This window comes from Lethenteron reissneri, chromosome 26 (assembly GCF_015708825.2).
Source record: "Lethenteron reissneri isolate LAM-NWPU_2019-01 chromosome 26, ASM1570882v1, whole genome shotgun sequence".
Lineage (NCBI taxonomy): Eukaryota > Metazoa > Chordata > Hyperoartia > Petromyzontiformes > Petromyzontidae > Lethenteron > Lethenteron reissneri.
The window spans coordinates 10,916,766-10,986,897 of NC_083804.1; the positions used below are offsets into that span (position 1 = coordinate 10,916,766).

The window sequence follows — 70,132 nt, forward strand, 5'->3', positions numbered from 1 at the left end:
AGGCATTTTATAAAACGTCCAAAGGTCTCTGCAAATTCACGAAAACATATTTTATTTCGATTTGAAGCTTTCGTGACTGAAGGAATCCATACTCTTTGATTCTTTCGGTAAAGTCACGTAGATAAAAAACATAATAAAATAACACGACGTTTCGGTCGCAACACAAGCGTCCGTCATCAGGTGAGAAAAAATGATCTGTTGTTGTGGCTTTATATAGGCACGGGGAGGGGGGTGAAGGGGGGGTCTTATAGAGTCGTGGCTGCAGGAGTTCACGGGGGGGGAGAGAGGGGAGGGCTTGTAGCGTGCAGGGACTATATAGAGCCACAGCAGCAGACCATTATTTCTCACCTGATGACGGACGCTTGTGTTGCGACCGAAACGTCGTGTTCTTTTATTATTTTTTTTCTATCTACGTGACTTTACCGAAAGAACCAGAGAGTATACATTTTTTTTCATTTCAATGCAGCCCACATTTCCACGGCCACACCACCTGTGTTGTGACCCGATGTTTACAGCATAAGTCAACTGTCAATAATGTTAACACAATATGATAAGGATAACAAAACTGAGAAAGTGACCTTTTTTATTCCGTTGTTGAGAAACTTGTGCAAATTAATGACCGCACTCATTGTTAACTTTTTTTTTATATATCATCCGGAAACTGGGTAGGTTCTTTCATTGTGATAAATTTCCGTGTTTTTGTCGCAGTCAATGTTACATACACACCGAGGCTGCCACTGAAACAATGTTGCTTTTGACGGCTGCCAAAATAATTTTGGGAATGATTCATTTTCCATTTCCATAACACAGAGTTTACTTATAAAACCTGGGAGCACCTGTTTAATTTCCGGAAACCCACATTCGCGGTTTGATTATAGAGTACATATGCAAGGCAAATAGCACTCGTTAGTGTGCCTGTTTGCTTTAGCGGCACGCCATTCAAATTGAAACATCCTTGCTTGTGCCCCCACACGCATTTAAGGGTCCGCGGTTAAATAAAGGAGTGCTTAGGTGAGAACAGCTCTGTCAACATCCTTGTCAGAGCCACACGGAGTCTGGCAGCATATATAGTTTTGTTAGTCTCACAAAAGACAAACACATTTCCCGTGAACAAAAAAAAGCTGTGGATGATTGATGTTCGACGTGTTGCTTCGAAAATGACCTGACACGTAATAATGATAGAATAATCAAAGGCATGACAAAGACATTGTGCACATTGAAATTATATTGCAAAGGCCAGGCTCCACGAATGGTATTTGCGTTTGTATAGCGATTTCGGATGTGAAGTTGGGTGGCCCTTTATTTACCGATCTTTATCCTTGAACTTTACACCGACGGTCATAAATTTACAATCCAGGCACACACTATTTTTCTCTAACGGTCTGTGAATGAAATGTGCGGGTGACACACTGTGTGTGTGTGTGTGCTCAGTCACAAAACAAAGACAAAGCTCCTTCATATCGCCTTAACAGAGAGTCGAGGCACCGATGAAGGGCAGCACGACACACGAGGCAGTAGGTGGCGATCACCACGCCCGGCCACCTTTGTCTCCCGAGTGACGATGTTTATACACAGCGCACCAGGTACTCATTTGAGGTTGAGTCGACCTAGGGGGACTGCAACGACTGGTTCGATATTCGAACTCGGGCCGCCGTGTTCGTTGCACAGAGTGCTAACCGCTACATTACCGCTCCCCCATCAGTCACGCAAACGCACACAGTGACACGTGCAGGTCCAGTCACATGCAAAGCACCAGCACACCCACATCACAAACATCACCCTGCTGTAACCTTCCTTCACGGGCAATGCACTTTTCACTCCGAAATGCCTTCCTTGAGAAAGTTCTAGAAATTAATTTAACAAAAAGTATTATCATCGAGATGTATTTTAATGTTAATTGTTGCTTAATATATTTCTAAATATCTCATGTAGCTAATTTATCAATTGTTTTATTTCTTGTCTTTTATCTGGCGAACACAACAACAAAAATCGTACTCGTCTGTGAAAAAGTGTCGGCATGTACACACCGAGCACAAAGACAAATATCCCCCGTATACCCTTATCAGACTGTTCGGGCAAGTGCTGTGATCGAGCACCTATGAAGGCCGGCAGGCCAATCAGAGGGTGGGTGGTCAGCACAACGCCTTTGTCTCCAGAGAGACGATGTCTACACATCGCACCAGGCACTCGTTTGAGGCTGAGTTGACCTAGGGGAGACAGGCTCATGGACCCGTTCAAACATTCGCCACAGTCGTTGGCCGTGAGCGGGAATTGCAACTCGGGAGTCCGCTGGGTTCGTAGCGCAGTGCGCTAACCACTGCCCCACCGCTCCAGCCCCGCAGAATTTTCCCTCTGACCCACTATTGCCTGTGTACACCTCGCACGCATACAAAGACACACAACTCTCTCTCTCTCGCTCTCTCTCTCTCCCCGCTGAACGCTCAAGCATGCAAACACGGAGTCAATATAAGTTCACGGCTTAGCGCCCGGCACCGTTGAGCAATCTCGAGCGTGGGCGTGGAATGTGCCCAAATTCACTCCCGACGACACCTGATGCTCAGGTATGATGGCTGAAACCCACCGGCGTTGCACGCATTACATACGGGGGGGGGAGGCGGGCGGGTTGCTAGCCGCCCACATGCGCGCGAACTCCGACACTGACAAAAAAATGGGATTCTTTAGCTTACAGCTACAGATATTGTGGTTTTGGGTAACCAAAGCAAAGATTGCCCATTTCATAACTTGCGTTGGCCGGCGTGAGAAAAAGGTGGCTTAGTTGGGAAGGCGCGCGGATGCGCCCCCTCTGACCCACCCGATGCATCGATGTTGCGACGTTAACACCAGGGGTCTTAGGTAGGCGACGGACAAAAAAAAATAAACACGGCCATTTAATAGTTAAATTTTAGTGGGATTTAGAATGTTTCAAAGAATGTAGTGTAAAAAAACCCCACAATTTTTCTTATGCTGATCCTTTCGCGTTACTTCTGAACAAGAATTGTGGCAGTTGAGTTCTGCCACCTACTGGCAGCGATGACGTCATGTCGCAATGGTGAGTGCAGAGCGGCACGCTTTTAAAAATGCCCATTGATGGTTTAGCACTGTGTCCCATGATTATCCAAATAGATACGCAAATACCGTCTCCTTCATATATCTGTCTCTCCACGTAAAACAAAATCAAGTTTATATTTAAACACACTCATTATCCCAACGGCCTTCTGGCAGTGTATACTTTATGCTCTTTGGTTCTTTCGGTAAAGTCACGTCGGTAAAGTATAAAAGATACTTTACCGAAAGAACCAAAGAGTATGGATTCCTGCAGTCACAAGAGCTTCAAATCAAGAGTGTATACTTTCTGCAGCATTGATTAAGAGGAAGCAAACTCTGGACCGGGTTTCAACACGCATTGTCTCATCAGCATTGCCAGGCTTAACTGGGTGACAGATTGCTGAGATACAATAGATGTTTTTTTTTACGTGATACCCTTTGTTACTGCGAGCATTGTCAGATAAATCATGGGCCGATTGTGGCTGTGTTGCGTCGGCGGGCTTTAGATCAAATGCTGAGCGAGTCCAGTCTGCTGCTCATGGAGTCCACTTGGTGTATTTTGAATACGAACAGCTGGTGATTCCTGAAAAGAGGAAAAGCATGTTTACATGTGTTTGCATTGAATGCCAATTGGTGATACACTTTACTAACTTGGACTGGAAGCAATGCGTTAGCCAGTGAAGTGTCAATCAAGAAACATTTATACGTCGTTTACATAACTAATGCACAGCCTGCTGAGATGCATGATCTCTTTTGCACAGTAAGCGTAGTTCTTCAACGGCATTATGTTTTAGATCAATTTCACATGTTGTTGAACGATGTCACCAACACACAACATATCTTTCTCTTCAATATGATGTCACAAGCTCTTCAATGTCCACTGTTCAGCATAGGGGCACACTTTGGTGATGATGTAATACACATTACTTGACGAATGCCAGTGAGGGGGTTTGGATTCGGTGCAGTGTGGGATTACTTGATCGCAGGGTATTGGTGTCTGGAAATTGAGTGGAGTAGGAGACGCGATCTCAAGATAAGTGTACGTTAGGATGATAAACAAGTCCAAATGTCAAAACCCAGGTTCAAGCTTTGGATCTGGAAATTTTAAAGGAAATAAAACCACGGTTGTGTAATCTTTTCCACAAAGTTAGACGTGTTTATCGAGTATGCTGCTGATCTCAGCCCTATCATCGAGTGGTTAGGCTTCGTACCTGATTACATCCTTCACATGAGCGTGCATACGTGAACAGAAGCGGTGATAATGTATCATAATAATAAACTCAAATATGAGTGTGTACATTAATGGCAAGATATCTCCACTACATACAGGGACTGGAACGATCATTACCTGCACTTTGTTTGGAATAGAACTGGTGACCTGGAGATGTGTGGAAAAGCAAGCAGAGATTATTGACAAAAATAGAGAAGTGACTGATGGTCAGCTGAACTATCGGAGTCAGTCGTAAACTTATCGTCTCGCTGGCTCAATTGCTGCTCCTCTCGAGCCTTCGGATGAACTGTAAACGATACAGCAGAGTAATATAGCTCGCAACAAGTACTACTGCGCACGACGCTATTTTGTTGAACGCATCTCTTTCACGGTGACTTCGCAGGTTTGCGGATGATATTTCAGCAAAAAAAAATCCGCTGCGACATGCTTGTCTTTGCTCATGGCTTCAGACAGGTGTGTTGAGTTTTGTTTTCCTCCCGCTTTATTCCCCCGCATGGTTTCAGTCGAGGTCCCCTTACACGCCCGTGCTGCGTGGACTTGGGTTTTCGCCGCATGAGCGCGTGTTTCTTGTCCGCGACACGCGAGCGGCTGTGCGCTGTATTGTGTTCCGTGCTTGCGTAGACGTCGCAAATCAATTGGCCTCCGTGGTGTGAGCTCAGCTGTAGCCTGGCTCGGCTTGCATGGGAACAGCTGACTGACAGCTGGCAGCAAGGGTCAGGTGTGATGGAGGGGGGCGGCTGAACGTGCACGTCACGCATTACCCCCAGAACGCGGCAGAGGATTCTGCATTCGCTTGTACGAGCGTTCGTAGGTGCGTACATCTAGACGCGTGCGTTTAGAGGTATGCCCAGGGCCAGATCGTGATTGATGGGAGCTCGGGTCTGTGTTCCTTTGGGAGCCCATCTTTAGAAATGCATTTTTTTCGTCGAAATGTTATTATCACCACTGCTTCTTATATATAGGTGTATGGGTTTTATTGTTGTTGTTGTCAATCCACTTCTATGTAAGGGTCTCGCCATGCGGTGCAGGCCATGTGGGTTATTTGACCATATTTCACCACGCTGCTGCGTGTGGGTTTGTGAAGGTTCGGGGCCTTGATATTGAAGCATAGTACCGTGCAACAATGGTTTTTTGTGCAACACTTGTTTAATCCATGTTTTACCAGATCTCGGTTTTAAATGCGTTCGTTAAGCTTATTCAAAGTTCAAATGAAAAATATAAAAAATTTGCGACATTACTGACAGTAAAGCACGTCGTGATACTCTCGCTTTAAATGTACAAATCTGTGACACTAAGAACGCTTCACCACCCAACACAGCCAAACGTTGCAGAGCAACCCTCAAAACCAAATTCAGCAAGTTAGTTATAAGAATTGTTGTACAACTTACTGGTGAGTTGAAACAAGAATAATTTGTGAGGTAAATTCTTGTACACGTGACAATCAATTTGTGCGGCCGTGCCGGGTAGTTTGTTAACGTCACACATTTGGTCAGATCATCACGTGGCCTAAACCGAAAATCAGTTCCGAATCATAATGTTGCCTACGAAAACCTGGAAGTTTAATCAAAACATTGCCCTATAGCATTCATCATAGTGCTACAGTATTTTGTTTAAACCATTATAATCAACATATATTAAAATGTTAGGGGCCACTCAAAATCTGAGGCCTCAGATTGCAGCCCTTAAAGCCCATGTGCTAAAGCGGCCCTGGCTGTGACCTTTGACCAAATCAACTGGAACACACCCGATCTCGTCAGATCTCTGAAGCTAAGCAGATTTAAGCCTGGATAATGCTCGGATGGGTGACTATGAAATGCATAAAACAGGCGTTGTAGTCTACTGCAGGGCTCGTGTTTTCAGCAGAGGGCATTGGAGAAAAATCCATAGTTGCTCTGTACTATGCTCCTATGTCTATGCTCTTTGACTTCACCGACCAACACTGACCAGCGTTATGAAGTATGAAGTGTGGTCAAACAACCCCCATAACCGAGCATTGCATGGGGATTCCTTCATCCAGCAGTGATTTGACAAAGGGGTGCAAATGATACCGAGATGTCTTCAAAGTGTCAATTTTAATTATGTTTAACTACTTTTTTTATTATATATCTCAATACGAATACTCGATCAGTGCAATCTAATTCAGTGTTTCATCGCTTCTCCAGAGACATACGAATCGGTCTGTATTGGCATAGCTATCATGCAGCATATGCCACCCTTGATGTGTACTTCTGTGGTAGCCCCTTTGCCCGATGACCCCCCTCCAATATATCTAGAGGTTACATATATGTGAAAATACCAAATCAAGAATCGCCCTGCCACGGAAACTTGCAGGAATTATCTGGGTCGCCTCAGCTGATGTGCTGTGAACTGTGACACCCTATAACTGAATCCACTCCGTGCCAGGGTATTGCGCTCCAACTTGTTCCGACAGCTCAAACACAAAACTGCTAGATGTACAATTACACGACACATAGCGCATCCTACACGGAACACTGAAACTGCCACCAATAATATGGGCTCCTTGTTCTGGCCTACATAGATGCATACAATCTGCAAGGGAATTTACATAATTTTCTTGCCACTGACATCAACCAAGGTCTCAACCATGTGCCTCACTGCCAACTCAAGTTCTGATCCCCATTATGGGATCGTGCTCTCACCATCTCACCCAGATCCAGAACAATGCTGGTGAACAGAGTGGAACTACACGGACATTCAGAAATGAGCACCTCATTCGAGACTCAAACATCGCACCCCCTGTCTTTGACATTCCTCAAAGACACCGGTGCAACCATCAACTCCATCAGAACGCTAACAGGCCAATGTGCCCATCTCCTTCATATATTGAAAATTAAAGACAAGCATTAATTCTAGATTAGAAGTTTTCGTGACTGCAAGGGTCCTAACTCTGTGTTTTTTTCAGTAAAGTAACGTAGGTAAAATTTTAATAAAAAAAATAAATCACGACGTTTCGGAGGCAACACAAGCTTCCGTCTTCAGGTGGCACCGTCAGTAATTTTGCTGTGACGGTGCCACCTGAAGACGGAAGCTTGTGCTGCAAAGACAAACAACATTGTGATGGTGGCCAAGCAACCCAAAATATTGCAAATTTACACAAACATTCCTGTAGCACTCTCGAGGTCAACAGACCTCGACATTCGCATTGAATTATTGAACATTTCGCCATAAGCAAGAGCAGTATCGTAGGTTTTTGACATATCTACTGGTTATTCAGTGTTTTCTTTGTATCTCGTGCGTGTGGGTTTTCTCTGGGTACTCAAGTTTCCCCATCCCACGCAGTGAAGTATTTGATGAAGGAGTTGCCAAACATCCGAAGCAGGATCCTCCTTGGGAAGAAAAAAAAGTTGCACGACTCACGGAGACTTTCCTGGACAAATAAAAGGGCATTACCATTATTTATACTTTTTTTTTCAGAGCCGTGTAATATTACAGGACCTTAACTCGCATTGCTGGAGCAATGCTGCCATCAAGAAAAAAACGCTTTTCTTTGTCGCTGATTATGTGGAGCCGTTGATGCGAAGGAAGGCACACAAAAGGGACTGTGTGTTTAATGTACATCTTAACGTGTGCAGTGTTAACAAGTGGGTAAATATCCTGGCTCTCACACCACTGGAACCCTTGACCATTAAGTGACTGCAATTTACTGTAATAAAACCTCCGACCGCAAGAGCTTTGAAGTAGATTAACCATAATTGGTGTATTTACGTTGGGAGTTTTTAGCTTGTGCCAAATCAAAGTTATGATGTTGTTCACGGCATAAAACGAGGTCCATTCGTTACCAGTGCTCTCGGATTTTTTGGATTAAAACCCACAACATCCAACAACACCGTGCCAGCGATGCACCTACGTGAATGGACTCCGTTCATTCCAAAGCCACAAAACGATTCATACATTTTTTTTCCACCGCCCCCCCCCCCATCGGGACGGCTCTACAACGGGATGCGATCGCCATTCACACTTTCATTCATAACGAACGACGGCGTGACCCGCGGCGAGCGCGCGCGCGCCGAGTGTTGCAGGAGTGCCGCTTTCCCGTGTAGCACGGAAACGGCAGCGAAACATCCTGGGCTGGAGGGGGAGCACCTCCCGGGGGTGACCCTCACTTCCCGCTCCCCCCTCTCCCTCCTCCCCCCCACTGAGCGCCCTCCCCCCCACTGAGCGCCCTCCCCCCCCCCCCCCCCACTGAGCGGTCGCGCGCGTCCGTGCGCGCGTTCGTGAATCGCGCGATTCTCGAACGCGCGCCACGGGAGGCGCGGAGATTCCTGCCCCGAGCCGGAGGTGCTCGACACCACCACGGGCTCGCTTCGCAGCGCGCACTTCAAACAAGCGGCGGGTTTTTGTTGTGTTGTTGTTGTCCGCTATTGCGTTGGTGGGAGATCACAATTCCCCCCCCCCCCGTTTATTTTTTTGATACAGCTCTCTTGATGTGTTTCCTGGCTCGAGTGAGCGGATGTTAGTTTTTTGTGGTGTGATATTCGACCTTTCGCACCGCGTGCTCGGGAGTTTTTCAGTTGCTGACGTGTTTTAGAGTTGTACCGCGCATTGTCCGACGTTTTGCCTCCAGTTCCTCGTAGGTTCATACCGAAACAACGCGCGGTACAACCCGAAAACACATCAGAAAGAGCTCTACCACCGTGAAAACCACACGTAGTTGTAATGCTCATTTGAGTCACCTATCTGCACGAGTCAGACTAGATTTATATTAAAATATAACCTTGCCTGTGGCCACGATCACACTGCTTTCATGCGTCTCGTATATGTCAGGGCTATTTTACTTTGGGAAAGAGTTCACAATCTTACGTTCAAGAACGTTGTGTTCCACAAGCTCCCCACCCCCTTCACTCTCTCAATGGCTTGTTTGTGAAACATCTTCAAAGCTTTCAGTAGTGTAAAAGCACGTGTCCGCGTGACCTCAAGGAAGTGTACCTGCCGTGTGTGCTTATGGCCTTAAAGTGGTGTTTTTAAAAGTCGGACTTGAAAGATGTTGACGTACGAGCTGCTGTCCACGTGACGTTTATTGTCATTTTTTTTAGCAACAAAGCAGCTAAACTGTCCCGGGGTCGTGTGCACGTGATAATCTAGACCGGGAAATATCTTAGAGTGTTAAACGGTTTTGAGAAAGTGACACACATCTAACATGTTTAAGAAGCAAGTGGCTACACTTTGCTGCTCTTAACTCTGGAACTCGCTATCTCTGTCTGTTGCGTTCACGTCCAGGCCCAATTCCTTTCTATACCTCACTTCCTACGTTTCTATGCCATGATACATGCTCACCAATACCGCATTGTAGACTTATTACCACCACATCGAATTTATTTTCCTTTAAAAATAACCCAACTCTCTGCTTTCTCCCATCACAGCTCCTCTTCACCAAGGAAGTGATGAAAGTTATTGAGTGTGCAGGAAGTGCAACTGCACCGCGACACACGGGCCGGAAGCGTCCAGTTACCGAGGTACGAAGAGGGGAGGAATTGGACAATGGGGGTTGGGGGGGAGGGGGCATTTAAGACCTTGCACCAGGGCCCATGCCAACCACGTTGTTCCACTGCTCATAGATAATCATAATTCATGTCCCCCCAAACCCACCCACCCTCCGATATGCAATTGTACTTAAACGCTTCATGAATGAATGTCGCATTACGTTATAAAGAGTAGAGGTGCAGCCCTGCAATTGCTTGCTCATGTCACTGGTGGTTGAAGGGCCAGTACGAGATGAAGCTAAAGACAGCACCTCTAAAGGCTTTTTGGCTGACTCTTCCATACCGGCCACATAAACTAAACTGTAGATATGTATTTTACCAGGCAAGGACCACTGAGCAATATAGCTCTTTTTCAGAAGCGATCTGGCCACAAAAAATCATGGCTCAACAAAAGGGGCTTACTTTTTACGTGCAAATGTTTTGCAGCCAAATACTCTAAAAACAGGTTTCTAAATGTGGAGGACTTGGAGAAAAATGTACGGGACCATGGGGAGAACATGCAAAATCCAAATATACATCAAGCGTCAGGGTCTGGATCGAACCCACGTCCCCCTGTAAACCAGGCAAGGTAGTTAACATCTCGCCACCGTGGTGCCCCTTAGATACCTTGTAAGAGGTGAGATTCCACACACCCTACCCCATTGCACACTTTACCCCACCACTTTCCGGAGGTGTAGCCATTAATACTGCTGAGTGGACATATGCGGGGGCGGGGTGGTGGGGAGCAGGAGGAGGTGACCGGAGGAGAGAGTTCAATAATGTTGCCCATTGTTCCAATTTGCCTGGCCGAGAGATCGAACCGGCGACCTCTGGATTGCAAATCGCAGCGTGCTGCTGACCATCGCCACCGCGGCGAGCGCCTCCTGCGTCGCGGCGCATCGCACTGCGCCGTGCCGACTCCTTTCATGGCGTGCATGGCGCATTTCCGCGAGGGTCCGCAGCATGCGTCTCGAAGGAAGGGCTACATCAGCACATCCCTCGCCCCGTAACCCCTCCACGCCACAGCTGTTTGTTTGACATTACCCACACAGACCCTTCCCATTTCCATTCCCCTAAATAGACTCAATTAGCGCTAATTACGTTTAATTCACTTCCCGCACTTTTAAACTCTTGAGCGTAAGGGGCCGGGACCTTAGAAACGAGCAATGCCCCCATCCCCTTCACCTCTCCCACCTCCCGCCCGAAGCCCACTCTCAAAAAACCCACGCTGATGTGAGTTGATGTGAGGCGTGTTTCTGTCTGCCATGGATGCCGGTTAGTGGTTATGTTATTGAAGTTGGAGAGACCGATGTTTGGAAAGGGAAGCGTTGTATTTGTAGTTTGTGTATTCAGGGCTCTCGGTTAATGGTGATAATAAATCATTTCATAGCCGAAGACCATTGCAATTCAAAATAAGTAAATAGAAAACAATAGCAGTCCATTAGGTTACAGTCAATTACCAGTGAAAGCTGTGCACCGAGGTAGCGGCGTGTGGCACAATTAGGTAAACGTTTGAGGCGGCCGGGCTGGCCCTGTGGTCAGCGTGCTAACCGTCGAGCCGGTGAGCATGGAGGCCTGGGTTCGAATCCTGGTGCCACATGGCAATTTCTGCCAGAAAATACCAAAGCGTGCCTCCTATTGTACAGTGGATGGTAAAGGGCTGACTTAATACACAGTGATAATCGCAAATCCTTAATTTTTTAATGAAAAAAGCGAATTTTAAGTGTCACCATGATCAAGAATCATTTGGAGCTTCGCTCAGTTCCGCGTCTGGCTGTGAGCCAACAACGGGAATTCTAGATTTCTATAGCGGGAAATCTATTATATAAATGGTGGTATGACCATAACTAGTTTTCCGCGTACCTCTTGCAAATACAACAATGCATAATAGCAAGCTGACATCTGTGTTTTTTGTGAACATGTTATTTATTGTATAAATGTTCTTCGTAAAAAAAAATAATTGATACCCCCTTGTCAATCCACTATTGGATGAAGGGCTACCTGTACCGTATCGGGTTGTTTGGCCATACTGCGCTTCACATTGCTGACCAGTGCAAGTTGGTGATGGTGGGGGGGTTGGAACTAGTTCAGATGTCACTTGATACCTCGTCACTGATGTTAGCCATGGCCGGAAATGTAACTCTGATCAAAGGCCCAATAGCGCACTGCACCAACCACTGCACCACAACGTCAACCGCGATTACATGGACTACACACGTATAATTTATATGCAGCAAATGTTTAATTGCAGCCTGCAGTGTATTATTGTTTTAAAGATTATAAAGCATCTCATAAAAAGAGATGAAATACATCTGAAGAGAAAAGGGGGAAAATAATTCATCACACTGTTTTTCAGCAACTAGCCAAAACAACACACAACTGCTTATTTCCGTTTGACAATAAGGCAAGACTGCCTGATATTAAAATGGGTGGCGTTTTCAAAGTCCTTCTTGTTTATTTACATTTTTCTAATGTGCAATGGTGTTTTTTTTCTTCTTCTTTTTGATCGTTGTTTGTTTATTTTTCAATTAAGCTTACCGGTTGTCTGTGTGGTCCTTTAAGGAGCATCGTAAGCGTAAAGGGATTTCAAGATGAATGTGTCCCTTATGTCTTCATAATGTTTGGAATCGGGCAAGTACTTTAACCACCACACGGTTTGAACATTTTACTATATTTGACTAATGTATTCCAGTTGACCATCTTTTGACGGGCCCTTTTATAGGACAGTAAAATGGGTTTATGGTTCAAAGGTGGTCAATGCCATCTTAGTGGGCAAACAGAACCTAAAGCTTTACTGACTCTTTTAGGTGGATCAAAGGGAAAGTGGTTACCCATGCTTTTTTACCCGCGTTGTGCCTGCGCAGCAACATCGCACGAAATCAGCCACTGTAAACTTATATTTGGTACAATTCGCATCTTTTTTCTTTTTTAGGGCACTACTCTTTCAAACCCGAGATATAAAAACCCATTGTGCACGCGACCTCTCGCTGTGCAGTAAAATCACGCCGAGGCTTATCTCTGCAGTTAGCTAGCTGTTAAGGACACCGCACACGGGGAAAGAAAAAAAGGATCAAGCCGTTTCAACGCATTCCGATCCGTTTACAGGAACACCCAGGCTCTGGCTCCCTCCGTGGGCTGCGGCCCCTATGAGCCACCGGCGTGCGGGTCCCTTATCCGCCCCCCCCACCACCACCACCCGCCCGTGCGTTGCGGGCATTGTCATGGCTAATTGAAAAGTGCCAGGACGGTAATAAATGGGTGGCGAGCGGAGCTGAGAACATAGCCGGCTGGGTGTTCACACAGCCATCGGCGGATTAAAATGCGGCCGCGGCACCCGTTACGCTGGCCTCCGGGTCCGTGAAAGCAGTGCGAGTTATTCATTCGTGGGGTCTGTTCAACCAGCGGTTGAGATTTATTGCGCCGAATTGCCACCTTTGGACTTGAACCCCGCTCCGTGGACGCTTTGAACTTCAAGCCGTGAGGCCGTGTTGCTCTTAGGGCATAGCTGGCGAAGCGTTTCAAATCCACAATCAAGCAGCTGAAAAGCTCACGTCGGCACACATGCAGGATGCATTAGAGCCACTATTCGAGAGGCACGTTAATGACCGTTCCTCGTGACTGGACACAGCCCATTTGACATCGTTCGCATTCCAGACCGTGTGGTCGACGAGAGGACAGGGGCTGATGCGTCTTGGGTCGAACGCTTTGGCTTCGTGTGCATCCTGACACTTGCTATAAAGCGATGGCACCGAGAGCCAGAATTCAAGTTGAAAAGATAGTTGGTGGTAATTCATGACTTTAACGGCAGCTTAGAAAGCATCACGATGTGTCGTGAGTGTTGATGCACGCTGTTATACACTGCCATATCATCCCTCGCTTATCTTTATTCTTGATGATATAATACTTCCATGCAAATATCTTAAATGCAAGTCTGGCTTAATTGTAATATCTTTTTCAGTCTTAGCATGTGCTAATTCCACACTCAGGAGTAGCTACATTTACGGTGAAATCATATCATGTTTTAACAAAGGAACTCTGCACTTGCCGTTTGTTGGGGTGAGGATGTTGTGGTAATTGTGGTCACCAGACCCATCAAATGAGATGATGGATTTACTCGAAAGAGACAGGTGCTCAACCATTCAGATAACTGTCCCAACTTCCTCTCTTTAGTACTAAGCAAGCAAATTATTATCATCATCACCACAATTTTAGAACAGAATAACAACGTATTAATACTGCTTATCCTCTTTTTGGAAGAAAAAAAATACACTTGTAAAAATGGTTGTGGAATGTAAAAAATAATAAATGATCATTCATAGCCCATTGTCTTGTTATTGCTGTATGGTCTCCCCATGTCATGTTAGTCAATGGGAGTCGTTTGACCATACTTCACCATGCCGGTCAAAGTGAAGGGTGGAGTTTGGGCCGGAAGGCATCCACATGTCCAGTTCATATCACTTGCCACCGATGTTAGCTTTGGCCAGGAATTGAACTCTGGTCGTCCTGTAGTTAGTGTAGTGTACTACTTCGTGCAATAAAAAACACATCTAACCAGTTTGCCCAGTAGAAATCCATTGATGACAAGAAGGGCACATCGAAATATCCAAATAGGTCTACAACCTACTTGCTGTACCATACTGGCTTCTATAGGCCTGCGTGTCGTAAAAAAACCCACAAGTTGTTTAAAACTGAGTGAAAGCCAATCTAGACAAATGTCTCCATGGGAGACATGGGAAATATTGCGAACAGCGATAAATGTTCTATTGAATTTAACTGTGACGTGACGAGTGAGAGAGTCTGCAATAGAACATTAAATTACAAAGCCTGTCTTTTTTAAGCTGTGGAGGATGTGACGCTTTGAGGACATGGAAAATTCTGCAGGGGAGCCTCAGAGATAAACTTACCACCACTAAGCCACAGTCACCCCTTTCCTTCCTAGGCATTGTGTTCAAACCCTTAACTGCGACATCTTCAACATCTGCTTGCACACAACTGTGTTGCTAATGCAACCCCCCCCCCCTCCCACCACCACAAGTCCTTGACTCACCCACCGTACCAGGATACAAGGTGAATATTAAGGTTGCAGTACTGCAGCTATTAGATTCCTGATCCATCTGCACTGCCTTCTTAGCTGGGTGAAAAACGGGCTGCATGAAGTGATATCTTTCCATGTTGGGATTCCTTTAGATTTGCTGTTGAAGACACCTTGTTGCTTAGATAAGATTCGTGTCATCTCGTGTGTGGGTTTTCTCCAGGTACACTGGTTCCCTTCCCCACACTGATTTCTCCAGAAGAAATTGACCAGGGAACTTGAGCGAGATGATCTAGAACACGACTCCAGTCTTGGTGGTGTTAGTATTTTCTTTTTCTGGATAACGGGTTACGTGAAACTTTCATTGCTGGCTGAGGACGGCCAATAAGAATGTGCACTGCCCATTACTCTGACGCAGTTGTAAGCCCCCTGGCAAACGGAGTTTAATTCCCAGCCACAGCTAATATCAATAACGAGTGATATCTGAACTGGTCCTGGGTGCTCATATCACCAACTGGCACTGACCGGCGTGGTGAAGTCTAGCCAAACAACCTCCATGACCAAAAGCATGGTGGTGAGCAATGGCTTTATAAAGGGGTGTAACTTAGATTACATAAGTCGAATGAGCTAATTCTGGTGAGGTATGGCATGAAGTATGATGAAATAACCCCCACAACCCACATGGCATGGGAAGACCACCCTCATCCAACAGTGAGCTTCAAAAGGGCTCTGAACTTGTATGTAAATTAAGTGCCTCTGGTCCTATTTTGCCATGCCAGCTCTGTCCAAAATAGTCAGTGCCCCCACCACCCCCCGTTTGGAAGGTGGAACGCCTGCATGCACTCTTTGCCGGTGGCCTCTTTTCAACAACTTCCTCTTTGCTGCGAAAAACCGTGGAAAAACAGGAAACGTGGTAACATGCGTGTGTCCCTTAGCGCAGGAGGCGCAATTTACAACTCGGAGCTCCTGCGCAGCGGCACTGCGAAGCTGTCTTTATGGGCTGCTTCCATCGCTACAGCAAAATACTGTATTCGTCATTGTCGCTACTGTAGTTTTTTTCTGTCTTCCTTCCTTCAATTGACTTAACAGCGAGGAAAAATGCAGCTGATCACAGCACGAGATCAGGTTCGTCAAATTACCGGTGTCCCCCCCTCCATACTCAAACGACGATTCAGCGGTGGTCATCTCTGATGGCCGTCCTGAAATATGGGTGAACAAATAGCATTCCGATGGAGGGGACAAGCTATATATTGGACAACCTGTTTCTCACAAAGTTGTACAAATTTTATAAACTACCGAGTTTATGATGTGCCGAGTTTAAATCCAAGTTCACGCTCAATTGGGATGTGAACTTACATAATTATTCTCGGATTGTTTGGGTGAAACAGGTTCAAAGCTCGATGGATTATTGTAGAAACGAGTTGCACGCACAGGCAAGTTAACATCTTGCCAAAGAATTCGGTCCGTATGTAATAGAAACAAAATATATTTTGAAACTGCAACATTTTAGTACAATAGTTTTTTTATATTTTGTTAATTTATCTGCTTTGCAATGCAGCACAGTGTTGTTTAATTCAAAATATGCAACTGTTATGCGTTGGTAGCCGAAGGGAAAATCACAACAGCATACACGTTTTTTCTGGGAATATAGCACCACCATGTGCAGTACTTTACAAGTGCACAAACTGCATTACCGAGCATTGCGTGGCATGAAAGTCAGTGGTTGCGATGCATTTTCACAAAAACATATGTTCAGTTGAAACATGTGCCGTGGGTAGAAAAAAAGCAGTGGTGCAAAACCCATTGTTGTCCTGTTTTATACTTCCCCACCTTGAACCGGCATTTAACCAGCGTGGTGGAGTTACGGTTGAAATTACCCCAATGAGAACCCCACACAGGCATGGGGAGGGGGGCACTCATCCAACAGTGCATTGGCAAAAGGGCTGTACACAGTACATGTACGATTACCAATTTACAAACACAGAATTTCCCCATGGCCACGTGGCCATTCAAGGATTAGGCAATTTATTATTGCCATCAGTCATTTGTGTTGAATTGTTGACACTTGACTGCATATTTTAGGTTTCAGATTTTGTACCTAAACCACGTGAAAAAGAGGCAACATGTCCATAGGAATAGAAACTAGATGTTTAAATGTTTTAATCAAATGATTTGAATTATAAATCTCAGTTACATTTCTCCTGCCCTGAGGGTTTAAAGGCAATGTAAAATTTGCTGTCAAAGCAAAATAATGCACACTTTTAGTAATGACAGTAAATGCAGTAGTTGTGTTTTATGATTTATTCACAGCTGGGCTCAAAACAATGCAGTCAGTCGTACATCTTAAAAGTGAACAATGCCTGCCATTACCTAGCGGTGGGAAAAAAATAGAAGATGTTTACAAATCCCTTGTGGCTTTTTAGTTCATCCACATAATGCACTTCACATTCTGAAAGTAACAACCCACGAACAAGTGCCGTGTGAATTTGTGGAAAAAAAATCTCAACTCGTGAATATCACAGCTCTAATTTAGTGCATGACATTGTTTTTTTGTCACAAATTTTATCCACTGTGCTTACCCTTATTAATTTTAACACACACTTCCGGACATCTTGTTCCTAAGTGTAACATATTCTCTGCGACATAAGATGCACTTTTTCCCGCTGTAATATAAAGAAAAAGTCGGGGAATCTTTAATAATCTGCTAGGTGTGTATGCGAGATTAGATTGGTAAAACTTGAATGAAACCAGGCGCAAGTTTGGGGTGCGTCTTACTTGCCAGAGCATCTCATAATTCGGAGAATACGTTAGGTGTTGCATGAAGATGCTCACTAGCTCAGAAGGCGCGGAACGACTGGTTGGGAAGGAACCCCAGTTGCAGGAAAGACAACTGAGCTTCGCTCTCAAGTGCGGCAAGCTCCTGCACACTCGGCGCCAGCAAGTCCACATGGCCCTTGTAGCCGCCGCTGCCTGCCGTGGGGAAAGAAAAAAAAAACATTCACACCATCGTGAGCGTGAGCCTTTTAAAGGCCAGTCTGAGTGATATAGCCAGGTGGCTCAGAGATCAGAGCATTTGGGCTGGCAACACTGAGTGCATGGGTTTGATTCCAGGTAGCCAAATCATGATTAAACTGGGTTCTCAATTATAGTGAGCTGATCATCTCAGCTTGTTCACCAATAAGTGCATACAAATACATTCCAACAATTTGTACTTAATTCGCTCCAAAAATGCAAAATTCAGTTTCACTGTCAGTTTCACTGTCCTGCGATGAATATAAATCTCGCATGGCAGAGAGGGTGGGAAAATGCTGTGCGGAACAATGGTAATTTTAATACAGTTCAGAGGTAGCTCTGTGATATCTATTTCCATTGGCTGTTCTCCATCATGGTGGGTAGACACACTACCCTGGGAGAGCTCTGAATGTATACTTCCTCTTATGACATGATGCCAATAGCACAATCAGGTATAATGGCTAGTAAGTGTCAGTATTTCTCTCGAGTCCCTTTAAATTGTAGCATCATGAGTTGCTATTTGTCCACGTTTAGAAACATGCGTTTAGATGAGTTGGCTGCAATAAAATTCCACGTAAGTCACTTCGTTGAGCTATCATTTGTGGCCAGGTCACTTCTGAAGAAGAACAGGTCAGTGGGCTTTACCTGGTAAAATAAAACGTTTGGTTTCAGTTGATTTATTTTTAGTGATTTGCTTACCTTTCCTATACTTTGCACTCCTATCGTTTGTTGTTGCAACGTTCTGACCCACCCCGAATGGACATCTGTAGGGTCAACGGCGGCGTGGTGTATTCCGCAAATATGGCCGACTGTGAGGGCGGGCACAAGCCGGCGTGAGTAGGTTAAACGTTGAGTTTTATAAGGGCACCACGGGGTGACCAGCCCCTCCCCACACTCCCCACCCAGCCCCTCACCACCCTCCCCTTCCCCACCCATCCCCACCCTCCCCTCCCCACCCAGCCCCACCCTCCCCACCCCACCCTCCCCACCCAGCCCCTCCCCACCCAGCCCCTCCCTCCCCACCCAGCCCCTCCCTCCCCACCCAGCCCCTCCCTCCCCACCCAGCCCCTCCCTGCACGACGAACACAATAATCCCCTGTGGGCTGGTGTAACCAGGAGGTTCCTACCAGTAAAAGAGCTTCATAGATCATCGTATTACTCCAGGATAAATAAATAAATAAATATTCGGATTAGGAAAGGTTTATGATCTCATATCATGCTCGATGCCCTGCCTTGGGGGGGCCATGTCTCCATTCCATTACCATGTTACAGCACATTGTTCTGTCAACCCCTGATGCTTCTGTAGGCTCACACAGAGGTTTTGAAATAAAATCAATAGTTTCCACTTTGGGTCGGGAAAAATTGTGTTGCTCTGTAAAAAAAAAAAAAATCCGTGCGGAAGCTTAAAGTTCCACGAACAGATAAAGTTTCCAGGGTTAATGTAATCCCTTTCCAAACATTACTTGTTGAATAATTAACATTTTTCATAAGCAAGAGGAAGGGAGGAGTGGAGGAGTTAATGTGATCGCCACGCTTTAATAACCATAAATAAGCAATCGCAGCACTTCCTCGTGTTTTCCAAACGGGAGGCAAGGGATTCTTACCAAAGCTTATTCGACACATGCATGGAAACTGAAACACTTCACCCTTATGGCACTATGTAGCTCATGCAGAGATTGATATACTGATGAGGGTGTTTTTTGTTGTTGTAAAAGCAGCACAAAGGTCAGTTGAGGGAAAGGGGATCAGCACAGAGGTGGGAGGAAGGCTAATAAGGGCTTTTGAAGATGAAGGATTATATTTTTGTTGTGCTGATTCATAGCACTCCAGGACCAAAGCACAATAATGTGGTTCCTTTTTTTTTACAAATCAGGTTGCCGTTATAGTTAGGAGACTAGCAGCACCGATCGATCATCTCAAGTTTTGAGGTGACAGATTTAGGGAGTCAATGGCTACAGTGATCAAAGCATCAAGTAGTGACAGCCATGCACGGAACTCAGGATGAAGCAGTCGAGGAGTCAAGCAATTATTAGCAGAGTGGAGTCATGAAGGCGTTCAGTGATAAGAGTTTTTGGGTGACGGCTATGAAAGGAGGCCGGGTGTGTGGCTGGAGTGGTTATAATACCTCCAGCTGCTTTCTTCTGGCCGTACACCACCTTCCCGTCAAACTCGTCCGCAGGCACTTTGATGTCTGGCTCCACCTGCTGGACGGTGATGCCCAGGTGCTCCTCCACATCTGCTAGGAGCTGTGTGTTTGGGAGTGTAGTGGTGAGAACACTATCTCACTCAAGCGGCTCAGTCTGTGAGTCTCTCTTAAAATTGAAGTATATGATGTGAAATAGACGATTTGTAAAAGTTATCATCTGAAACCATGCCTACAATCCAGGGCTTTGGAGACGAGTTAATTGCGACAACTAGCAGTGGCTTTTACCCACATTCTCTTGGCTTTAGCATAACTCTTCAAAAAAATAACCTGAAAATGTCAGTTATTGATAATATTGTGCCATATTTCAACTCTATATGCCGGAAAACCTCCACATACATTTCCTAGGCTTACGTAAAAAAAAAAATAAAGAAAATTACCCCCCCATATTTGGGGAGACAAATTCTGATATTTTTTTGCGGGTTTCTTATCATAAGTAAAGACTCAACTATATTGTTTTCCATATTGTTGTTTCCCAGTGCTTACAAAAAAAACATAATTGGAATTTACGTCACTCACAACCATACTTCTGAACTCCAAACCTGCAGGGCTACAAGGTGGTCAGTAGAGGGCAGTCGGGCAAGTATATTGCTCAGCCATTTGTACAAAAATTTTACATCCCATCTGCATAAGTGTTTCAAATTCTTCTATTTTGTATGCAAGCATTTCGTTACAATTCGACAAGTGCGAAAAAATATTGCACCTTGTTAAGCAGGGGTTGAGCCTTAATAGTACCTGGATGGGTGTCCACAATTCATGAACAAGTTATCGTAGGGCTGCGGGATGTGTCGGGCAGTAGAGGGAAGTGCAAGCAAAAAGCATTGCTCTACTGTACTTCTACGTCCACGAACCCACACGAATAAACATGAATTATGGGCAAATAATCCCCAAGGCCAGCATGGCAATGGGGGCCCCTCATCCAGCGGTGAATTGACAATACCGCATAAATTGTACCGTACACACGCTCACCTGTTGCTCGTTGTACCAGATGGTGCAGCCACCTTCATCCTTCAGCCTCGTGTTGTAGCAACCGCGCCCGCGGTTGGCGCACACGTGGTACCACACCTGTGCGGGTGACCACAGTCAAACTTGCAACTTTGCTAAATAGTTTGCTCATGACTACTCCCATTGTATTAACTGTTTGTTGACACGAAATTATTTTGTAATTTTCAAAGTAGACATATGTCTGACAGTTCTCGCCCAGTTATAAAGTTCAAAAACGTGTTTACTTACCTTTTCTTTTTCCGTTGCTACCAAGGAGATGGCCAACCCCATTCTAAAGCAAGCAAAACAAAAAGTTTAAATATTGGACATCAGAGTACATGTGTTTGAAAATGTTTAAGAACTATAAGCATCACACCGTACCTCTCAGCTCTGCCTACTCTGCCAATGCGATGGACGTAGTTCTGCTTTTCGTCGGGAAGTGTCACGTTTATCACTGAAAGTGCACAACGTTGAGCACGATTAGTCCTCGACACTAAAACGGACACACAACCCGGCGTGGTATTTTGTTCGTGAAAAGCCAAAGCGTCTTTTATATTTGTCATGGTGCTGTGGGCAAGACTGACCAAAAGGAATCCCAGTAATATCGATGCCTCTTGCTGCAACATCAGTACAAATCATGAACCGCACTTCCGCTTTCTGAAAAGGAATTCAAATAAAAAAACAGAATATTAAAGGCAGTCGATTGAAAGGTTGCGTGCAATCTGGTAAGGTGTGGGTATTCCCACCTCTTCCAAGATGTCTAGCCAGTGTGGAAGAGTAGGCCAAATACACCCTCCAGAAGGGCTCTCTAGAGCGCCCTCTCAGAAGCCTCTTTCCACCAGCAGTGGCATGAGCAAGAAATTCCCTTTAACTTTTAGTTTTAACGTTGCAGCCTCATACATTACGCAATTTAAATAATGGTTGGTTAAAACCCCTTCAACACTTATGGTATAACTGGTAATTACCTTAAACCTTTCCAGGTTGATTTTGCGTTCGTTTGGTTTTCGGTCGCTGTGCAGGCAAACGCAGGAGTACTGGTGTTGTTTTTTGTCAGGCCCTGCGAGTGGAGGCAACTTTATTGGTACAGCAAACATAAAATATGACAAGCGCACCAAAAATGCAAGTCGAAGAATTCCCCCTGCTAGAGTGATCATAGAATGGTGCTCATCTCCAATGACAGAATGGAGCCAATCCTGGAAAATTACACATTCCAAAATCAGGGGCAAAATCTATTGAATGCATTACCAATATTGACTTTTTAAAAAGTTTGTAATGATTTTGACCCTAGAGGGATCAGTTAATGCCCCCACCCCACAAAAAATTAAACTCACAACCTTTCCCATGTAATTTAAGCATTCTAACCATACCATCACCCAACAGCACATGCAAAAACTACAAGCCAGTGCTGAATCGCAACATCCTGTATTTCACACGTAAGCTCAGACTTATACAAACAAGAAAGATCATGCATATGCATGGCTTATGTAATATTTTCCAAAGTCTTTTTCGATGTTTGACATTGTGAGATGTCACATGCAAAGTCGTTTTTGTTGCCAAATTTTTGGCCAGCCCTAATATCAATTTGACTGGCTTTCTGTAGGCCAAGTCGCAAACAGCAACAATTATCATAAAGAAGATGTAAGATTATCTTTTCAAGAGTCATCATACGCTACTGTTACAGACAGGCAGAGCTAATGCATGCATGCTTTCAACATTAGTCAGAAAGTGTTCACAAAAACAGACTTAACGGAAGCACGTGTGGCACATACCTCCTCCAGATTTAATCATGTACTGCTCCAGGTTGTCGCAGTCGAGTTTGGTACGGCAAAAGATGATCGCCTGGTCCATCTTATGCTCACGAATGGCACACAAGACGTACTCGCCTTTCAGTAACTTGACGGCCTCTGACCACATCTCTAAAGCGGACATGCGATCGAGCCAGTTGTCACATTTTCAAGTATTTCAGCGTGTGCTAACATTGGTCACAGGCATGCTGTCAGATTAAATTTGTCTTGAGGTGTATTTTTTTCAGCATTTTAAAAGTATCAAAGTAAAAAAAAAAACTTACCAGAGCTGTTGGCTCCAGGTCTTGTATTATCCTTCTGATGCACACCATCTGTCTGAAATGTGGAACAAGTGTATTGCAGTGTTACGTTTTGTCAGTGCCAACTAATATGTCGAACATTTCATCAAAAAACTTTTGGTACAGCAAAAATGATGCGTGGGATTCATTCAACTTTACTGAGCACAACAAGATTTAGTTTGTGTTTGGGAAAATCGGCACATGTAGTTACATAATTTGTATACACAGGTCACTTGGATTTGCTTGTGACAAAGGCATATATTGGCATATGGCAAATTATGCAAATTATCTTAAACAAAAACTTTTTTTATCACTGGCTCAAGACTGCAAACTGACATAAGGACTGCTCCACTCTTTAACTTAGGGAAAAAGGCACATTTATGTAATTCACCACAGAAAGTACAAGTGATCGCAATAGAATTGTTCACTGTGTGCCAAATAGCTGAGTGGCGATGGTGCCTTGGTCTGCGGTTCCCATGCGCATCACGGTTGCCTGTGAATCAATGACGTAACCAACCAGCGTGCAGGTGTGCAACTGCACCGGGGACCTTGGGTCAAAGGGGCCTAGGGGACAGGGAGCAAAGTGTCGGGGGGGGAAAGAAATTGGATAAGGGGGCACCCATTTAATTCCTTGCAAAAGGGCCCATGCCAACTGCACTACTCTTCTTCTGCTGCTGCTGCTGCTACTGCTGCAGTTGATACCATAATGCGGTTGCTGGTCAGGCGCTCCCAGGAGCGGTCGGCCTTGGGATTGACAGGCACCACCACATGGTGCACAGACTCGGGCACGCAGTCCTCCCCCTTCAGGTCCACCCAGATTGGGAAGTGCATGATCTTCTCGGACAGTTTCTTCACATCGAAGGAATGCAGGGTGGCCGAGCACACGATCACCTGCAGCCAGCGGGGGCAGACACACATGATGAGGTGAAAGGATTGGGATCATGAGTGGGAAACCTACAGGCCAGGACTCTCTTCAGTAGGGCCAATAGCTACAAAGGCCAGACATTGAAACGGCCCCCAAATTACACCGCTGCAAGCATCGGAACTGCACTAATTGGTTACTAATAGGCAAATCATATTTACTAGACAACACTTTCTCATTTTAGAGCCACGTTCAGAAACTTCTGGCACCACAAAGGCCTCTTGCAGTGACAAGTAACAGAGTTGTGTGTGTTAATGTGACACACTTTGGTTATTTAGAAGCCCTATTCGACCCTCAGAGAGGAAAAGGTTTCCTACTCATTATATAGATGCTGCATAACATGGGAAGGTTTTGTTTGTTGTGTGGCATACAGCAACCACTTGGCCCAATGCACGTGTTAGCAGGAAAATAGCACTTGCTGGCATACATTTGTGCAAATTTTGCTAATTTTCAACCCAGCAACCACATGCATGATGTCCAATATCTGTCACAAAAGCTAGATTAAATTTTATTTAAGCAGGAAGGGCTCGATGAGCTATTAGGCTCCGTTTCAACGGTGTCCTGCTACGGTGCATATGGTATACAGTATAGATCTTAATTACAATTGTAATAAGAGAGCGCCATCTCCTGCATTATTGTGGGGGTTACAGTTACAGACTGATACAGTCCACGGATTATCCATAGTAGGGTTTCTATCTGGGGGAAAGGTGATCGATTCTAGATTTGAAGCTTTCATGACTGCAAGGATTCATACTTAGTTTTTTTCGGTAAAGTCACGTAGGTAGAAAAATTAAAATAAATAATAAGGCAGAGCTACGTGACTTTACCGAAAGGTGATTGGGCAGCTCTAGCAGGGAAGCCTCTGGAACGTTCTCGAAGGTTCCAGGAGGGGCGTGGCCAGAGGCGGGGCTTAGCCTCCGGGGAGTGAATATAAGCTGGGGGTACAGCAACGTTAGGGGTTGGTGTTTGGAGATCGAAGAGGAGCTCCCCATCGCTGCGGCCCACCATCTCCACCTGCCACGGGGCGGCTTGACCTCCAGCCGCTCCCTAGCGCGCCGCCAGCCAGCGGTGCGTTAGCGAGCGGGGTGAGCGCCACGTGGCGCAGGGCAGCGCAGGCACGAGAGCGGGTCGACATCCGCGGAGAGAGAGAAGTGGCTGTACCGAAGATTTAATAAATACCTTGAAGTTACGTACCGTGTCGGAGCCACTTATTACACAATCGTAGGCATAGCATTTAACAAAACCACACAATCACACTACATTATCTTATCATGGGTGCAGCTGACTGTCAGTTAAAATGAATTTTTGTGTCCAGTGTTATTTAGTCCAGCGTCCATCAAACCTGCAGTCGCTTGCCATCTGATGTGACCTGAGGGATCTGTCTGTGGAGACGTGTGATGAAGTCAAGGTTTCCTTGACTTATCAACCCATCCTGCAAAAGCCAAAGCCAACATTATGAATGTATTATTAGTCTGTGAGCACAATGGTGAATAAACAAGTATTCTATTATTCCATTGCTTTGCACGTAGGCTCCAGTGTTGCTTTCATGTTAAAAGAGTGCTGTTTGCTGCATTCATTAGCTTTGTCTTCAACTAATTACACTACATATATAATTAATGATAAATAATCCACAAAGCTGCCGCACTCACCGCTTCATCCAACACAAAGAAGCGCACTTGGGACACTGACAGCTTGCCAGTTGAAACGAGATCGTCAATTCTGCCAGGTGTTCCAATAACAATGTCAACCTGAAGGCACATACCAAACATGCACAGCATAATAATACATTCCTCGTGTGTACCGTTGGTGTTACTTATTTATTTGAAGCTTACACTTTTTCTTTGGATCCACATTCAACAGGTGATACGTAGCATAAAAAAACTCGGATGCCTTTCAAGAAAAGGCATTTACTACACTCGGTGTCAAGTTACCATTTGAACTTATTGTTTTTTTTAATTCATGGAAATAAAAAAAATAGGTGCAAAAAAGACGTACCCCATCGATTATGCCCTGCAGTTGATCTTTTGCTGCCACACCACCGATAATGAGCAATTCTCTGAATAAGAAAAGAAGCATTGCTGTAATTATGACATTTAGGTCCTACATTGGTATTCATAGAGAGACAAAGATATTTCCACACTAAAACAAGCATGGGGCAGTAATCATCTCTACTGGCAACCAAGCTTCCCATGTCCAAAACTCCATGAAAAAATCGAGAGTATCCAAAAAAAGGATTAAAACACACACTTTCGATTGTGAGGCAGGTGCTGACCAGTGCCACTTAGTAAAACGTTGTTGAGCAGCACATTAGACGAATCGCAAAAGTTTTCTTTTGTCCAATCCACTGCTGGATGAAGGCCGTGTCAGTCATGGGGTTTGTTTTGACCATGCATCCAAGGTGATCAATGTGGGTTGGTGAAATGGTCGGGTAGGTGGTGGTGGGGAAGGTGCTGTACCAGTTTTGATATCACTGACTGCTAACGTAAGCCATGATAGCCTCGTTCATAGCAGTGTACAAACTACTGTGCCACGCTCCCCATATACTAAACATGGGTTGGCTGAAAAGTGTTGAGTAAGACCTGGGAAGGAGTGGACTAAAGGGGCTTTTGCGCAGTTGTATACCTCAGTTTTGGGTTGTCCACATGCTTCCTGAACTGGCAGACGTTGTTGTAGGTCTGCTCTGCTAGCTCCCGCGATGGCTCAATGATAAGAGCCTTGGGAGCGTTGGGCTGGTTCTTGGGCTGTGCCATGGCCGTGCTGCCTGTGCCGGTGTAGAACAAAAAAAAAAGAGCATGCCAAGTGTTGCCGTTCACGGAGCGGACGATATGGTTTCGCTTGCAGTAAGCAGTACACATGTGTCACAGAACAGTTCTGGAAGATCAAGCAACAGACAATGCTTACCCATTTAATGCCGATTTTTTTTTTATTACAGAGTTTTTAGCAACCCTTATCAATTTACCCAGTTTTTTTCTAGACTAAGACCCGAACAGCAACTCAAATTTATACAAATATTTAACTTAAATTGGATTATTTGTATGAGTTATTGTGACCCCATGGTACAGAAAAAAATAGCACAGTGCTAATGCAATAGCACTTTCAACTTTAGTCAGAGAGCATTCGTCGGGACCTAAGGAGTCGGCATAATCTGTACCCCTGAGTGCTCGTGGCTGGCCTTGCTGCTGCTGCTACTGCATTTTGTATGTCAAATAACCTGTGTCATTGTTTCTCCAGGACCACTTATTTCAATGAAAACACATCCACTTGATGCAGTACTCACCTCTGTATTCGGATGTAGCTGTGCAGTTCTGAGGTGCTTTGGCCAGAGCGATGTAGCCATCCTTGGGTGGGAACTTGAAGTCTTCCTCGCCCATGTTAAACTGCAGTTCTCCATTCTACAGCGCATTCATTTTAAATAGAGTATTAAGCAATGATTTGTATTGGTAGGTGTGTATGCTTGTTTGGTAATTATAACATCAAACATATAAGTGTATTTCCCAGGGAAGATTTTATGATGGTAAATGTACAGCCCTTCTTGCCAATCCACTGCTGGATATGGGCCTCTCCACACCATGTGGGTCACGGCGATGTATTTGACTAAGTCACCGTGCGGGTTGGTGAAGGCTGAGAACCGAGTAGAGGTCAACGATGGATGTTCCTGTACTGCCCTCTGCTGACAATGTGAAGAAATACTGTGACATGTATATATGCCGAACTTCTTTAACATCATACGTAGCCAACCGTGCTAATCAGGTGGGAATAATACACTCTTAAAATCATTAACAAGCCAATACTCAAATATTATTTTGCAACATAACTTGAATTATTTCGATAAATATGAAGAAAGTAAACCACTTAATGTTGTTACCTTCAGAACACAGGAAGCAAACATAGCTTGGCCCTTCAGAGGTGGAGGGATTTCAAATGCCAAACCCAAATCTTTGCCTAAAAGACAAATAATCAACAGAGGGTTAAACACGTATATTGCCATGTGACATTGCCATGTGCATTTACAGATGAAACAATTGCATGTTATAGAATGATGACATGCCAGTTATTTTTAAATATTAAATCAACCTAAATTGTATTGTATGTTTCCATGCTGTCACTATACAACTTACCATTTTTGGCAAATTTGATGGTTCCAGCATCCATGTCAATGTAGGATCCCACAACGTCATGCATTGTGAATGACTAAAATAAATAAACAAACGAGGATTTTCACACATTTCGGTTTTACCAAAACTGAATTATGAATCGTTTAGTAGAAATGTAACGATGCATTCACATCGAGTCTTGCGCTCACGATTATGCGTTGAATCACACGTGCAAGAATCACACGTTATATGTAAAAGATTCACGTGGCCATTGCAGTTAACAGATGCCACAAGTTTCATCACAATGTAAAAAAGACTAACTGAATGACAGTGAATAGTGACAATTTATTTTATTGCCAGGAAGGTGAATCACTATACCGCTCTCATTTAGCTTTTCTGTATTTTCATTAAACCCTTTTTAAACAGAGTGATATGACTGTCTTGCATTCTGCATATAGCAATTGTCTGATCGTATTAATCCCGCATAATGAATGTATTCGTTTTTGCACAGCAACATAACCACCATTATGGGTATCAAGTAGCCTAATAAGTATGCAAGGCCATGGCATTTTCTCAATTGGGAACACATGAAATGCACAAACCACAGAAAGAGAACATATGCACACCTGTATTTATGTATTTTGTTTATTATGACAGCACGTTTTATTTATACAAATTGTTTGATGAAATAATAAGCATGCCATTAGCTGCAAAATATATTTTGGACTAATTGACACGGTGCAATAAATAAATGCAGCTTATGGAATCATAGCACAGGATTTATATTTTCTGTGAGCATTCATACAAACAAGAGTCATCATTGTTGATTATAGAATAAGATTGTTCATGTGTGAACATATTGGCCCTTTAAAGCATACTTTTATCTTTACTAGTAATTTATAAAAAGTTTAAATAACATTTTACTTACCTCTCCATAAGTGTCGAACTGCTTGTTGTTGGATTTCTTCCCCGTTCCACCAAACCCAAAACCAAACTTGTCAGTGCCTTCACAGAACGCAAGCAACACGGTAACAATGTGCTGGGTGTCTTGAGCATGGTAATTATAATTTGAAGGAAAAAAAATCACAGCTAAATACAAATCCTGATTTAATTTTACGAAACAAATTTTACATGAAGTAATCATGTAATGTAACAGTTAAAAAAAAAGAAATATCTAGTTATCTAAAACACCACTTAAAAGACAGTTTAGTCTTAATAGGTAAAAATACAAAGAATTTAGGGACAAAATTGGGGGACACATTTAACAAACCAAAATGGCACTGTGTCTCCACTACAACATAGGGAATTAAAGATTGTACAACAAAAATATTTTACCGACAGGCATCTCACTTACCCAAGTCAAGAGCAGCTTTTATTGTGGACCAACCCACACGGCACAAACCTTCATCGTTGCACGTTATTTCATAATAGTATTTTCCTAGAAGAGAACATTGGGAACATTGCAGTGAGATCTTGAAATGAGCACATACAAATTCTGCACATTTCTCTATGAAGTATGTAAAAAAATATTTTTACACAATTCAAGCTAAATTTATGCTGTCAATAATTTTTCATGTAGTAAATGCTGCAAGTTGCCCCGGATGAAAATGAATAGCCGCCGTGTGACTATGGTGATGAATCGCAGACCATGGACCACATTGTCCAGCACTGCACATTTTGATAATTCACTGTCACCATTTTGGACCATTACAGACAGCGCCAACTGGCTCGATGACCTTGACATGAAGATATAAACGTTGTTGATCAACTCCCCACCATACGAAAGAAGATGTGTTCAGGGTAAACAATGTCATTATAAGGATTGTATGTATGTACTCGTCTTGCAATGCATGAAAAGTAATAGATGGCTTTGCTCACCTTTGGTGACACCTTTAGTGGAGCGACAGCCATGCCAGTCCTTGAACTCTCGGCTTTGGCAGCAGAGTCCATCAGGCCCAATTGCTGTAAGTACACATATAATGACGTGCAATCTTCGTATCACATGAAGGCCATTAAAAGCATAAACATTCATCAACAATTACATCAATTACAAATGTGCACAACACATCAAAATGTTGCAATAATAACAGGTACTCACCGAACGCAGTGCCCCTATCATATGGGTTCATCTGCCACTTGTTCAACACTAAAGAGGCAAGGAAAGGGCATTAATGAAGCAATATTTTTTTTCATTACACATGTATTTTAAAATAATTACAGTTTGTGTTTTTCCCTATTAAACATTATTTCAGGTTACTTTAGGATTGGAAATATCAGTCTTAAAATTCCAAATAAATACAGGGTGTCATTAAAATCATGTTGCCTATTACACCATGTCCCACATATGACGGATTACTGGGAGAAACTCCGAAAATATAAGCTAAAAATGTAAATCGCACTGCAGAAGCTCAAGAACTGAACAGAATGAAAAGCAAAAGTTAGCTATGTATCTTAGCTATGTTTCCATGCTGCGAAGTAACGTCACATGCCCGGCAGTTCCAGTTTTTTAACCACTGTAGCATTAATGAAACATTGTCCATTTCAGACATGGCTTGTGACTTTTAGTTGTTTCAGTGGTGTTATTTTTACCTTTCTTTTATGTAGGCACATAATATATATTTTTACGTATAATATCGATATGAATATTATCAGCTGTAAATGGGATATAAATTTGGTCTCGATGGAATGTATGCATGTTGAACTTCTTTCCCACTGTACATAGCCAACCGTGCTAATCGGAGGTGCGAATGGGCTTGTTTATAAAACATATATTTATCAGTGGATCACACCCCTGAATTAGCCCAGTATTTGGAGGACACACTGATTGATACCATCCGATATAGGCAATGTCTTGCTGATCAGAAGCTTACCTGCTGGTTTGGAACTCACTGAAACTTTTCCTCCTTTTCCCTCCTGCTGGTCCTTCAGAGTCTCGTACACAATCTGGATGACGGGGATGCTGAATGCCTGAATGATTAGGAAACAGCATCACAATGCAGGCAAAGCATAACTTGCCAACACTACCGATTTAGGCAGTAGGCTGACGATTTTTTGTTACCATATACCAATTTCCAAAGCTAATCATGCCACTTGATGAAAACAAACATTTATCAATTTTTGCTTTGAAAATCGGTGTGCGGTAAAAGGTTTTACAAATTAGCAGCTTACAGTATAAATCTTTCGGTTTGCAAGTGGCAATAGACACGACATTTGGAGGGAAAATGTTAAATAGTTTGCGATTTTAGTAAAGGTGTAGCAAGTACATATAAAATGCACATGCAAAAATCATTCAGGTGTTTACTTACTCCAGTTTTACCACTGCCAGTTTCTGCAGCCTAAAAAATATAAAATACAAACTCATTTATAAAGTGAAACGGCCACTTACAACAGTCAAGAGAAAACCACCGTCTTACAGTGCAAACTAATGTGTTTGACATTGTGTACATTATTTTGCAGTGTAATTCATAGTCAATTGAAATTATCTCATACCATGAGGACATCACCACCTCCAAGAATGAGTGGAATAGATTCCGCCTGAATGTCTGTTGGAAGTCTGAGGGGTGGAGTGGAGATGCACATTGCAGGATTTCAATACATTTGCTGACATCTTGTGCAAAATATTCAGGTCTCAATATCATATTGTTAGTTACATCCTAATTTTAGGAAACAAAGACTACCATTTTTTAAATATTACAAAATGCCATATCATAGACTGTACAGACATCTAGAGCAATGCACTACAAACCCAGTAACTTGATTTCGAATTCCAGCCACGGTTTATATCAGTGGCGAGTATGTAATATCTCAAATGGTTCTGAGCCACTCCCTCACTTATTCTCACCGACCAGTGTGGCAAAATATGGTCAAACAACCACCATGACCGATAATGTATGGGGAGGCCTTCAACCAGCAGTGCATTAACAAAGGGCTGTACAGTAAACGATATTAATATTTAAACTTGTGGAAAATTGTGTTAGGGTGCATACGCATATATTAAGTTTAAACAAATAAACTGTATGTATATATTAATGAATGCATACATTTAGTGATTTAAATTATCTTTAACGAGCATAAACCTATTTAAACGTGCAAATATCAATGAATGAATAAATATCTTAATTCCATCTTGATTTGAAGCTTTCGTGACTGCAGGAATCCATACTCTTTGGTTCATTCGGTATAGTCAAGTAGGTAGAAACATATCTTCATTCCAATACATTGTGAAGGACAGCACTCGCGTGTAAAGGCACACTGTGGGAGATCAACTTTCACGCTTTCACTATCTACACCGCGTCCATGCCTCACGACTTCTTGTCAGGTAGTAGCATTCTACAGCCGCGAATATTTAAAACATAACGCTGATAATTTTAAACAGCAAAAAAGCAGCGATTACTGCACTTTAAGTACACACATATACAGTTTATACTCTATCGCTTGTTGTTGTTTTGGTAAGTGCTTTGTATTCAACTAAAGTATATGCTAAAACAGAGCGACGATATGAAGGATGCTGTTGTAGGATGTGTGCAGAATGTGGACTCACAGCCAGCCCATCTCCTCCACAGCCTGAGCAATCTCGGGCATCACACCCATCTCTGTGGAAACAGAGGTGAATATTTAGACATTGATCAAATGTATTTCGTGTGCATACTGATAGGCTCTTGTTGCAAATAGCAAATTATATTAACGGTAAAAAGTGGGCTTGTGCAAGACACATTGGTAGAATTAGATGATGGTCAATATTAAGGATGGAATGTCTACAAGAACGTTTACCAATGAAATAAAATGATGAAATCAGCTCGTGTGTTGTAGGTGCTGGGTGGTTTATTGTGTCAGAAGATCATGCGATGACGATCACTTGGAAAAGACCATCATCCAGAAATATACTGAGTATGGCTGATATCATTACAATGACTGACATGGCGATTAAACACCAGTAATCTCCATAACAGTACCTTTCAAATAAGGAGATATGACTTAACGTTCCAAAACCGCCCACAAAAGTGCTTTATTTATTTTCATTGCCACATTAATATATCTGGGGCGTGGATTTCATCCGAGACGTTTTAGTGGTCAAATAATTATTATTTATCGCCTCCTTTTGGAAAGTGTGTAACGCTTTCGCAAATGTACGTCTATAGGGGCCATCCATTTAGTAGGTACGCAAAAATCTGTCAAAACTTGACCCCCTCCCCCCCTCCCTGTACGCACGCGGACTTTTTACACCCCCCACCCCCCACCTGAATCCTATAGAACGGCCGATATTTAATCCACGCAAAAGGCCAATGTAGACAAATTATTATCGAGGTTTCACCCCCCCCCCCCGTTTCCTATGGGTACGTACATTGTAGTAGACCCCCCATACGCAAGAGTACGAATTTGGGTTAACCCCCCTTCATGCGTACGTACTAAATGGATGACCCCTTATGCGAGGGATGTCATACTATAGGCAGGTTATAAAAGCTACCATCACAATTTAGGAGTCCAAGTCGTTATTTCAATACTCATCAATTCCAACTCAACTGAAAATATCCAGCGACCACTCTGGTGTGAGGTTAATGTGGGTTATCATCATCAGCAAAGTCTCGTCGGATCATGGAAGCCAAGCAGGCTGGAGCCTGGTTAGCACGGTACTTGCATGGGAATGCCATGTGTTGTAGGCTGGGGCTGCTTAGGTTGCCAGGAGACGGTGGTACACGAATAGATTACTGTAGCCATCTGTGCAGTTGTATTACCCAGTCGTATACACGCGTTTTCTTACACAAGCAATAAACTAATCAATGGAAGTGACAAACATCGCAATGCAGCACCCTCCTGGAAGCAAACCTTACGGTAAGACTGAGCGAGCCTTTACTGGATAAGAGGCACTAACTATTACGTTATTCATGTAACAACAATGTGTGAATAACTAAACGACGATGTCCACTCATCGTTTGGCCCACTGAGACAATGTATTTTAATTCGAACCTAGCAAAGAAAACCATTAAAAACTTTAATTTGGCATTTCAGCTTTAGTAAGGAACCATCTGACCCAGTTTCACGTTTATTTGACGGTCATTTGTCACATCAATTGTAACTGTGTGCGAATTTCTGTACAACTGTGTGCGTAGGACAGCATTTCCACGTGTTATTGTACGGCACAATAGCACGGAAGACAACCCCATAGCCGTACTCTGTACTACGCTGCCCGCCTTCAACGATTCATTTAGCAGTGGATTGACGAAGGGGTGCAATTGTACAATCCACCGTATCGAGACACACGCACATTGACAGATCCATTCGCTTTGGCCTAACCCAGTTAAGGCGCATAACGCAAAAATATAGCGACGCCACAGAACACAGTCACACAATTCGTCGCACGATTGCTGTTCGTAGGCAATCCCAACGGAGTAGGTTCTCTCTACAAACGCCGTCAGTGTTGTTGCTGTAGTCGTATCGCAAGAAACAATTCCTTCCTTGCCAGCCAACTCACCCGAGAAAGCCGTCATGATTGCTGCATGCGGTGGCGTCTAAAATTAAAAAAATCGCGATTTGTAAACCGCGACCCGGGGGGGCTTCCGTAGCGTTTTAGATTTTTTTATTATATAGGAGACTGCCCTGATCTCTTGAGTTTTCTCCTCGTTAACGAAGTCAATATGAATCTAAATGCCGTAAAAAAGGCAAACTGTTCGTGAAGTATTAATGTAAAGTCGTGTAATTGCTTGCCACGTCAATACTGGCGGAAGGGGCCTCCATGAGAGGGAGCTGCACAGAGCACATCAAGCGGTATTAGTCATCCAGGGTCGATAAATTAGCGACAGAATTTGTGGCAAGCCGGTAGTGAGGTTGCGTGCTTAGTTTTGTTGTTGTAGTATCACGAATAACGATTCCTTGATAACAACGAACTCACCCGAGAAAGCCGTCATGACTGCTGCACGCGGTGGCGTCTACAAAAAAAATAAATCGCGATGTAGATTTCCTAGAGCGGATACGCAGAGGCCGCCGCTGTGATTGGTCGAAGACCGGCGCAGGGTTGGCGCGCATTCGCGTTGGGAAATCTAAACGCGGGGCGTGGCGGTCGTGTGAATGGTTCTGTGACGTCATCGCACTACAACTCAACCACCGACGCGCCGTGTCGCCACTCGGTGACGTCACCTACGGCACCTGTGACAGCAGGCCCAGGTGCACTTTTTGAGGCCACGTTAAGTTGTCGAAGTTATCGCTGCTGAATGGAGGTCTCGGGATCTAGAACCCAGCAGGTGCAATGAGTTGTAGCTGACTGAGATGACCAGTATATGCCAACTCACCCACCCGCCCCCTCCGCCACTTCCACGTGTATTGCCTCACTCAAAGATGCCCGCCGATTGTTTAAGCACAATGACGTCACGTCCAGTTGTACATTCGCTTTAACGCGTGCGACGGAGGTGTTTAAGCACAATGACGTCACGCCCAGTTGCACGATCGCTTTAGCGCGTGTGACGGAGTTGTTAAATCACGATGACGTCACGCCCAGTTGCACTATCGCTTTAGCGCGTGTGACGGAGTTGTTAAATCACGATGACGTCACGCCCAGTTGCACTATCGCTTTAGCGCGTGTGACGGAGTTGTTAAATCACGATGACGTCACGCCCAGTTGCACTATCGCTTTAGCACGTGTGACGGAATTGTTAAAGCACGATGACGTCACGCCCAGTTGCACGATCGCTTTAGCGCGTGTGACGGAGTTGTTAAATCACGATGACGTCACGCCCAGTTGCACGATCGCTTTAGCGCGTGTGACGGAGTTGTTAAAGCACGATGACGTCACGCCCAGTTGCACGATCGCTTTAGCGCGTGTGACGGAGTTGTTAAAGCACGATGACGTCACGCCCAGTTGCACGATCGCTTTAGCGCGTGTGACGGAGTTGTTAAATCACGATGACGTCACGCCCAGTTGCACTATCGCTTTAGCGCGTGTGACGGAGTTGTTAAATCACGATGACGTCACGCCCAGTTGCGCGATCGCTTTAGCGCGTGTGACGGAGTTGTTAAATCACGATGACGTCACGCCCAGTTGCACTATCGCTTTAGCGCGTGTGACGGAGTTGTTAAATCACGATGACGTCACGCCCAGTTGCACTATCGCTTTAGCGCGTGTGACGGAGTTGTTAAATCACGATGACGTCACGCCCAGTTGCACTATCGCTTTAGCGCGTGTGACGGAGTTGTTAAATCACGATGACGTCACGCCCAGTTGCGCGATCGCTTTAGCGCGTGTGACGGAGTTGTTAAATCACGATGACGTCACGCCCAGTTGCACTATCGCTTTAGCGCGTGTGACGGAGTTGTTAAAGCACGATGACGTCACGCCCAGTTGCACTATCGCTTTAGCGCGTGTGACGGAGTTGTTAAATCACGATGACGTCACGCCCAGTTGCACGATCGCTTTAGCGCGTGTGACGGAGTTGTTAAATCACAATGACGTCACGCCCAGTTGAGCGATCGCTTTAACACACGCGCGACGACGACGGGAGCTCGGTGGTGCCGCGCCAAGCGCGCAGAGTTTTGCGTTTTGCCGTCGAGACGCTCTGGATCGTACTGCGGCGACTGCCGTCGTTCGTTTCGCGTTCGACCGCTTCGCTCGGCGGGCGGCAACCCGCCTCGTCGATACCGCCTCGTGCGGCAGGAGCAGCAGCAGCTGCGTTACAACGAGCGGCGGCGGCGACGACGACGACGATGAGTGATCGTGAGCCCATGCACGTCGACGGCGACACCCTGGAAGGGGTGAGATGTTCGCAATGCTGACATCGCAACAATTCATCGTGCTCCATTGCAACCTCGTTTGCCAGTAGTAAAATAGGATTAAAAAAATTCATAATCAACGTTTTTGGGTTTAGATCGCGTTATTTATAAATGTGTCGTAACCCTCCACCACCCGACACGGCCAATCAATAAAAAAGTGTCACGTTGACAAAAGACAAATAGTTCACTGCTTTAGCCCACCCGTGTGTTGAAGAGTGAAACCACAACATTTACAATTTGAGTACGACGTTTCGCTGGTAATTGCATCCAGCATCATCGGGCAATTCTCCAGAATGGTGTTGATTATGAATAATATTGGTCGCGAAAGCCTACGTGTTAAATTGTTTTTTTACCCTTTTATCTGGCAACAAAACTGACACTTTTTTTTACAAGGAGTCATGTTTGCATTGACCACGATACCTGCAGTCGGAATGCAAACGAAAAACACAACTCTAGCGGACATTGACGACTTCCTACAAAGATGCCCTCCGATGGATTTTTCAATGCGTTTTTTTATTTCTCATCTAACGCGGTTTATTGTGTTGCTTTCGCTGTGATTTGTATTCGTTTCGTTGTTGCGTTGTCATCGCCTTGGTAATCGTGGTGATCAAAGTCACTGGGCAAAGGAGGCTGTCCTGATCTCTTGAGTTTTTGACCTGGTTTAAGAAGTCATTGTGAATGTAAATGCCGTAAAAGAAGGCAAAACTGTCCCTGAAGTGTTCGTGTAATGTAAAGGTGAAGTTCTGTAATTGCATGCCACGTCATTGCTGGCGGAAGGGCCTCCACCAGAGGGAGCTCCAGAGAGCACCTCGGGCGGTTTTTAAATCCTTTATATTAAGTTCGCTTGCTTGCTTAGGACCGTGCAAATATTTCGGTCGTTTTTAACCCACTTCCCGTGATCCAATCGAGCTGACATTTTCCACAGACTCGTTGTGCGTGACAATGTTCGTGAAATTTTTTTTCCAAAATTTTACTCTTTTTAGGACAAAAATATATTTAATTACCAATTGCTTAATCGTGCAATGCAATCATCTGACCCATAGGTGGCAGCCATCTCAAGCCAGAGGACGAGAGGACTCTAGCCGCCACGCATATCAAGGATTTATAGTGAAAAACTTTGTTTTTACTGGTTATACTTGTTGTCCTCTCGGGGTCGAAAAATTAGCGACCGAATTTGTGGCAAGCCGATGGTGAGGTTGTTGAAAACAAATGTACACGTTTAAATGTTCAAACACCAAATAGAAACCTATTGCAAAGCATCAAGGCTGCATTAACCACACGTACTTGTGGCAAAACATGCAAACAATGGCAAAGTGGTCCCATAGATGTACCTGCTCGACCCGCGATATTAATCATTTGAGACTTGCATTTCCTCTGTAGTATTCGCCTTTTGGTGTTCTCTGGTCTGACACTGGTGAGACAAGGCCATAAAAACAAGGCTGTCTCTGCTGTAGGCCAATCGGTTTCAAAGACAATGCCATATATTATCAGAGCATGTTTGTTTGGATGCTCTGCCGCACGTTATTGCAGATTTTACGCCTTGCAAATGGGTATCTATTTGGTGTTAGCACATTGATACTGCAAAAAGGTCCCACAGTGAGGGTTTTCTGTCAAAAAGATGGTTTCCAACACAGGAATTGTGGAGCTTCCACCTGCCAGCGTAAGGATCTCATTGATGTCCGTGGAGATATCCCTACACATTATTCCTCCTGCTGCCTGTTAAGTGTCATTCCAGGAATCGCATACTGGTTGTGATTAAGTAAGTAGGCTTGGACAGGGTACGTCTCCAGAAAGTAAAGGATCGAGAATAGCGACGGATTGGCAGCCAACGGATAGTTAACGCTGTAAGAGGGCTACATCCCCGTCTCGACTCGCTTGCCTCTCTCCGTGCCCTCCACTGGCTACCCGATTGCCAGCAGGGTGATATACAAGATCGCCTGCCTATGCCACCATGCCTTAACATCTGCCTGCCTCCCGTACCTCTCTTCATTATTTACGACTTGCAGCACAGCACACGGCAGATGCCTTAGCAGTGCGACTCACGACCTCCTCTTGATACCAAGATCCAGGACGGTCATGTCTATGCGCTGCTTCTCGGTGGCTGCCCCAACAGTCTGGAGCGCCGTCACCCCTCTGCACATTCTCAGCATCACCTCAATCGTCTCCTTCAAGAGACATTTAAGAACTCGCCTCTACAACCACGCTTTTGAGTGACTCTGAGCTTGGCTCCGCGCCTCCGAGTTGCGGCCGTTACGTCCGCAAATTTGCGCGCGTTATAAATTGCATTATTATTATTATTAACCGTGGAGACAGAGCGATGGGATCAACTTATGTGCAGGAGCTACATGGAGTATTAATGTGAAAGATGGCGATGGCTCGGGGAGGCTTTCATCCAGCAGCAGACTGATCGTGGTTGATTAACACTAATGGGAATTCAATATCAAACACTGCTACAATTATGCCATGCAGTTGCGTATTGCTGGTGTCGGGTCAATTGCAGTGTAGTTTCTCCTCCTGTCCATAGGTGTCGCGTCTGCACAGCTGGTAGGACATTTGCTGACTAAGCAAATAAGTGACTGTTAATGGGAACACAGCTGTGAGCTCTCCTAGGTATTGCATTACTGTGTTGGCAATCTCATCCTGGTACAATGTATGGAGCGATTGTTGACTTTAATGGGAGGAGCGGTGGTGCAGTGGTTAATGTACTGCGCTACGCACCCTGAGTTGTGTTCCCGGCCACGGTTGACATCAGCGGGGAGTGATATCTGACCTGATCCTGTCCCACCTCGCTCCTTCACAAATCTGCACTGTTGAGTGTATTGACGTATGGTCAAACAAACGCCCTGACTGACAAGGTATGGGGACATCTAAATGCAGCAGTAGATATATGACAAGGGGCTGTGCATTATGAAGATTTCAAAGGTTTGAAACTCAATAAATCTTCAGCCCTTTGTCAAGCCACTGCTGGGTGAGGTCCACTGCTGGGTGAGGTCCACTGCCTCAGTGAAATGTGAAGTACACTACAATTTATTTGTGGAGCCTCTTGGTAAACCATGGGTCTCACTTATTCAGTCAGTCTCACCCACCTAAAACAGCATGTTGAAAACCTCTGATTACAGAGAATTTTCATCTGAATTTGCCTGAAAGCTGGTGGCCGCACATATCTGTAATCTACGACGTTAGAAGTGGGGGTGGTCAATCACGCAAGTTGACCAGGAGATGGCACTGCAGCACAAGTGTGTGTTATCTGTGGAATATAAGAGTTTTCAATATTATACCCCCATGCCTAGTTTTCTCCAACACGCTAAAAACTCTAACTTCAAAGTAATCAAGATTTAAAGTAATTTGCTGAATAGCCAAATGTAAGACTTTTCCAAAACATGTTAAATCGTAATTGTAGATTTTTTTGTACGAGTGTTTTTTTGAGCGACTACTATCCCCTACACATTTGTATCCAATCATGTACCGAATGGTTGTCCAATCAGAACTTCTTTGGGTTGTGCTTACCCGTGAATGGTCCTTTCCATTTCTTGCTTCATTAGCTTTTTAGTTGATAAACTTAAAAGGGGTGCCACTTATTTTAATGGTTGTGTAGGATTAAGGGTCATTGAGATTATTTGGGTAGGATTTAGAGTTTGAGGTTAGGAGTTAGGGTGTATAGGATTAGGTTATGGACATGAGTGGCTAAGACTGTTTTTTTAACCATGCATCTGGTTGATAGTAATCTTGGCCTCATTAGTACTATGCAACCGTTGCATAATGCAATTGTGAGCCCAAAATACAGGGCTCACTATTGAGAGGTTGTGAGTTAAAATACCAATCAGAGGTCTACATAGGGCATCATCCCTGCGGAGTTTTTAACACTGTGAGAATTCAGTTTTGACTGTCAAATGGAGAATTTGGCCCCTATCGTAATATGTAAATGCATTTTCAGCTATTTCTCAATCCACTGCTGGGTGATGGTCTCTCCACACTGTTGCTTATGGGAGTTATTTTGGTTGAGGGTGGTGATGCAGATATCACTTTCCACTTACATTAACTATGGCTTGGATTTAAACTCAGATCGCTGGGTTCATAATGTACTATGTGAATCACTGCATCGCCACACCTCCTGGACCCTGTCATAGAAATATGGAATTTCTAGCACGAGCTTAGGGTGCCAAACATAATGCATTCCTCCATTTTTTTTTTTAATTTCAACTTAGTTTTTCCGTTTTCATTCATGTCTATGTTCTGCTTTGTTTTACTGCGTGATGCTGAAGATAAACTCATGATTTAATCCAGGAAACCCTCGTGAAAAAGACCATCTTTCATGTCTTTGTTTTCCCATCTCCTGTTGAAAAAAAAGTTTTCTCGTTTTTCTTTTGACAAGCCGCAGTAGTCGTAGCTTAAGAAAATTCTGAGATGAACGGGACCGTGCACTTATTCACGTTTCAGGGAGGGCAGATCTTGAGGGTGTCCTCAGCCTTGAGCTGCATCCTTGGAAAACCCATCCACGTGACCAAGATCCGGGCTGGACGCCCCAAGCCAGGTCTGAGGTAAGGACATTCCCCTCTCCCTTTGCTCGGCTTTAAAGGCGACATGTCTGTTCAATGTATAACTGTTGTTAAGCGCTATTATAGTCGTGTTGTACTATGTCATTACTGCAACAAGAGTGAACTATAAATGCAACTTTCAACATTCTAATTCGCTTATATGTAGTGAACTCGATGATATTTGTGCATTGTTTTTGTTGGGAAGTCATGGAGTCGGAAGTTTTACACAGTTGCTTCTCGTTAAGACGATCAACCAACAGTGTGACAACCACGCAGATTTAATTTAAGACAATGTAATACAATGTAGGCAGAAATAAGAATGAGATTATTATCGATATTGTGAGGTGGAGGGCCACTCAAATTGTGTCTCGCCAGAAATCAGTTAATCGTGTGACTCTTTCAGAAGCTGAGATGCTTGCATTTGTTTGGCTATTAGAGGAGTTACATTTTACAATAAATAGATACCCTACATTATTTTATTTTTATTCACGCTTTCCAGCTAATTTTGATCCAATCAAAATAAGTAACATTTTAGTTTCAAGTTATGTTGCTCTTGGACAAATTGAAAGAGTTACCCAAAAAACTGCAATAATGAGTAAGTCTTTTTGGCCAAAGTGATGCCATCACACGTCATAATATGACTTCGTCTCACGTTTTGCTGCTTGAAGGTCTAGCTGTCATTGCTAATTAGATACAGTACTTCCGAGGACAAACTGTCCTGGAAAGGTGTATAGAACCGATTCATATGCATAATTTTTCTTAGTAGTTTTTTTATCATCCGATGCAACAACACTTTTACCCGGTCCGACACTAGAATCAATTGCGACATGGAAACAAGACATGCTCATCATGACACTGCTCAGTTAAATTTCGTAGCCAAATTTGTTTAAAAAATATATGGTAGTGAGGGTTGGACATTGGACATTGGGGAGGGGCTGAACCCTTGGAACCACTTGGCTAATGGAACGTGGGGTCTCAGACTCGGGCTCTGGTATGTTTTCTGAACCAAAACTGGGCTATTTTTTTACCAGCTTGGTACCCAGTGTCATGAAAATGAGGAATCAGAAATTTCACCCAGCCGAGACTTATGAGGTCAGTGGTGCCTCATTTGACTCCGTGTAAAAAAAAATCACCAGCCCCGTTGAGTTGATGAGTGTTGGCAGGCCCTTACGTGGCTAGGGTTGTTTTGTAACCTGTTTTGATCCTCATGCAGGTCTTGCTTATGAATGACGCAGAAAACTGTTACGCTTTAAGGCATATGATTTTGAAATATTGTGAATTCTAACTTGATCTGTAGACAACAGTGATGTTGCTATAGTAACGCAGGACTTTCTAGCCACTGTACTTTAATGAAAGTATGGTGGCTAGTAGAGCATCTGTCTATCCCATATATGCTTTAAATCTGATGTCATCTATGGTTATTGGTAGAAGATATGACAACACGAATAAACAATTATCTTAAGTGGAAAGTCTGTTAATTATTTTCAAGTGAACACACCTCTGAACACAATAAATGGGTGGACAGTCTGAACACTAACCTGAGCCTTTTTGTCATTTAAACTTTGGCCTCATTGTGTGCAATGTTCTGTTGACCTTGTGCAATGTCAGATCTTGCCAATTCCAGAATGTAATCCCATTTGCATAGATTGTTTGTCTTTGGAAGGTCCATTCATTAATGCTACAATTTGAAATTGTTATTTATTTTGTGCTACTTAATATCGCTGATGTTGATGTAGAGCAGCTTGTACTTGAATGACATATACACAGTATATGACTTGCTTTTGTTTTCTCATATATAGCAGGTTACTTAAGTTACATGTCCGAAGGTGAAAGAGTAATTAAAACTCTTACAGAATGAGGCAGTCTTTTGTGATGCTTACGTTCTTTCTCTAAATTTAAAATATGTATTGGTCTTTGTTCCCCAATTCTAATTAGGCTATCAGCATGATTTCATCAGATTAATACTCCGTTCAGAAATCTCAGAGCAGTGCACCCCATGTGAATGAGAATGGTTAAAAAAAGAGATTTTTAAACTGGACTTCTGAAAAATACTGCAAGTGGCCTTTTCATTCTTTACACATGACGAGGTTGCACTTTCTCATAGTACTGTGAGATTTGTATAACTATAGTAATAGGTTTTCACCCTTTCAACTGGTACAAAAACTGACACCTTTGTACAAGGCATCATGTTTGCAATAACCACAACAATAATAACCACAATAACCAAATAATAACCACAATAACCAATAACCACAACACAAGCAGTCAAAAGCATTTTGACTGCTTGTGTTGTGGTTATTGCAAACATGATGCCTTGTGTAAAGGTGTCAGTTTTTTTGTACCAGTTGAAAGGGTGAAAACCTATTACTATGTTTTGTCACTGGTAAAGGAGATGTCTCATTCGTATAACTGTTTTTATTCTCAGATCTCGAATTAAGCCAAATTACATTTATTTGAATTTCGCGAAAATAAGTTTGAACCCCAAATTTCAAATAATGGGTGTTTTTTTGGCAGTCATTAGTGGCCAGCCTCGGGCAATAAATGAATTAATGGGTAGCTGAAACCCAGTTTGAACCAGCTTAGGTGCTCAGTGCTCTGACCTCTGAGTCAAGTAGCTAACCTCAATGGTCACATTGATGTGGTGATGCTTTAATTTTTATTTTACATAACTGTTTACACTTATGTTGTATGCAGTATATTTTTAGCTAATAAAACTTGATTTCTGGAGTTTGTAAAATAATCTTGATTCTCAGCAGTTATTGGCTCTTCCAATTCGTTTTTGTGTCTGGAGTAGCTCAAATTATTCCTTGACAAATTGTGGAGTTTTTCTTCTTCATATTTTCATTGAGAAGTAACTCCAGGGTTTGCCATTATTTTCGATTATAATTAAGACTTTGAATGTCTCATTCCATTAATCATTCAAGTCTGACATCCCAAGATAGTTTCTAAAGTTTTACAAAATTATTAAGTGTGAAGTAGTTGTATAGTTACGTGTATTTACGTTACACATTAACTGATATTGGCTGTTAGTTAAATGTACGAGTATTACTGGGTCAGTAAAGAATGAAGCTGTGTGCAACTCTGCTCCCTGATAAGCAAACACTTAGCACACTTGTTGTGGAAAGTGTGGTTACCAGATTACTTACAACACACCAGCTGCCAAATTCAGGATCCCATTATCAGTTTTCTATGTGGAAATCCTGTGAGAACATCCTATTGATGATTAAAACCCTTAGTCTTAACACACACACACACTTTCATTACTCAACCAAAAATGTGGGCCCCTTGTGCAGACCACAGCACCTGATGGGACTCTCCACCCTGCGGGACCTCTGTGGAGGACGCTTGGTGGGTGCAGAAATCAACTCGTGTGAGGTGACGCTGTATCCTGGGCAAATCCAGGGTGGCGCCCACCGTGCTGACACACAGACAGCGGGGTAAGATTAATTTGCACAACTTACATCTGTCGAACAAATGTGTCATTGCCCAGAATTCCAACCTGCTTGTGCATTATTCGATGGGGGTGTAGGCCCACACCCATCGGTAGTGTTATAGTCAGCGTGCTGCGCTACGAACCCGGTGACCTGGGTTCGATTCCTGCTCACGGCCAACACCAGTGACGATTATCTGAAGCGGTTCTGGGCCTCCCCTAGGTCGACTCGGCCTCAAATGAGTACCTGGTGTGGTGTGTAAACATTGCCACTGGGGAGACAAAGGCGGTCAGGCATGGTGCCAGGCCGTTCTGTCCTTCAAAGGTGCTCGCTAACAACACTCGCCCCAACAGCCTGTTAAAAGCTATACGGGGGATTTTGTCTTTGTGTCGGCCCATACTGGTGCTGTGTAAGTGTGCCACGAGTTGTGAGTTTAGCCAGTATTTTTTTTATTTTTATCCCAGTCTTAGTCCAGTCCATGAAAACCTGTGGAATATTCGTTGAGTCTTAGTCTGGATTTGGCATAGTAATTATCTTAGTCCACTCGGCTCAAGCGGTGAAACATTTAGTCAACACTCTTAGTTATTAAATATTGGTGTCATGGGCATATGAGTAAACAATTAAATAATTTTTTTATTTTACCTGGTAAGGCTCGCTGAGCTATATAACTGTTCAGAAACGACCCGGCCACAAATGATAGCTCAACGAAGTGGCTTATCATGTGGAAATTTATAGCAGCCCAATACTCTAAAAGCATGTTTCTAAATGTCAGGGTCAGGATCGAACCCACAACCTCCTGTATACCAGGCGATGTAGTTAACATCTCACCACTACGGCTTGTTTTGTCAACGTCATTTATGCATTGGTCTTTGGTGGGTAGTCCTAATCATCGGGATGCTTGATTTTTTTCCGCATAGTCATCGTTGACTAAAAATAAAAATACGTATTTAGTTGACTTATATTTTCATCACTAATTTCTTTAGCAAAATTATCACTTTTCGCCCCCTGGGTGTGCAGGAGTGTGTGTCTGATGGTGCAGTCTACGCTGCCTTGTATCCTCTTTGCTGCTCGCCCTTCGGCGCTCACCCTGCGAGGAGGCACCAATGTCTCTCACGCGCCCCAGATCGACTACACGACCACGGTGAATTTGTCTTTTCGGTTTTGTAAATTCAGGCACTAATGCAGAATGCTTTGGTAGTTTCCAAGATGTCTTTTACTACTTGGCCAGGTTGGGCAACTTCCTCATGCAATACATATTATTAATTGGTTGGTTAATGTAAGCTGCTCTGTGGTAATGTGGCATGAATCGACAAACATTCTCAAACATGTTATCGAACGAATATTGTTAGTTGAATTAATATATTAACGTTAACCAGAAGTATTTTTTCGTGAGTAGTTGTTCTGTGTCATGGTTTGTCAGTTATTTTTTTACATATCACATTTCACTTAAACATTGCAGTCCTGTTTGTTTGCAGGTCTTCAAGCCATTTGCCGAGAAGTTTGGGATTAAATTCGACTGCGACGTCAGAATACGGTTGGAATTACCTTCTTTGCTATCTTTTTAGTTTTTTTCTGTTTTACTGATGTCTGTCGGTTTCCTCCAATGTTGTTGTTCTTGTTGGGCAATCGGTGTCGTGTCATGAGATGAACTTTCTATTCGAACCTCTCGCAGCGCAGCGCGACCCTTTGTGTTCAAGAATGACCCATGCAAGGATACCACAGAGAGGTCCCTGAGGTCCCTTCCAGTGACCTCTGGGTCCACAATAGGAGGCCACATTTTACTTATTTGCCATCTTATTGACTTAGGCTTTGCTCTCGGTACACCAGTTTCTTCCCACATGCAGAATCTTCAATGAGGCATTGGTAAATTCATTCCAGCAGAACCCTTCTGAATAATGTTATCAGATTAAGTTGAGGTATGCTGAAGAAAAATACATTTTTTATTTTGAGCCTATAATTCTGTGTTAATATTAGACCATTATGTTTTGTGTGTCAACACTTTTAGCGTTAAGTACCTTTTTATCAATGAACTGCTCGAGGAGGGCTTCCTCACACTGTTGTTGTGGGGGCTTATTTTTGGTTTATATGAACACACTTCACGATGCCATTCAGTTCAGGTTTGTGAAAGTGGGGAACATGTATGTTGAAGCATTGTATTGTACAACATATATTTTTTTGTGCACTGTTCTTTGGTGATAAAATAAAATATTTATTCTGTAAGAAAAAGTTTGTGGGGAAAAATATGTTTAAATTTATTTCGACATTGTTTCCAATGTTTAGTTTGAAGGTTGCATAGTAAACTGGCTTTGGTACGTCACTGCAGGGGTTACGAGCCCAAAGGAGGCGGGGAGTTGGTTTTGAGCACAGCTCCAGTTCGGAGCCTAGAACCCATCACAGTGACTGAGCGAGGCGACATCACAAAGATATACGGGAGGGCCTACGTCGCCGGTGTTCTTCCCATCAAGGTGAGACTTCCTACGGCTTATTCTCTCACCGATCGTCGCGTAGCCAAATTTGCCACAAATTACCATAGGTAAGGATATGTTGGATAGGAATCGTGAACATCGCCCAGATCGAGTCCACGCACATTTAATTGCCTTGAGTTTTAACCAGATGACAACCTGATGAGTTTGTGGGCCAAATGTACGTGTTATATTTGATATACATCAGCAGAAAGACAACAAAGTGGCGGAACATTGAGTCATATTGGTCATTTGTCTTCCAAATGGCAAGCAGGAATTCCCTTTCCTCTAACACATAAATCATCCTCTGTGTGTTTATACAATGAGTATTCGGCTCCACAGGAAGGAACCACAATTACAATAACTTTTATGGTTTGGTAATTTTTTACATTTTTGCCTTTGGCTTTGACATGGTCTCTTGATGGTCTTTTCCTGTTCATAATGCCATAGGATATTTTGAGCAAAATTCGAAACGGATACCATTGCTGTTATTGCTACAACAGCAATGCTCTCTGTTGGTGTTGTCGCAACCTGTCACATGAATGTTTGGCTGCACAATTTACAAACTGAAATCTACTACTTTTCTCATCTGGCAAGGAGAATGGAGCAACTTTATATTTAAGCCACATATAATGTTGCTAATTTCCCTTTTCCATATGAAAGCAGTAGTTTTCAGTTTGCAACTTTGAAGACTGAAAACTCTAACAATGACTTGGTGGCAAGCGCGCTGTTCAAAGATACGTATAGTATAATTTATATGCATCATATGTACATTCCGAAGATGATAATTATAATAAAGCAATACAACCTCTATAATCACAAGTTGCTAGTTAAAAATGATGTCTGTTTAAATGAAGTATTTTTATACATTTTATGTCATGTCTGCTTAAGAGTTTGGTGAATATGCGTTTATGCCTTACGTGTCATTTATTCAATCATCTTTCGGTCAGTTCGAAGGTCACTCATTTTCCTGCTACCCCCATCGTCTGAAACTCCCCCCAGCCATCCGTGCTGTCGACTGCCTACCCATACCCAAGTCCCAGCTGAAGAGCTTCCTTTTTAAATCCTTTATATTAAGTTCACTTGCTTGCTTGCGCGCTTACGACCGTGCAAATCTTTCGGTAGTTTTTTAACCCACTTCCCGTGATCCAATCAAGCTGACATTTTCCACACAGACTCTTTGTGCGTGACAATTAATTTTCGTGAAAATTTTTTTCCAAAATTTTACAGTTTTTAGGAAAAAAAAATGATATTTAATTTCCAATTGCTTAATGGTGGCAGGCAATCATCTGACCCATAGGTGGCAGCCATATCAAGCCAGAGGACGAGAGGACTCTAGCCGCCATGCATATAAAGGATTTATAGTGAAAAACTTTGTTTTTAAGGGGATTAATTTTTCCCTCTGCCGACACTTGGTGGCCTCCCTCCATGAAATAAATACGCCCATTGTTTCTGTACAGCATCTTGACATACATTTAAACACTACGTACATCTACATTTTAGATGGCAAAGGACGCCGCAGCAACTGCTTTGCGGAAGCTCAAGCAGGAGTTCCGTGACATCAGCGTTAACATTAGCGCTGTGCAGGAGCCCAGGGAGGGTGCTTTCAGCAATGGAAATGGCATCATGTGAGTCGTTGCTCAGCACACTCACAAACACCGTCACGCAAACCGACATCCGTTCAGAACCCTCCCTTATTTATTGCTCAGAGGGGAATTCTGATAATCTGGAGATTAACGCTACAGTGGGTGAGAAGTCATTCTTGTACAGACATGCATTACGTAGAACATTCTAATGGATTGAGTTGTAAATTGGTGTACTTTATTCAGTTATATGGGGGTAGAGTGAGGACACAGTGGTTAGTGCACTGCACTATGGACTGGACCACTCAAGTTCGATTCCTGGCCATGGCTCACATAAGTGGCAATTGATATCTAAACTGGTTCTGGGTGCAACTCTTTCACCAACCAGCAATGACCAGTGTGTTGAGGTATGGTCAAACAACCACCATGTGTGGGAGGCTTTCATTGAGGAAAGGATTGATGAAGGGCTGTAAATTCTGATGGATAATATTATTATATATTTACTCATCAACATTCACTGCTGCTTTATTATCTGGCAGCCTATTTAATGAGAGGTATTTTCTGAAAAGTAAAAATCCATCTTTAAAATGTTACAATAAACACGTCTTCGGTATGTGAAGCTATATTTTACCGAAATGGGTGATAATAAAAAAAATGCACAATTTAAAAATATTCATAAGCAGATATATTAAGTGGCCATAGTGCATGTTAAGTTTTGTGCATGATTGTGAAATGCCATGTAATGATTTTAGATTTGTATTTTTTACTTTTGTAGCGTTTTTGCAGAGACGAGCACTGGTTGCATCTTCGCAGGTGATGCACTTGGAAGGCGAGGTAATGTGAAAACTAAGAATCTTCCTCATTCAAGACCCACTGGATAGTGTAACAGTTGGCACACTGGACTTGCAATCCAAAGCTCACCATCAGCAGTTGAAACAATGGCCAGGTTTATTAAATCCCCCCCCCCACCTCTGTCCACCCATCAGTATAAATGGATAAACTGCAGTCGCGGCTGGTCACTTGTGATGGGGTTTAATGTTTGGGTATTGCCGCTTCCAAAGTTCATGGGCAGCATAGAAGAATGGGCCAATATATCCTGCAGAGCTTCCTCTTGTGGCAGTCGTTTCGCCAGCAGTGGCATGAGCAAGCAGTTCCAGGGCCCTGTCTTTTACCGTTTCGCAGGCCAAGAAAGCGTGTTATTTTTTATTCCTTTCGGCTTTCATGCATTTGTACAACTTGTCTTGTTGTCACATTTCCTCTGCTCCCTTAGGTCTGCCTCGAGTATTTTCCAAACCACTGAAGCAGTCTCCCTTGTTGGCTTTAGTGAAGTTACATTTTTGCAAACATTCCGTTTAATCTGTGCGAAATAAATTATATGTGCCAAATATTGATGCGTAAGGTATTCTTATATTTTGTTAATGCACAACTTTGTTCAATTAACTGTTTAAATACAAATTAGCTTAACGACACATTTCTGTGATTTTTTTTCTGTTCTAATTTTTTTATGTTATGTCGATCAGTTTTTCCCCTCAGCTTTATATGCATAAATGAATTGCAAAATCACAGGTGTATTCCCTTATTACATTTGTTTAACATTTGTATTATTTTGCTGCTATACATTTCCGAATGTTAAGCCACTGTGTTGAGCTGTCATTTTTGGCCAGTGCGCTTGTGGAAAAAAAACTTAATACCTCCTTGGGCTTTGCCTGGTAGGATGACAATGGTTACGTTTTATTTGTACGTTCGAATGATTTATAATAGAGGCTTTTTTGGGTTAGATCGCGTAAATATATAAATGTGTCGTTAAAACCCGTCGCCACCCGACACGGCCAACTGTTAAGGGTTGTCATGCCAATTCGTCACTAGTACAGCACACCGGTGTGTTGGAGAGCCAAGCCACAACATTTACAATCTGAGTGCGACGTTTCGCCAGTAATTACAACTAGCTTCATCAGGCGACAGCCAGATTCGAGTGATTTGTTTACATTTCTTGTACTTTGCACTAATGTCGTGGTGTTGTATTGTTGTTGTACCGTTTGAGACGAGGCTAAAAAAAAAGCTCTCTCTGGTGTGGACCAATCAGTTTCAAGGACAATGCGTATCTTATCAGTGTTTTTTTGTTTGCATTCTGACCACAAGCATTGTGGTTAATGCAGACATGATTCCTTGTAAAAAGGTTTCAGTTTGCTGTTTTAATATCTTAACACCTGTTTTGTTGCCAGAAAACAGGGGGAAAACCTATTCTCTGCTTTATAGCTCTTCGTATTCCTTCAGTATTCATAAATATTCTGATTAAATGTCAGTGTATTTTTGAGATGTAATGTTTTATTTGCATGTTATTGTTCTTTTCAGGCGTGACTCCTGAACAACTCGGCACAAATGCTGCCGAAATGCTCCTCGGCAATATCCGGCATGGAGGCTGTGTGGACGAACATCTGCAGGACCAGGTCGCTCCTTACTCTGTTCATATGACGTTTAAAATAATGGTTTCTCTCACTTTACGCGGGAGATGCGTACAGTAAACATGTCCCACGTCCGAATCGCATAGCCACATACGAGCGATTTCAAACCGAATTCTACACATTTTCGGTCGAAATAGGTTAGCCGCATATAGGCGAAATAGCACAAACTTATCCCGCAATAAGCAAGGGAAACCTGGATAGCTGTTTAAGAATACAAGATTACTTTATCACAGAATTGTGAATGATGATGGCAGCTTGGAGAGCCGTTTATCCAGCTGTGACTAAGGCTGATCACGATGACAAAACTACAAGCATCGAACAGGATTTAAAATGCATAATCTTTCTCTGCAGTGTATAGACGGCAATTGTGTAGAATTTAATTTTAAGGTATTTTAGTTTAACTTTTAGGCTTTGTTTTGATGAAATCCTCTGCCAAAAAGTCTGGCCGATTTGGTGGAGTTGGTCAGAATACCCTCTAGAGCAGGGGTCCCCAACCCCTGGGCCACGGACCAGTATCGGTCCGTGGCCTGTTAGGAACCGGGCCGCACAGCAGCAGGAGGTTGAGCGGTGAGTCCACGTGTGGCCCCCCCAGCTTTGTCGCTAATTTTTCATTTCGCAGAGGTCATAACCACAACAGTAGCCGGGCCCAAGTTTTAAAAACAACATTTTGGAGGACATATTCAGACCCTTGACAGCCCTTCCTGAAAACAATCCAAATGACAATGCTCACAAAAGCCGGATGCAATCAATTTATTGGGACATTGACGCACGTGGTCATTCTGATTTGTTTCAGTATTTTCAGTGCTTAGCTGCCTGTTGTTTTTGGTAAAAAAAACACATTTGAGGTTGTTGTCTATATTTTATTCTTTAAGCATCATTGGACACTATTGTTGGGTGCGAGTCACATTGGTACTAAAATAATAATTTACAGCTCTTTTTCAATAATGTGCTGGATGAAGGCCTCTGCATGCCAGAACAATGAGGCCGAAATCTTTTGCTAGGTGCTTGAATTATGAACAGTTTGTATTACTTATTTAGCAATTTATGTTTACCATTGTTTGTGCAATATTAACATTAAATATTGATGTATGCAAAGTAATGTAAACATTTGTAGGTTTAATCCTCATTATTAGGACCAGGCATTTAAGGATGTGACTTTTTACACTGCCACGAATGGGCCTTGTAGACATTGTGTGAAATACTTTGTAGGATCGCATTCATGTTGCTGTCTGTCCTGAGCGCGATGTCTTACTGAATGGGCTAAACAAACCAACTGGTTAATTTAAAATACATGAAGAAGCATTTGTGCATCCGCTGGTGTATATGTGAGTGAACGTTACCAAGTCTGACCGGCCCTTTGGGAATAGTTCTCCTGGGATATTGAGCCAGTCGACTTTGAGCTGCAAAGGCAGAACTCTCACGTCACGCGATCTCCGTAACGCTATTGAGACATCAAAGTAAAAATGGCGTAATGATGAACAAGGGATTATAACCTTAAAATTAAATAAGTCTGTGTCACCGCGCCCTTACAAATTGTACACGAATGAATGCAATGAATATCACGTCGCGGTCTGCTTTTCGCGGTCTGCTTTTCGCTTGCAAGTTTCAGATTTACTGCAATACACCCATCCTTGGACGGGCAAAAGGCGAGTATGCAATATATTTAACGTGGAATTGGTCCTTCTTGGTCAAACACATCATAGGAACCTTATGGCGGAACCCCGGGGTCCCAAATAAACGGAAGTCAAAATCGTAATTAATTTATTTTGGCAACTCTATCCCACCGCGCACATAACCACCACGACCCACCTGGCGCGGATCATTCTGTTGTCATGTCGTCCAAGCGCAGCGAGGACAAATGCACAAAACAAACAAAACTTTGATTAGCGCATCGTGTAGGGCTCCTCGAGCGAAATAGATTGCCGTATCATTCGCCTTTAACAGACATGAAATGACGTCGCAACACAGTTTATGCGGGAGCCAGGGGCTTATGGGACCCCGGGGTCCCGCCATAAGGTTCATATGTACATTAGCTTAAATCTGCCTGGCTAATGTTCGACTAAGTTTGTGCTTTACGGTGTAACCCAAACTCCAAGTCATGTTTTCATTTGTCAACAGATAATAATTTTCATGGCGCTTGCAAAAGGAACATCCCGAGTGCTGACTGGACCCATCACCTTGCACACACAGACAGCCATCCACTTTTCAGAGGCGATGACCCCGGTAGGTGAATGTCTCGATTTAAAGCTTTCGTGACTGCAGGGATTAATCTTCTTGGTTCTTTCGGTAAAGTCACGTAGAAGGGAAATAATAAAATAATAAAAATTTTACCTAATAAAATACAATTCTCATGACATTTCGGCCACAACGCAAGCAGCCGTCCTCAGGTGAAGAACAGGGCTGTCGGAAAGACAGCGTCCGAGAGCCCTGTTCTTCACCTGAGGACGGCTGCTTGCGTTGTGGCCGAAACGTTGTGAGAATTGTATTTTGTAATTTTGTATTTTGATTATTTTATTATTTCCCTTCTACGTGACTTTACCGAAAGAACCAAGAAGATAGGTGAATGTCCTTCACTGTTGGATGTCATCATTTTAAAGCGTTAGTGATTTTCCCCTCAAACAAGCACTCTGGTGCTCGACGCCAATTGTGGCACTTAGCAATGGGTAGAAATACTTTCTTCCTGGGGTGCGTTCAGTGGGCAGAGGGCCCCAGAGTGCTTTGCTATTGAATGACCTGTTAGCCCAGAAGCTCAACGTAAACAAGGAGCAAATGGTCTCAGGAACTTCCTTGCTGACCATTAGGTGGACGTGTCAGATTGTGTCAAGATGGCAAATATTCGCTACCAATGGAGCGGGCGTCCATGTTAGTTAATGTTTCCATCTTGGTTATGTCATCTTGCCAAAAGTAGCATTTTTTCTTCACCATTTTAAAAACCGCGGCATTTAACAAGAAAATAAATTATGTTACCAAAGGCTCATCGCTCTCTACATTGAAATGTTTACATATTCAAAGGCTTGGGTTTCTTTGACCATGAACACAGCAACTGTTTATTAATGCCAATTGAAATACAATTTAAATACAATTGCCAGTAATAGAATATGGCATGCTTATGAACCAAAAAGGTAAGAGAAACAGACGATGAGTTGAAGCTGTATGAAAATAGTTGTCTGTTCAAGCTGTTTTGAAATCATCTTGTGAATCGTGGTTTGGTTTTTCCATTTTAATGTCCCTTTAGGCCAGGTTTACAGTGAGCAAGACCGAGAGTCAGCTGCCCAATGCTGATGCTTACATCATCGAGTGCCAAGGGATGGGAGCGAGCAATCCAAATATCTGAATGTGTGCCCTTGATTTCATCACTGAGGCACTGTTGAATGGTTACTGCAAAACATGCGTGCAAGGTGGTATCAGCATTATGTGCCCATTGTCTTTCATTTGTTGACAAATTTCTTTAGTCATATGGAATGTGCTTCGAATGGTGTCTTCATTGTTTGTATTCCCAGTTGTCCACGGTCTTGAAAACATATATCAAACCCTCATCTGAGAGACACATTAAGGCAAATTGATCCCAATGTTTATTGGAGGCTCCCTTTGCATTTTATTTATACTGCCATCGTCGCTGAAATGGAAGGAAACCATTTAACTGTAACGGTACACAAAATATCCTATGTGTATAGGCATAACGTTTGAAGTTTACGTTGCGGAATAAATTATGTATGTATGTTGAACTTCTTTCGCACCATACATAGCCAACCGTGCTAATTGGTGTTCGATAGTCTTGTTTACGTGCGACAAAATAAGGTGTGCACTATTTTATGATCATGTTCATCATAAACCATGTACTCTCCACTACTGTATGAAGGCCTATCCATTTCCTCGCCATCCCCCCCCTTCCCACAGTCCTACAATACCGCAATTCATCTACACATACAGTAAACGGATCTTATCGCCCCAGCTTCGTGGTGGTGATCCTCTAAGGCTTGTTTTCTCATCTTACTGCCGTTCAACTACCAGTGTCATCCATCGGACATCATCCCTTCTAGCGTTGCGCCCTACCCAAGCCTTTTTACCTTAAGTCAAAATGATGTCGCTAATTTTCTTTTGTTCTGCGATTCATGTGTTCCTTATTTTCTGGCCCTCAATGAATATCCCATCTCCACAAGGTGTTTGTGTGCACATTTCAGCATCAGTGTGCATGCCGATTTAACGTTGAAAGTAAATGATTATGAATGCCATACATGCTTAAAAATGCACTTGAACTACATACACTTAAGCATGCAATGTTCTTAGTCTGCGTATTGGAAAGACATGTATGTAAATAAAGTGCCAAATACCTGACCTTTCTCCTGCAGCACATGGAAATAAATGTCTGACATACTTAAAGTTTGCGGTTTGTGCTTTAGTTTTCCATTTGCGCTCTTCAATTGCAAGTGTTTCCAGTTGAAAAGGTGAACAATGCTGCTTTGCAATCTTCTCTGGACCTCCGTCCTTCCTCCCTGTGCCCAATCCCGTTTTTGGTCCTCTCTCCTTGCACCCCCTCCACTGGAATGAACTTGCCTTGTACATTAAGAAGTCACCCTCCTTAACCACCTGTTCCTCTCTTAAAGCTCGCATCTTCTCTTGCGCATTCTCTTCCCTCCACTCCTTCCCATCACTCCCTTTCGTGATCCATAAATACCCTCTCGCGGTCACTCATTCCACAACCCTTGCACGCACCTGCCATATAAATCATATTGGCACATTTTTTTTAACTAAGCTAAGCGCCTTGAAGGAAGGCGCTCTTATATAAATATAAAATTCGATTAGATATAACTGCACTTAATAGTGCGTGTTTTGATTTGGTGACATTGGTATTTGAATCGCTTATTGGTGTTCACAAGCTAGTTGCAAGCCTTTCCAAAAGGTGTGTAATTAAACAGGCGCTTATTTTATTTAGAGTGGTGGCGCAGTGATTAGCATGTGCTATAAACCCGGTGACAGAAGTTTCGTTCCCGGGGACAGCGTACGTCGCTGACGACTGAGATCTGAACCGGTGCTGAGTGTGCCCCCTTCAATACGCATTGACCAGAACGGTGAAGTATGGTTGGACATTCTCCATGATAGACACGGATGTGGAAATGCCTTTCATTGAGCAGTCGATTGACAAGGAGCTTTCTATTAGTATAGAGTATAGACGGTCTCCTTTTCAATCGCTACATTTGGCTATATGCGAGTGAAAGTGTTATACTGTATATGGTACAAGTCGTTACATGTAGCGGTGGCCTTCATCCAGGAAGGAATCGCAGAACCTCAACTCCATTTTCAGCAAAGTGCCGCATTGGGGTTGTCCGATCGCCTCTTGTTCAAGAGTGTTTTTGCGTCACGGGTTCTGTGAAACATTTGTGACGGGTGGAGAAAAATAGTGAGAAATCTATCCTGCGCACTCAAATGTATGTATCGGTTATTTTATTTCGCTTTTAATACCCATTGATTCTTGCACATTGATGCTCTTGTACAGTGATAACAGTTATACACCAACATTCCCTATTAAAGATCGTAAAACTTAGTGTGCGTGACTTAAACCACGTATTTAATTTATATTGGTTTCTGAAATTGCTTCCACTAATCTAAATGGACAGACTTATTGATATTCTTTGGTTCTTTCAGTAAAGTGACGTAGATAGAAAAATAGTAATAAAAATAAAGTGAATAAAAATAATCTTAATAAAAGCCACGACGTTTCGATCGCAACACAAGCGGTCGTCATCAGGAAAAGGACGAACGCTTATGTTGCGATCGAAACGTGGTTTTTCTTTTTATTCTTTTTCTTTTTATTACTTGTCTATCTACGTGACTTTACCGAAAGAGCCAAAGGATATGAATTCCTGCAGTCAGAATTATTGACAGTCAAAGGTCGTCCTTTTATACTGTCTGCAATTAAACCTGCATCATTTCATTGGCTTATGTTGATTCGGCAATCGAAATCCACCCCTCACCTTCATGACATGTTTGGAACTTGCTTACCGTATCTTTTTACTGATTATGCTTACTGGTTGTGCTTGCTGTGCATTCGCCACGGTGACGTGATGTTAACGCTCTTCTCGCCTGGTATACAGGGGCCGTGAGTTCAATCCTGACCCTGACGCCTGTTTATTTGGGGTTTGCATGTTCTCGCGAATGCATAAACCTTGTTCCAATGGGGAAAATTGGGTTACCTTCCTGGTACGAGTGAACATAGGGGGGGGGGGGAATTGTAAATGTTTAATAACAATTATTACAAAAAATAAATAATACATTATAAATATCAATATTTTGTTTCATTACAGATGATGATTTGACGGAGGTGGTGGTGATGAATTCAGCAGGATGACAACAACAACAACAACGCGCAGTTATAAATTTTAGCAGTCTGGGGAGCACGAGCCGCAACACTTTCCCCGATTGCATTCGCGTTCTTTTCAATGGATCTCACAGTCGACGCCTTTGTAACCAAAACGAACGAGTCCGCTCCAAGTACGCACGGAAGTACAAGTGCACAATAGCGAGTTCAGAGCGGGATTACTGCGTGATTTGGGGACTACGCGTGCGTAATCTTCGCAGACAGTTTCAAGTGTAAAAACTCTACGGTCTGGCACAACTTCGTACGCTCCCGAATACTGTGAGTCCGGTGGGTCGCGAATAGGGAAGTCGTACACTTCGCGAATACAGGATTTCCTGTCGTTGAATAGTTTAATGGTTTAAAGTGACAATCTGCTTCTACGTATTTATTTGTGTTTCGTGCAAAATCGGGTCATATAAGAACTCTGGTTCAGCATTGCTCTGTACCTCGCAACAGGTTTAATTCCCGACCACGGCTAACGTGGGAGTTGGAGCGCGCATGCACGATAACTTTAAATCATCCTATTTGAACGCAATCTTAGTATTAATGTGTGCTGCTATAAGAGATTCACCGCGCGTAATACAGGGGCAAATTGTTCAATGGGCCTCCCAATGGGCAACAGAGAAGGTGTGAGCTTGAAGCGAGGCACAGAAGGATGTTAAAGGAGGGCTATTTCGCTCACGATGTTTTTTTCTTATTCTTCTATGCCGATTACATCACTCACATCCCGATGACAAAGACGTTATCTCGCCACAGCACGTGCGCGTCATGTCATCTTTGTTTTCCGGCTCGGAAGCTTTCATCATCATCATCATCGTCAGCCGTGATCAATCCACTGCTGGATTAAGGCCTCGTCAAGCTGCCCACCCTCCAATGCCCTTGCGATGTAACGATGATGCATCATTACACTTGTTTATCCAGGAAAGCCTCGCCGAGTCTTTAGACTCTTTCAGGAGGGTCCTGCCAAGTATTTGCAGTATGTTACGTGACTGTTTGCTATGAATATTGCAATTGAGTAATTTGTGGGAGATTTTTTTAAATGTATAATCCACATCACTTGGACGCGTTTCCTTCCTTGACTGCCACTCATTAATCCTGAACAACAGCCGTCATCCCTTCCAGCTACGTTACGGTACGTGACTACGTCTTTGTCATGGGTATGTTTTCTCAACCATGTGTTCCCCTTCCCATCTCAATATAATTCCAAGCGTGCATCTCTCCATGTTTTTTTTATACACATTTTAGTTAGTATTGAATTTTCTTCATTATTGTCGATTCCGATTAATACGTCATAGCAGGTAATATGCATTCTTTAATTATAATTGTTTCAACTTCCGAGGACAAACGCACGTTGGAAAAGCGCTATTGAGTCCATGCTGATGCGTCAATTTTCTTCGCTGTTTCTATTCAACCCAAAATTATCCTTTATAAGACAAACTATTCCTCCAGTGCCTTGACCAAGCAGTAGTGCGTTTGGCATTTGTTGCGGCGGTTCATGGTTAAAAGGTCCTGGCCGCCCCAGTTAATACTGCGGGTGTAATTACTATCAAATAAATATGCACCGTCAGCTTCACAGTGGACGTTAAAAAGATCCCCTAACATTGTTCAAAAAAAAAAATTGTCCACTTGTGCCGGCATCATAGCCTAAAGTTGAATAATTACTTCGTTGGAATAACCAATAGGAGCATCACCCCATACTGGCAGACGAATGCTCGCTTGCTGTGCTCCCCTTGTGTCGCACAGGGACGAGTTGCCATTAGGGGGTGTCCTGGGCTATATAAAATGTGCACTGGGACATTTTTTTTACATATATAGTATGGGCACAATATAAATGTAAGTATCATTATTTTAACGCTCCGTTCCTTTTCCGAGTTGTGGCTGTATCTCACCACACAATTTCGCAGTGTGCTTTCTAATTGATAAACATGTGCAAGTGCGGTCTGGAAGTCCACTTTCAAAGTGTGCATGCGATCTTTCACAAGTCACAGGGTCTTCTCGCTAAAGTGATTAGTGATGGGCACTGTTTATCTCTGTTCCGGCAGCCCTCAGCCAGTGGTGAAAATTGCACATTCCCATACCAGGACCTTCTGCATACTTAGTACTCGCAAAAAGCCTGTACCAGAATCTGTAAAGTAAAATAAACTTAACTATTTAAAATATTTTTCAATTTAAAGCTTTCGTGACTGCAGGGATTCATCTTCTTGGTTCTTTCGGTAAAGTAACGTAGAAGGGAAATAATTAAATAATAAAAATAAAACATAATAAAATTATTCTCACGACGTTTCGGCCACAACGCAAGCAAGGCAGCGTCTTCCCGACAGACCTGTTCTTCACCTGAGGACGGCTGCTTGCGTTGTGGCCGAAACGTCGTGAGAATTATTTTATTATGTTTTATTTTTATTATTTTATTATTTCCCTTCTACGTGACTTTATTTAAAATATGTTTATTTTACCAGGTAAGGCCCTCTGAGGTATGCATCTCTTTTTTAGAAGCGACCTGGCCACAAATGATAGCAGCTGAACGAAGTGGATTATCATCACGTGGACATTTATAGCAGCCAAATACTCTAAACGCATTTTGATTCTAATTGTGGAGGGAAAAAACGGAGGGTCCAGAGAAAAAACCCATGCGACCACTGGGAGAACAGGGTTGGGATCGAACTTACGACTTCCTATTACATAAACTGAATGGTTTATTTAATAAAGAAATATGTTAATCTGCTGATTGAATTCACCATGTTGTGCTAGAAGGTGCAAAAGGGTTTGTTGTACTCTTTACAGCCAGATATTTTATGGGGACCTCATTTGCCAGTAAAAATATGATAATTGGTTCTTTACCCTTCTATCTGGCAACAAAACTGACACCTTTTTGCAAGGAGTCATGTTTGCATAGACCGCAATACCTGCAGTCATAAATACAAACAAAAGACATAACTCTGATAATGTGCACTGTCCTTGAAGTTGATTGGTCCACACCCGAGACAGCTTTCCTTCGAGCCTAGTCTCATATGGGTTGGACCAGATGACGCCAAAAGGCGCACAACTCAAGGACAATGCACCATCAGAGTATGAGAGCTCGGGGCAAGCATCTACACTATGGGGACCTCATTTGCCAGTAAAAATATGATAATTGGTTCTTTACCCTTCTATCTGGCAACAAAACTGACACCTTTTTGCAAGGAGTCATGTTTGCATAGACCGCAATACCTGCAGTCATAAATACAAACAAAAGACATAACTCTGATAATGTGCACTGTCCTTGAAGTTGATTGGTCCACACCCGAGACAGCTTTCCTTCGAGCCTAGTCTCATATGGGTTGGACCAGATGACGCCTAAAGGCGCACAACTCAAGGACAATGCACCATCAGAGTATGAGAGCTCGGGGCAAGCATCTACACTATGGGGACCTCATTTGCCAGTAAAAATATGATAATTGGTTCTTTACCCTTCTATCTGGCAACAAAACTGACACCTTTTTGCAAGGAGTCATGTTTGCATAGACCGCAATACCTGCAGTCATAAATACAAACAAAAGACATAACTCTGATAATGTGCACTGTCCTTGAAGTTGATTGGTCCACACCCGAGACAGCTTTCCTTCGAGCCTAGTCTCATATGGGTTGGACCAGATGACGCCAAAAGGCACACAACTCAAGGACAATGCACCATCAGAGTATGAGAGCTCGGGGCAAGCATCTACACTATGGGGACCTCATTTGCCAGTAAAAATATGATAATTGGTTCTTTACCCTTCTATCTGGCAACAAAACTGACACCTTTTTGCAAGGAGTCATATGAGACTAGGCTCGAAGGAAAGCTGTCTCGGGTGTGGACCAATCAACTTCAAGGACAGTGCACATTATCAGAGTTATGTCTTTTGTTTGTATTTATGACTGCAGGTATTGCGGTCTATGCAAACATGACTCCTTGCAAAAAGGTGTCAGTTTTGTTGCCAGATAGAAGGGTAAAGAACCAATTATCATATTTTTACTGGCAAATGAGGTCCCCATAGTGTAGATGCTTGCCCCGAGCTCTCATACTCTGATGGTGCATTGTCCTTGAGTTGTGCGCCTTTTGGCGTCATCTGGTCCAACCCATATGAGACTAGGCTCGAAGGAAAGCTGTCTCGGGTGTGGACCAATCAACTTCAAGGACAGTGCACATTATCAGAGTTATGTCTTTTGTTTGTATTTATGACTGCAGGTATTGCGGTCTATGCAAACATGACTCCTTGCAAAAAGGTGTCAGTTTTGTTGCCAGATAGAAGGGTAAAGAACCAATTATCAGCCAGATATTTCTAAAACCTTCCAAACGTCATTCTGGTTCCAACAGGACCGCATTTAGAGCTGTATAAACAGCTGACCGAAGCTAATGATGAATTTTCACAGACTGGTTTCTGTTTGGTCTCAGATTTTTGTTATGGAAATTTTTAATCTGTAACTGTTTACTCGAAGCATATATACACACAACATTTTCACGAAACTTAAAAACCCAATGAGCGTGACTATGCGGGTCACACGGGTGTTGTCGACAACTCGGTTAGGGCATCAATTGTCGGACTGCATGTGTTGTTATCAAACCCAATGGTTCTAGATTTGAAGCTTTCGTGACTGCAAGGATTAATACTCTTAGTTCTTTCGGTAAAGTCACGTAGGTAAAAATGAAATTAAAATTAATAAAAATAAAACAATAAAAAAATCACGACATTTCGGAGGCACAAGCTTCCGAAACGTCGTGATTTTTATTGTTTTATTTTTATTAATTTTAATTTCATTTTTACCTACGTGACTTTACCGAAAGAACTAAGAGTATAAACCCAATGGTGTTCATGCAGGTTTCACATTCTCAATGGCAATCCAAGGGCATTGCTGCCATGTAAGGGAAAAGCTAAATAATGGAGATGAACATTCCCTTACTGTAGTGCAAAGCAACCAGATGATTCATACAGTAGTCTGTTTGGGAGTAGCTGGACATTTTACGTAAACATACTTGATTTGAAGCTTTCGTGACTGCAGGAATCCATCCTCTTTGGTTCTTTCGGTAAAGTCACGTAGGTATAAAATAAAATAAATCACGACGTTTCGGGCGCAACACAAGCGTCCGTCATCAGGTTGAGAAAGCGAGTATATAAACATACTTATTTTTGGCTTATGTCTGATTTGTCAATGTTTTATTTTGCATATTCGATTGAGCAATTACAGTGCTGCTATACCGCCCACAATGAGAAACTAGTATAATGATTTGCATACAGCAATGTATGATATTGTTTACACCAGGCAATCAGTTCACACAAATCAAAACAATGTGCCGCAAAAATGCACTGCACTGCCTTATCACTGAAAATGAATGCGACGTTCGAGTCAAATGCATTGTTTCGGGGGGAAATGTGAATAGCTTCGTCTGAAAACAGCATGTTTGTAATTACAACAAGGTGTCACATTACGCTCATGTTGCACATACTGTCCTTTTATTTTTAGCATTTATACAATACAAATATGAGGTTACCTCTAAATTCAAAGACTGAGCTTCATAAGCAAATGTTGATAAAAGCTTTCTATTATATTGTCCTGTCTTGGGATGAAAAGCACAGCTAATTTGTGACATGCAATACGTCTACGAGTGAAAAACCATCATATAAACGTTCTGGCCACGTATTTCAACGGTAGAGACTCACATTCGGAAATTTCGTTCGTTCGTTTCTCAGTCCGCTTGTCCTGGTGAGGGGTGCGGCGGCAACATTTTCAGTAGACGACAGACTCTAGCTCTTCCTGGGGAATTCCCAGGCGTTCCCAGGCCAGCTGAGCGACATAGTCCCGCAAGCATCGTGTTCTGGGCCGGCCCCGGGCTCTTCGCCCAGTGGGGCGTGCCTGGTAGAGTTCCAGGGGGAGTCTACCAGGGGACATCTATACCAGGTGCCCGAACCACGTCAACTGGCTCCGCTCGATCCAGAGGAGCAGCGGCTCGACTCTGAGGCTCTCCCATATTACCGAACTCCTCACCCGATCACGGAGAGTGAGCCCGGCAACCCTGTGGAGAAACCTCATTTCGGCCCCTTGTACCCACGATCTCATCCTTTCGGTCATGATCCAGAGCTCATGACCATAGGTGAGGGTGGGAATGTAGATCGAACTGTAAACCACTAGCTTTGTTTGAGAACTCCCGCTTCACTACCACGGAACGTTGCAGTGCCCGCAACACTGCGGACGCCACACCGTTCCGCCATCCGATCGCCCGCTCCTACTTACCATCACTCGCGAAAGAAACCCCAAGATACTTAAACCCCTCCACTAAGAGCAGCTGTGGTTGGGAAATTTGTGGTTGGGGATTAGGTCAGTCCATCATCCCTCTGGAGTCGACAAAAGTACCTACTAGTTTGTGAGGAAGTCAACAGTCGTGTTCCAATGGATATATTCAGTGTTTCCTGCACCGTACTATGAACCTGGCGACCTAAGTCAAATTCCCAGCCACAGCTAACGTATACGAATCAGCCCTGATCCAGATCCGCTTCACCAACCTGCACTGACCTGCGGAATGCACTGTGGTCAAACAACCCTCATGATCGAAGCGGTATAGGGATTTCTTCACTCTCGGGGAATATTTCCGGCAATGGAGGCTAAAGCCAAATCCCAACAAAACAACTGGAACTGCATTTCATCTTGATGATCGAAGCGCCGAACACACTCTGAAAGCGATCTGCGGCAATCCATCTCGGAGTGAAGCTGGGCCATACGCTAATCTTCCACGACCACACGAAAAAGGTAGCTGCCAAGATCAAAACTATGATCAACCTGGTCCAGACACGGGAAAGCACAAGCTGGGGAGCATCAGCAGCAGTGCAACGGGCATCAACGATGGACTATGTGTACTCTGTATCCAAGTATTGTGCACCAGTATGGACCAGAAGTAGTCCCACTCGACTTGTCGATGTCCAACTGAATACTGCAATGCGGTGTGTCACTGGAACCCTCAAGTCGACCCCAATGCCCTGGCTGCCCGTGCTGTCACAGATCTCTCCCCCACCCATCCGCTGGGCAACTGCAATCGTCCAGGAAGTCCTGAAAATCGAGGAAAACAGTAACCTCATTCATCAGGACCACCTCCCTCGTAATCGCTTAAAGTCACGCAAAGCCCTTTTGAACCCATGCGATTAACCTTCAACAATGCTAGTTCAACCCGGATGAAGCTTGGGGAGCTGAATGGAGTTCAATAGAACTCACAAACAAACACCTTGTGAAAGACCCAACGCAGACGATGCTTGGGTTTGATCTTCCACGAAGCTCATGGTCCACTCTAGACCGCATGCACACAAACCATGGCAGATGCGGATACCTGATGCACAAATTGAAAATTAAAAACTGTCCAGTGTACGACTGTGGTCACCCAGAACACACCATGCAACATAGAATGACACAATGCCAGATCCACAAATACGAAGGAGACATCACAGCGATGTTGCTCTGAATCTACATCTGCCATACGAAACAACGGATTGACACGCTGAATAACATGAATAGGTTTTGAGGGCAATATGAATTATGTCTGTAAACATGCGTTTAGAGTATTTGGCTGCAAAATTTTTTTCACATAAGCCACTTCGTTGAGCTTTCATTTGTGGCCAGGTCACTTCTGAAAAAGAGTGATATAGCTCAGTGGGCCTTACCTGGTAAAATAAAAAATAAAATAAAAAATCTTCTTGGTTCTTTCGGTAAAGTCACGTAGAAGGGAAGTAATAAAATAATAAAAATAAAACATAATAAAATAATTCTCACGACGTTTCGGCCACAACGCAAGCAGCCGTCCTCAGGTGAAAACCAGGTCCGTCGAGGCGACAGAGTCTGAATGAAACAGCACACGAGCTTGGAGCATATATATAAGCTGGGCGCATTGACAAAGGAATTTGCATATCAAGAGGAATTTAGCATATTCATTGAAAATGCAGGAATGTGATTAGTACTGCATATGCATGTGCATTATGCAGGATTAACAGCATCAAAGGGAGCTACAGTTGCTGCTGCTGCTGCAGTTGCTGCTGCTGCTGCAGTTGCTGCTGCTGCTGCAGTTGCTGCTGCTGCTGCAGTTGCTGCTGCTGCTGCAGTTGCTGCTGCTGCTGCAGTTGCTGCTACTGCTGCTGTAGTTGCTGCTGCTGCTGCAGTTGCTGCTGCTGCTGCAGTTGCTGCCTTATCCATTTTTAATATAACACTATGTATTATTCTACCCACCTTAATGTGTATCACACTGCTATATATTTACTATACAATTACGACACCATACATTACTCTACACACTGCACCATGCCAGTGAGTGGAACGCGGTCTGAAAGTCACCGTAAACGTGAACACAATCAGTTAAGATCCGAAATGGTTTATTACGTCCTTCCAATGATTGCTAAGCCAGAATCCATCTTCTCGGTTAAAATTGTCTCTGTGTTTGTATATGTGGATCGCCTCATGAACGAATCTCTCATGATAGCCAGATGGCTTGCAGAGAACCTCTGTCTTGGAGAAGTCAATGTCATATGAGCCCACTGAGTTGTAACAGTGATCTGCCACGGCTGAGGTGTTTGTCCTACCGTGTTTCAGGTCTGCTTTATGTTCACGGATGCGGTCCGAGACATGTCGTTTGGTTTCCCCAATGTAACTGCTACCACAGAGGAAACTTAGTTTGTAGACGCCAGGGTACTGTATGTCTGGAACCACATCTTTTACAGACGGTACCAGATCACGGATTTTATGTACTGTGTTGAATCGGACCTGGATCTTGTGTTTAATCAGGATTTTGGAGATATTTTTTGTGACCCCAGCAATGTAGGGTAAGGTGATGGTCTTGAAAGGCTCCTCAACAGGATCCTTCTTGATGGTTGGAGTGATGGCTTTGCGGATTGTGTAGTCGGAGTAACCATTAGCCTTAAGAGCTTGGCGTACGTGTTTGAGTTCACTGGAAATGTGTTCCTGGTCGGAGATGCATTGGGCTCTATGATATAGAGTCTTGATGAGGGAATTCTTCTGGGATGGATGGTGGTGGGAATCCGGTTTTAGGTAAGCATCCGTATGGGTGGCTTTCCTGTAGACAGAGTGGCTCATTGAACCATCAGGTCTCCTTTTGATTAGGACATCCAAAAAGGGTAGCTTGCCATCTTTTTCGACTTCCATGATGAATCTGATGGCTGGGTGTATGGAATTGATGTGGTCGAGAAATTGGTCTAGAGCAGGCCGGCCATGTGGCAAGATGACAAAAGTGTCATCTACGTACCTCTTCCATAAGGTCGGGCGTAGAGTGGCAGTCTGGATGGCGTCCGTCTCAAATTTCTCCATGAAGATGTTGGCTACAACCGGAGATAGGGGGGGGCCCATTGGGGTGCCCTCAGTTTGCTTGTAGAAAGTTCCATTCTAGGTGAAGTATGTATCATAGAGCCCAATGCATCTCCGACCAGGAACACATTTCCAGTGAACTCAAACACGTACGCCAAGCTCTTAAGGCTAATGGTTACTCCGACTACACAATCCGCAAAGCCATCACTCCAACCATCAAGAAGGATCCTGTTGAGGAGCCTTTCAAGACCATCACCTTACCCTACATTGCTGGGGTCACAAAAAAGATCTCCAAAATCCTGATTAAACACAAGATCCAGGTCCGATTCAACACAGTACATAAAATCCGCGATCTGGTACCGTCTGTAAAAGATGTGGTTCCAGACATACAGTACCCTGGCGTCTACAAACTAAGTTGCCTCTGTGGTAGCAGTTACATTGGGGAAACCAAACGACATGTCTCGGACCGCATCCGTGAACATAAAGCAGACCTGAAACACGGTAGGACAAACACCTCAGCCGTGGCAGATCACTGTTACAACTCAGTGGGCTCACATGACATTGACTTCTCCAAGACAGAGGTTCTCTGCAAGCCATCTGGCTATCATGAGAGATTCGTTCATGAGGCGATCCACATATACAAACACAGAGACTATTTTAACCGAGAAGATGGATTCTGGCTTAGCAATCATTGGAAGGACGTAATAAACCATTTCGGATCTTAACTGATTGTGTTCACGTTTAGGGTGACTTTCAGACCGCGTTCCACTCACTGGCATGGTGCAGTGTGCAGAGTAATGTATGGTGTCGTAATTGTATAGTAAATATATAGCAGTGTGATACACATTAAGGTGGGTAGAATAATACATAGTGTTATATTAAAAATGGATAAGGCAGCAACTGCAGCAGCAGCAGCAACTGCAGCAGCAGCAGCAGCAACTGCAGCAGCAGCAACTGCAGCAGCAGCAGCAGCAACTGCAGCAGCAGCAGCAACTGCAGCAGCAGCAGCAACTGCAGCAGCAGCAGCAACTGCAGCAGCAGCAACTGCAGCAGCAGCAGCAACTGCAGCAGCAGCAGCAACTGCAGCAGCAGCAACTGTAGCTCCCTTTGATGCTGTTAATTCTGCATAATGCACATGCATATGCAGTACTAATCACATTCCTGCATTTCCCATGAATATGCTAAATACCTCTTGATATGCAAATTCCTTTGTCAATGCGCCCAGCTTATATATATGCTCCAAGCTCGTGTGCTGTTTCATTCAGACTCTGTCGCCTCGACGGACCTGGTTTTCACCTGAGGACGGCTGCTTGCGTTGTGGCCGAAACGTCGTGAGAATTATTTTATTATGTTTTATTTTTATTATTTTATTACTTCCCTTCTACGTGACTTTACCGAAAGAACCAAGAAGATGAATTCCTGCATTCACGAAAGCTTTAAATCGAAATTTAACCGCCTCTACGGGGAGGGTTTCCACATAACTTTGAGATCCTTCAACAAGCTCCGTGATAAGAAGGCTCAGCTAATCGAGTCTCTCACCTTTCTGAAGAGATGCCGCGACTCTAAGGTAATACCAAACGCATTTACACTAACATCTGCTGCTGTAACTTCTTCTAATGCGAAACGAATTCTGTCTAGAACGAGCTTAGCTCTCATCTCAGAGAAAATCAGACTTACGCGCACCGAACTAGATCAGTTAGACAAGACACTCTACAAATCACACTTATCTTTGAGTGCAACAATGTCCACATCGGATTGGGAACATGTAGAAAAAATGACTGCCTCTTCTGCTGCCGCTATGTCGACTAAATGTAAGGAAAACTTGATTTCCAAATTCAACCGCCTCTCAAACAAGAAACCGGACCCACACATTGAAAAGCTAGATGTTAACAAAGTCGTAATTAATCGCAGTAACAGTTCTATTTCTGAAGGTCTGAAATCCGTTTTAGCTAAAGGACTAAACTTTGCAGTCACACCTAGACACATACCAGTTAATTATATAATTGCTCGAGTAGATGTAGCTCTCAAGGGCTTGAGTCACATCGCTGCAGACGTAGCAAGATCTGAAATCTCTGCAACCCTCAAAAACGCTAAGATGCCAGCTAGCAACATCAGCAAAGATGAGCGTTTTGAATTAGCTCAATTAAAAAAGAGGGATGACATTGTCATCCTCTCAGCCGACAAAGGCAATGCCACTGTCATCATGGACAAAATAGAATACAACAACAAAATTCAAGAACTACTCAACGATGGCAGCTATACAAAAATAAAAAGAGACCCCACCAACAGCCTCGTCACTAAAACCAACAAAATCATTTCTGATTCAACCGCATTAATTGATCAGACCAAACAGTTCTCGTTGAAACCTTCTGCAGCCAGGCCACCAAGATTATACGGCTTGCCAAAGATACATAAAGAAGATACACCTCTTCGTCCCATTGTCTCAACTATCAACTCCCCCACCTATAAATTGGCTCGTTTTTTGTCTGAAATCCTACGGCCTTTCACTGGAAAAACCACCTCTGCGGTACTAAACTCTACTGACCTGGTATCGACAATCAAGGGGATTGCCCTGTCCCCAGACGACCTGCTTGTCAGTTTTGATGTGGTTTCCTTATTCACCAAGGTTCCTGTACCTGACACCATCGCAATCATTGAAGACTTGGTTCATCAAGGACTGAATGCTGGGGTACCCCCCCTGGTGAGACACTGCTTAACCAATACATACTTCACCTGGAATGGAACTTTCTACAAGCAAACTGAGGGCACCCCAATGGGCTCCCCCCTATCTCCGGTTGTAGCCAACATCTTCATGGAGAAATTTGAGACGGACGCCATCCAGACTGCCACTCTACGCCCGACCTTATGGAAGAGGTACGTAGATGACACTTTTGTCATCTGGCCAAATGGCCGGCCTGCTCTAGACCAATTTCTCGACCACATCAATTCCATACACCCAGCCATCAGATTCACCATGGAAGTCGAAAAAGATGGCAAGCTACCCTTTTTGGATGTCCTAATCAAAAGGAGACCTGATGGTTCAATGAGCCACTCTGTCTACAGGAAAGCCACCCATACGGATGCTTACCTAAAACCGGATTCCCACCACCATCCATCCCAGAAGAATTCCCTCATCAAGACTCTATATCATA

At 43.4% G+C, this 70,132-nt stretch overlaps 2 protein-coding genes across 3 annotated transcripts; one reads left to right on the plus strand and one right to left on the minus strand.

The window, feature by feature from the left end:
* Nucleotides 1-17,074: 17,074 nt before the first annotated feature.
* DDX1 (DEAD-box helicase 1) lies at nucleotides 17,075-35,059 on the minus strand. Of its 2 annotated transcripts, none has more exons than XM_061560139.1 (26): nucleotides 34,973-35,059; nucleotides 32,627-32,678; nucleotides 31,576-31,639; nucleotides 31,392-31,421; nucleotides 30,957-31,053; nucleotides 30,185-30,232; nucleotides 29,965-30,048; nucleotides 29,441-29,524; nucleotides 29,015-29,091; nucleotides 28,111-28,183; nucleotides 27,858-27,934; nucleotides 27,270-27,384; nucleotides 26,615-26,753; nucleotides 25,988-26,048; nucleotides 25,642-25,740; nucleotides 25,335-25,424; nucleotides 23,773-23,961; nucleotides 23,056-23,107; nucleotides 22,757-22,903; nucleotides 21,953-22,044; nucleotides 21,572-21,644; nucleotides 21,369-21,441; nucleotides 21,237-21,279; nucleotides 20,973-21,068; nucleotides 19,926-20,046; nucleotides 17,075-17,758 (listed from the first exon to the last, which is right to left on the minus strand). In XM_061560139.1, the coding sequence occupies exons 1-26, from the start codon at nucleotides 34,986-34,988 to the stop codon at nucleotides 17,625-17,627; spliced, it is 2,226 nt and encodes a 741-aa protein (XP_061416123.1). In that variant the 5' UTR covers nucleotides 34,989-35,059; the 3' UTR covers nucleotides 17,075-17,624. The 2 variants fall into 2 exon arrangements, with proteins under 2 accessions (XP_061416123.1, XP_061416122.1); XM_061560138.1 differs by lacking the exon at nucleotides 34,973-35,059 and adding an exon at nucleotides 34,556-34,644.
* Nucleotides 35,060-36,515: 1,456 nt separating this feature from the next.
* RTCA (RNA 3'-terminal phosphate cyclase) lies at nucleotides 36,516-55,696 on the plus strand. Its single transcript, XM_061560140.1, has 11 exons — nucleotides 36,516-36,825; nucleotides 41,281-41,381; nucleotides 44,672-44,815; nucleotides 45,827-45,950; nucleotides 46,285-46,343; nucleotides 47,133-47,274; nucleotides 48,775-48,899; nucleotides 49,630-49,688; nucleotides 51,207-51,301; nucleotides 53,435-53,539; nucleotides 54,552-55,696. The coding sequence occupies exons 1-11, from the start codon at nucleotides 36,778-36,780 to the stop codon at nucleotides 54,648-54,650; spliced, it is 1,101 nt and encodes a 366-aa protein (XP_061416124.1). The 5' UTR covers nucleotides 36,516-36,777; the 3' UTR covers nucleotides 54,651-55,696.
* Nucleotides 55,697-70,132: the final 14,436 nt, after the last annotated feature.

Excerpts from the sequence above, each read along its gene's own strand:
- DDX1 (XM_061560139.1), bottom strand. Across the intron at positions 23,962-25,334 it reads CAGATGGCAAGCGACTGCAG|GTGATCGTGTGCTCGGCCAC; the intron begins GTTTGATGGACG and ends CGCTGGCTGCAG. Across the intron at positions 17,759-19,925 it reads CCAGAAGAAAGCAGCTGGAG|GCAGCGGCGGCTACAAGGGC; the intron begins GTATTATAACCA and ends TCCCCACGGCAG.
- RTCA (XM_061560140.1), top strand. The coding sequence starts at position 36,778 with ATGAGTGATCGTGAGCCCATGCACGTCGACGGCGACACCCTGGAAGGG. Across the intron at positions 36,826-41,280 it reads ACGGCGACACCCTGGAAGGG|GGAGGGCAGATCTTGAGGGT; the intron begins GTGAGATGTTCG and ends TTCACGTTTCAG. Across the intron at positions 44,816-45,826 it reads GCTGACACACAGACAGCGGG|GAGTGTGTGTCTGATGGTGC; the intron begins GTAAGATTAATT and ends CTGGGTGTGCAG.